The sequence below is a fragment of the Akebia trifoliata genome, chromosome 7 (assembly GCF_017979445.1).
Source record: "Akebia trifoliata isolate Shusen 1 chromosome 7, ASM1797944v1, whole genome shotgun sequence".
Taxonomy (NCBI): domain Eukaryota; kingdom Viridiplantae; phylum Streptophyta; class Magnoliopsida; order Ranunculales; family Lardizabalaceae; genus Akebia; species Akebia trifoliata.
This window is the reverse complement of record NC_141381.1, coordinates 27780742-27852830: the sequence shown is the minus strand read 5'-3', so window position 1 is coordinate 27852830 and position 72089 is coordinate 27780742. Positions and strand designations below refer to the sequence as shown.

The window sequence follows — 72089 nt, the reverse complement described above, 5'->3', positions numbered from 1 at the left end:
CTGAGTATGTGCAACGCTCGCACATCACACACACTAGGTAAGTGAGGGTACACCCTCATAGGTGGCCTCGTGGAGCCATTGCTCATACTAGGTATAAAACACACAACTCACGGACTCTAACCGATTATTGGATTGCCATTGAGCCAACCCCTCGAGGTTATAGCCTCGCCATGAATTGATCCGTGTACATGGGGTTGACTTTGATACCTCATGTTAAAGACTCAAACTAATGCTCCAAAAATATATAGGTGTTAATTAAGTGAGAAGTTTAAGTCTTAACCTAAGTTTCATAAAACATATATGTTATTGTCAATGAGAAGCAACTGTTAATCAATCAGTGAGTTCTAGTATTGAGAGGCTGCTATAAAATCCTAAATCTTTAAAAGGATATTTATAATAGTTTGCTAGCTTAGAAACATTGTATTCTTTGATGTGGATCCATAGATTTCTCTCAATTTTCTCTCTCATGTTTACAAAATTCTATCATAATTTAATTTTATGTGCTTTGGATTGGCAGATTGAATGCCAAGTAGAAGAGTAGGAAAAGACAGATCTAGAAGATATCTGGTTCCTAGATTTCGAAAGAGAATTCAGATAAGGGTACTTAATTTAGTAAAATAATGTGTCCAGTCAACAGTGAGGGTTATATATATTGGTCAAATTCAAGGAATTATATACCTGAAAAACTAATTGTTGGGTGTCTCTTTTAACGAAAAGAGCAGCATTGTACTGGAGTTCTATTAGTGACTCATCTTGGGAAGTGGGGAGGTTAGGTTCTTGGCTTTATTTTAGGATTCTTGGTTTACATCAAGAAATTAAAGAACACAGACTTCTCCTCTACAATTTTTATTTTATTTTTTATAATTTAGAACTAGAGGGTTCATATTAGCTGCTAATATAATGGGGAAAGCATATTCTCTGGAGAATTATATGGAAATGAAATCTGTAATTAGTTGTTAGACACTTAGATTGACTGAATTAGTAATTCGCATCAAATTTGGTGTCTTTTCATCAAAAAGTTGACTTCAGACTTCTTAGTATATTTTAGGGACAATGACCCCAAAGACATATTTTTTGAAAGAGTCGTGCTGGGGTGACAAAAGGAAGACACAATGACGTGCACGATACTGTAGATGTTTTTCCGTGAGATACGAGTAAAAAAGCATTTGCGGTTATGTGCGCTCCACCACATTATTTCTCACTCTTGTATCTCCGTTTGTTTCATTCCTGCATTTTTCTTTTTGAAAATATATTTTGTAACTCAACCTGACAGGATAACTCAAAAATCATTGTCGTGGCAGGTGCAAGAATTACAGATTTTTCCCTTTGAGATACAAAAATGCACATGTTTTATGGGGATGTATAGTTGTGTATCCCGAGGTAAAAATTTATGGTTCTTGCAAAGTACACATCAATTGAGGTTTTGAGTCACCTCATTACACTATTTTATTAGAGTGTTGAATGTGATATTATAATAAGGACTTTTAGCATAATAATTCCATGGGTTTATGGCAATGGTAAAAAAAAGTCACTTTTTTTTTTTTTAATACGCAAAATAGGACTATTTGCTATATAACTCATGTCTTAATTTCTCTAAAAAATCCTTAATAAATAATCTTCTAAATTGTAATTTCCTCCTTCCCAATATTTTATTATTTCTCTAAGAAACCCTTAATAAATATTAAAGAATCATCTCATTGGTGGATGATATCGAGATAACTCAAACAATATCGAATTAATCAAGAGGCCCCTGTTAGAGTTCTAGTGTTTTCAATTTCCCACAAAAAAATAGATCAGGTTTTCTAATTTAGGTAAAGTGGTATATAAAGTAAAATAAGGGGGGGGGGGGGGGGGGGGAGGGTAAACATAAGAAAGTTGTGGATCCTCTGTAGTTCGCATTTCTTGTAGTGTGGTTAGACAACAGAGAAAATGCCATTTGGCAACAATATTAAAATCCCTTCATTGAATATTTTGGAATTCAGTGGCCGTTCATTTTCAAAGCCCTTGATTAGACTTAGAATAATTTAATTTAATTTATTTTTAAATATGATTTAAGTAATGATCTGTACATGCCTGATGTGTTAGATTTTCCTTTTAACATGGCCTCTCTATTGTGGAAAGACGACTATAGAGAACTACAGGAAACACGAACTACAGAGGATCTACTCCCACTTCGAAGGAGGGTTGACTACTTCGACATTTTGGAGAAATCCCTTTAGTTACATGCCAGTGGCTCTTTAGGTTTTTAAAGTGATGACACACCCTTGTTAATTTGCAAAACTACATGTAACCTGTGCATTATCTATACATTGAACATAAATGTGAAATTAATATATATATATATATATATATATATCCAAAATTTCTTTGGATCGATGAAGGCAATACATCTCAACAGATTCTGATAATGGTAACAGGTTAAACAAACACACCATCTGACCTTATGTAGGTACTATTATTGATGGAAACCTCAAGCTATTAAAAATCTAAGTAGGGGAGGTCCATCATTACTTTTATAAATGAGAGATGAGGGCCTAAAGTCTTCTTATTTGCATGGTCCTTATTCCATCAAGATTACTTGTTGGCCCATAAAGAGTGTTCCCTTTTAGGGTAACACAATTGAGTTTCTTTTATTCATTGGCTTTCTATTATTGGAATCCATTATTTAGTAAAACGCCAAAATGTGAGTCTAATAGCTCTTCCATGTTTTGGTGAATATTTGATACACTTTCCTATATTTTCAAATTAATGACATGCTTTTTTACCTCGGTCATCTCTTATGGATAAATAAGAAAGAGAGCTTCTACTGTCACACGAACTTTTGCTAACAACATCCCAAGATATGTGCCAATTCTTTGATGATTTACATATGAATTAGGGTGGTGTTACCAAAAGTTGGTGTGGCAATAAAATCTCTCTAAAAAAAATTAAGGGAGTTTGGGTTAGCTTAACCTAGCCCTAAAGAGATAATTGAGCCTTGGTCTAGCCCCAAACTATATAGCTCGAATTGGTAAATCAAGTCCTAGTCAAACACACAACAGGCTTGCATGGGATAAAGATTTGTCTTCAAGGTAAGATTCATGAAGTGGTAATGAGACATAAGATGGGATGATCGAGGTGGAAAATCTCCTGGTCTCACCTGAGTCCTCCAATTGGCACAAAGTATAAATCATTGTAAAAAAATGAACTCAACAACTTCCATTGTGCAAACACCGTAAATGAATCTACCAATCCTTAAATTCCTAAAATGATAATAGCAAGGGTCAAGATTAAGGTCCTAACTCTTATGTTTTAGATCGAACTTTGTGTGAACATTAAAAAAGAGCTTTGGTTGAGTAAAGAAAGTCCCCTCAAAACAATATTGAGACATAACTACCTTACCCCAAATGTTCATCTGTCATGGTCTGTCTTGCATCAATCTTGTGTATAAAACAAAGGCCAACACATCATCAAATAAATTAATTAGTTGTTTGGTTACAAAATAGTTTGAGTCCTAATCCAGAGCGGTGTCCAGTTTGTTTAACAATCTATAGTGTTTATGTAACCCGCTTTTATAAGAGATTAAACACATTGATCTGCAAACATGAATTGGTTAGGAGTTCGACGAGTCATTTTTTGATCAGACTCTTTAGTGCTTTTCACATCAAGCATGCAAGCGTCGTTTTGTAAACAAAGGCACTTTTGTAAACTAGGAATGACATTCAATACACATGGGTACATGTGATGAATGGATCCAGATTTCTCTGAGCAAATTTTTTTTTTTGGTGCCCGACGTGTTTTAAACACCAACCAAACATATGTCACGTAAACACCATTCCTATTCTGCAGAAACAGGACATCATATATGATCCCGATTCAGCAGTTTAACGTCCTTTCCTAAAAAAATGTTTTTGGCTTCTCAATTGGCCTACTAATTCTGTAAGAGAAATAATTCTAGAGAGGTCCAATCTTGAGGTCACTTCAACATTATTCCATGAATTTTCAGAGAATACACTATACATACATGAGTCATGTTGGGGGTGACACAGGATTTACTGTGATTCTCACAATTCTTACGTGAAGGTGTATACATAACCTTAAATGATTTTACTCGTATCACGAGGAAACACATTTACGGTTATATGTATATCCCACGTCAAACTTGTGAGAATCACAGTAAATACCGTGTCATTCCAGCATTTTCCTATGTGTATTTACTGCGATTCTCACAAATCTGATGTGGGATGTGCATATAAATATAGATGTGTTTTCTTGCGATACGAGTAAAAATCATCTACGGTTATGTATGCATGTCCACGTCAGAATTGTGAGAATCGCAGTAAATCCCGTCTCACCCCAGCATGACAATACGAATTACATGAAATTAGATGTCGAATGACGTGGCCTCCGTTAGGCTCCTCGCATACTTGTTTTGGTACGCGAATTCGAAAAAACGGTTTCGCTCCACGCAGACTCTCTCTCTCTCTCGTGTCGCTTTACATTCTCTCCACGTTTCAAAATGTCTTCTCCCACTATTCTTTTCTCTCCTCCAATATCTCTTTTCTGATATAGAAATCTATCTTCAAATCGATTCTACTCCGAGTTTCACAATTGGGGATCACTAAAGAAACAAAGATGCGACTATATGTATCAGTGTTGGAAGCAAGGGATTTGCCTATGAAGGATTCAGAAGGAATGATCGACCCTTATGTGAAGATTCAGGTTGGGAAATATAAATCCACAACTCGGGTTGTGAGAAAGAATCTCTACCCGGTTTGGAATGAAGAGTTTGTGTTCAGGGTCAATGACTTTGATGAGGACCTCATTGTCTCTGTTTTCCACCACGAAGACCATGGTTTATTTAATTGTTCTGGAGATTTATTGGGTCGGGTTCGGGTTCCCGTCTGGTCGGTTCTTTCGGAAGATAAGCTGACCTTACCACCCACTTGGTTTTCTCTGGAGAAGCCCAAGACTTGGAAATCCATCGCCAAGGACTCTGGTGAGTTTAGCCTTAATTTTTATTTTTTCAGTCTCTTTGCTTCTGTTGTTGTTGTTGTTGTTGTTGTTCAATAATTCTGTAAATGTGGCCCCACTGCACACAAATGGTTTTAAAAAGTAGTTATGTTGATGAAGAGTTACTGTGATTTGTAAAAAATGAGATTTTTTTATTTTTGTTGATAAAAAAAATAAGAAAATTGTTATGGGTGAGAAAACATTATCTGAAGAACAGGATGGTATTAAATATTATTACTTGTGTACTAAATGGATGAAAGTGATCCAGTTATCCTGGTTTGGTATGGAAGGTTGTAATAAGAATTCGACCATTCACGGGTTTGTGGAACTAATGGTGCAGCATTAGGTTGTAAATTGAACTTAGCCGCTTAGCGTAGAGGAATCTTATGATTTGGTTATTAAGCTGGATAAAACTTTAAGTCCTCATGGTTGTGATGCAAGATGTGTAGAGTAACGTAGTAGAAACTTCGACAATGTTTTGTTCCTTCTCGTTTCGTATGGAATTAGAGGAGGAATTTCAGTAGCTCTCTATAACTTATGAGCAATAGCTTGTAAAATACGGTTTCTCATTGGACTCCCAAAACTGAAGTCCTTATAGGACTTATTACTAAGAAGAAACAAGAGATGAGCAAGGAATCTCAAATTCTTTATTAGAATTCAGATGTATTACAAAATGTAGTCTGAGGAGTATTGTATTTATAGATTTTAAACCGGGCATAGTAACTACCTTAAGAACCAGCTTTTACAAACAAAAACTAATTAAAATATTATTACAACAACTGTAGCTAAGTTATGTCCAACTCAAACACAACTCATGATGAGTTGGTTTGTTTTATAATCTTTCAAACAACTACTAATGTTGAGTTGTTAGTTTGAACTCATTCCACCGACTCAATGAAACAACTCAGGCTGAGTTGTTTCTTTTCCACAGGCTTCTAACAACTTCTATTTGATTTTGTGTTGGCAACAAGAGTCGTTGATGACTCTTTAATTCTCACCCTCAACGCCGACTCTTTGCTTATAAAAAATCTTGAACAAGCAGGCACCACTTGTTCAGCATGGGAAGATCACTGAATTTCTAGTGTTCAATGGATATATAGTAGCACCAGCACACTCTAGTCTCTTCATCAAATTCTAGTACGGGAAGGTCACAACAATTCTCGTTTATGTGGATGATTCAATCATCGTTGGAGACGAGACAAAAATTTGCTTGATTCGCAAACATCTTGCAACAAGGTTTGAGGTGAAAGAGTTGGGGGAGTTGCAACATTTTCTCGGATTAGATGTAGGTCAATGTCAAAAAGGACTATTCTTGTTCCAGAAGAAATATGCAAACTATCTGCTTGAGAAATTTAGCATGTCAGATTGCTAGCCTGTTGCGACACCCGCATAGTTAAATGCCAAATTAAGAATGGATGTTGGAGAAGAGCTGGAAGCTATGACGATGTTTTGATAGTTAATTGGAAGCCTTATTTACTTGACATTGTCACAACTCGACATTGCTCGTGTTATGGGAATTGTGAGCAGATTTATGCAGAATCCATGAAAACCACACTTAGAAGCAATTCGAAGAATACTGAGACACATCAAAGGCACTATGGATCATGAGATTCTTTATCAGAAAGGAATCAAGTGCAAAATAGTTGGACACTGCGACACAGACTATGCATGATATATGTGAACTCATCGGTCAACTACTGGATATTCATTGTCTTGGATCTGGAGCAATCTTTTGGTGCAGCAAAAGACAACATACTGTGTCTTTATCAACTACTGAAGTATAAGTGTCGAGCAACATCCATGGCAGCACAAGAATGCGTATGGTTGATATAACTACTAGGAAATCTCAAGCAAGTTGTGGACTATGTAGTTGGACTGTATTGTGACAACGAGAGGCTATTATACTTGTAGAAATCCTGTCTTTCATGCAAGAACAAAGCACGTTAAAATTCATTATCATTTCATACGAGGAAAAAGTACTACATTGAGAGATTGATTTACTACCAGTGACTTCAGAGGAACAAATGATCGACATTTTCACCAAAGGTTTATCACTTCCCAAGTTTTTGAAGCTCAAAAATCAATTTTACATGATGTGCAAAGAGTCGGTGTTGAGGGGGAGTGTTGAAGAGTCATCACCGACTCTTGTTGCCAAGAAAAAATTGACTCCAAGACTTGGTTTAGAAGTTGTTAGAAACCTATGAAAAATAAACAACTCATCCTGAATTGTTTCATTAAGTAGGTGGGATGAGTTCAAATTAACAACTCATCATGAGTTGTGTTTGAGTTTGACACAACTCAGCTGTAACTGTTTTAATACTATTAATTAGTTTTTCCTTGTATAAGTCGGTTCTTGAGGTGGTTAGTGAGTCGGTTTAAAAGTCAAAATAAGGTTTCTAATAAGATTTGAAATTTTCTCTTTCAGTTTCTTCTCAGTAATAAGGACTTTGGAGTTGGTGTCCAACGAGACACCGAATTTTTATGAGCTATTGCTCTTAAGTTATAGAGCATAGAAGCGTTGCCAGTATTTTTATGAAACAATAAAGAACAAAATGCTGCCGAAGTTTCATCCCACCCACTCAATGAAACCACTCAGACCGAGTTGTTTCTTTTCCGCGTACTTCTAACAAGTTCAAACACCGACTCATGAAGTCGGTGATGACTCTTCAAAATGTAAATAATTCGATTAGAGTTGGCAAATATGAGTGCTCAATTGGAATTAAAGTGATGTAATAGAGGGAAAATGCCATAATAGGTACATAGACTATAGAATACAAAGCCTTAATCTGGCTATTGAAAACAAAAGGGTTCCTAATTATTGACCCCCCCCCCCCCCCCTGTGGGACAAATCAATCTGATGTGCTTCAGCTCAGAAATAGTGGTCCCTCCAAAGTTAGTCACTGCTTTCTATGTCATCCATGTTTCCTTCCTCGTTAGAACCAGTAATGGAACTTTCTGTGGAATCTGTGAAACAATAGAATTAAATATTAATATTCACATCTTACAATGGTGAAGGGAGTACTTCTCACTTCCAGTTGGTTTCTTAATTGAAGTTGTCATGCCATGCCTGTTAGCATGTTGTGTACCCTTTGAATCTGAAATCAAACAACACAGCTTTATATGTAAAAATACATTTTTTTGCTCATTGGATATAGGGAAGATTCTTCTCACTCTATCTTTACATGGAGGAAGCAACAGCCCTTTGAATGTCAATCTTTGTCCTTCACATTCAAATGAATGTGCTGTCCTAGCTGAACCATCTCACAATATTTTTAGCTCCACAGCTATATCACGGAAGTTCCCGGAGGGAAAACGTTTGTTGAAAACAATTGCAGGCCGTTTAGAAAGGATTTTCAATAAGAATGAGGAAGAGATCAAATCTGAATCAAGAAAGGATGATTCATCAGAGTTATCTAGTATTTCTGATTATGAGGATTGTGTTTCTGAACCTTCACCTAGTTGTACTTTTGAAGAAGCTATTGAGTTGATGCAGTCAAAAGATAATGAACTTGAAATTCCAGAGAATTTGTCGGGGGGTACCCTTCTTGATCTGACATACATGGTGTCGCCGAAAGATCTTAATGCACTCCTTTTCACACCAAATTCACAGTTCAGGATAGATCTGGCACAAATGCAGGGAATGACAGATTTACAAGAGGGATCTTGGGCATGGAAATCTGGAGAGGGGTCGTGTTTAACTAGAGTTGTAACTTACACTACAGCTGCAACAAAGTTGGTAAAAGCTGTTAAAGCTATGGAGGAGCAATCTTATCTCAAAGCAGATGGAAGAGAGTTTGTAGTTTTGACAAATGTGAGCACACCAGATGTTCCCTATGGAACTTGTTTTCATGTAGAGTTACTTTTCAGAATACTGCCCGGACCTGAGTTATCTTCAGGAGCAGAATCTGTCCGTCTTGTAATATCTTGGAACGTGAACTTCAATCAGAGCACGATGATGAGAGGCATGATTGAAGGAGGAACTCGGCAGGGACTGAAAGAAAGTTTTGAAAAGTTTGCGGACTTGATGGCTCAAAATTTTAAGCTGGTGGACTCCACAGAAATGTTGGACAAGGAACAGATGTTGGCAATGTTGCAAATGGAGCACAAATCATGCTGGCAGTTGGCAATTCAGTACTTCTGGAATTTCCCCATGTTTTCCACCATTGTCATGGGTTTTTATGTCCTAGTGCATATCTTCCTGTCTGTTCCCAAAGAACTCTGTGGTTTGGAGTTTTATGGTTTGGACTTGCCTGATACTTTCGGAGAGTTGATCACTTGTGGAATCTTGGTTATTCAAGTGGAACGTGTTTTCAAGATGATTTCGCATTTTGTGCAAGCTATATGTCAAAGGGGTGGGTTAAGTTGCATTTGTTATTTAGTTATTTAATCTGGTCTGACTATTTGTGTAATTCTGTAAGAATTTTTGCCATCTTTTCATTCTTTTTTTTCTTTAGGAAGTGATCATGGTGTCAAATCCCAAGGCGACGGATGGGTTCTTACGGTGGCTTTGATTGAAGGAAATAGCTTAGCATCTGTGGATTCAACTGGGTTTTCAGATCCCTATGTTGTTTTCTCGTGCAATGGTAAAACTAGAACAAGTTCAGTCAAGCTTCAAACATGTGATCCTCAATGGAACGGTAACGTTTTGAATTGCTTTGGAATTTTTTTTTTCATTGCAGATATTTTCTATTTATTCACTTGGAAATTTGCTACATTGCGCATTCGAGAAATTACACAGAGATACTGGAGTTTGATGCCATGGAAGAGCCACCCTCGATGCTGGATGTGGAAGTTTTTGATTTTGATGGTCCATTTGACCAGGCCACATCACTTGGGCACACTGAGATCAATTTTCTGAAACGCACGTCCATAGAACTATCCGACATATGGATCACCCTTGGTGGAAAATTGGCACAGGCGTCTCAGTCTAAACTGCACTTGAGAATTTTTCTGAGCAATGACAAAGGGGTAGAAACCATAAAGGAGTACTTAACGAAGATGGAGAAGGAAGTTGGGAAGAAGGTAAATATCTAGTAAGTAGTGTGAGATATTCTGGGTTTATTTTGTGATTAGAATATCTGTGATTGAAGTCCACTGATCTTTAATAAACCTGACATCCCATACCATACTTGTGTTCCACCAACTCATCCATTTGAACCATTCAATAGGTGGCTTTCTCTTGGGATGAGCACTGTTCAATTGTTAGACTCTGTCGGTAGAATTTTGATGGCCAAAAGAAGTACTATTAATGAGTAAAATGTTCACACATTGAGATGTTAGAATGGTCAGGCTGATTTTAGAGTATGATTCATCTAATGGGTGCATGCCAAGGGGATGGTCAGGATCTATGTTACTGGGTTTGTTAATATCATATTAAATAGTGAACTGGCACAAACCGAACCAGTCTGAGGTTCAGTTCTTAGCGGGTTCATCAAAAAACAGCAAACCTAACGAACCCCCTTATTTTGGTAAATTTTAGAGATGTACCCATGGTTTGGTCAAATATTAGATATAACCCTTATTTTAGAAATCTCAAGATTTGGTCAATATTAAAGATATCCGTTTGTTTTTAAACTGATGGTATGCCCCCTTGACCTCAGTCTCTATGAGATTATCATAAATGACTTAAATATCTGCTGTGAGCTACCTCTACGAACCGGGTTCATTCAAGAGTGATGAACCATGAACCCAAATTCAAACTGAGCGAACCAACGAACTAGGTAATATAGGTCTGGATCAATGAGTTATTGGGTGATTTCTGGTATGAGATTATCATTCATTAAGAATGGACATAATGGTCAGTTATAGTTTCTCGTCTAATGTTCGGCTAACTCCATGCTGTCTACTTGACAGTTGAACCTTCGTTCACCTCAGAGTAATTCAGTGTTTCAGAAACTGTTCGGGTTGCCACCAGAAGAATTCCTTATCAGTGACTTCTCTTGTTACGTGAAGAGAAAGATGCCTTTGCAGGTGCCAATAATTTTTGTTGGTGTCAATGCATGGTTTCAGAAATATATATATATGGACAGCGTTCGGTAGACAAAATTGTAGACAACATTCTATACAAAGTTTTGTCTTATATGGTTAAAGATCATCCTTACAAAAAATCAGCCCATTCCGAAACTTCAAACCCCATGAAAAGTGGTTGCAAACTAATGGTAAAAAATTGACGGTCTACGATTCTTCAACTTAAAAACTAGGCTTAGAAATTTCAGAATGGGCTGATATTCTGTGAGGATGATTTCCTCACCTGGCTCACCATAGAGATCATCCTCACAAAAAATCAAGCCATTCCGAAACTTTTAGCCCATATAGGACAAAACACTTTGTGTAGAAGTTTGGGATACGGATCTTAGGATGATGGGTTTTTTTTAATCTTAGTGAGAGTCTTGTTTTATAGATGAGTGAGTTCATTAAAGTACATAAAATTTTAAACATAGCATGTAATTTTGATGGGTTTTTGGTGCAGGGCCGGATTTTCCTATCTGCAAGAGTAGTTGGATTCTATTCTAACTTATTTGGACATAAAACAAAATTTTTCTTTCTCTGGGAGGATATTGAAAATGTTCAAGTGATCCCCCCGTCCCTGGCGTCTATGGGTTGCCCATCACTAGTCTTTGTTCTACGAAAAGACCGGGGTCTCGATGCTAGACATGGTGCAAAGTCTCAGGATGAACTAGGAAGGCTTAGATTCCATTTTCAATCATTTGTGTCATTCAATGTAGCCAGCAGGTATCAAGTTATATCCCATTTTGAAGTACTTTAATTTCTATATAATTTCGTCAATGAAGATGTAAGATGGCAAAATTGTGATTACAGAACAATCACGGCCTTATGGAGAGCAAGAACACTAACCCCCAGGCAGAAAGAACAGTTAGTAGAATACCAGCAGAATCAAGAAGGAAGATCTGTTCAAATTGAAGATACTGGATCATTTTTGGGTGTCGAAGATGCCAATATGTTGAAGGTTTATTCTGCAGAACTTCCCGTCAATGTAAGTGTATAGTTCTTTTTTATTGTTATGGCAAGTACTTTTTGAGTATAATTTGAAGTATCTCTGCCCATTATTTTTGTGATACTGTTGTTTGAATACTGAAACTTTGTTTGAATAAATGCAGATAAAGTCGTTGATGGAAATGTTTGATGGAGGGGAGTTGGACCACAAAGTAATGGGGAAATCCGGTTGTCTCAACTATGAAACGACACCATGGGAAGCTGTAAGACCTGATGTGTATGAAAGAAATCTTAGTTACAAGTTCACTCGCCATGTTTCGATCTTCGGAGGGGAAGTTACCAGCACACAGCAAAAGTCTCCCATTTTTATTGATAAAGGGTGGATTGTGGATGAAGTTATGACGCTCCACGATGTCCCATTCGGAGACTACTTCCGCGTATGAGAGATATATAGTCCTCAATGTTTCATTTGCATATTTCTATTTCAGTTCCAAGTTTTTGTTCTGAATTCTTTCTATGGGCAGGTTCATTTGAGGTACCAGATTGAGACCCATAGTCTTGCTTCCTTGGCATGCCAATGTGATGTTTACTTGGGGATTGGATGGCTAAGAAGCACCAAGTTCCAGCAGACGATCACCCGAAATATAACAGAAAAGTTCACCAATCGTTTGAAGGAAAACTTTGAGCTAGTGGAGAGAGAGATTCTATTTGCAACTCCAGGATAATTTTACGTGACAAATGAAGACTGTTACCGAGCTTTTAGTGCTGCTGATCATACCCAGAGTTCAGCCCAAGAGAAACTCAGCTGAACTTGGGATCTCATGGATCTGTATCCTTGGTCGTGGATGAAGTCATGCTCATGTAACTTATAGCCGTGTGCCGAACACGGTGGTGTCCAAGTGGATATAGATTTTTACAAAGAAACGATTCTTCCACTACTAATACAGGGAAACAAAAATTACTTAATTTATCAAAACAAAAGTTGGTGATTTTGGAGGGATGGTTTTTATTTCTGATTAAGATGATAAAATGGGTGATTATAATTTGCGTTTGGTCATGGGTGAGCAGAGGGCATGACAAGATTGTTTGCATTTTTGTAATAGTTTTGCAGAGGGATAAGCAAGCACGCTGCGTTTGCAAAAATCTGATGGAACTTTAAAGTCACTAGATTTCTGAAGCTTCCTTTATTTGTGTATTTAATGTCTAAAATTCCATCATGATAGTGGCAAGCCGAGCCTTGATAAGCTACTCGAGAAGGATTGAGTGTTCGAAACCCTATGAAGCAATGAAATCCTTGGGGTCACCCTCCGGGTTCTGTTGACCCTTGATTCAACAGTTGCACGTAGGACTTTTTGAGGGGTTATTTTTCCAAAAACATTTCTCACCAACTTTAAATTTGCAAGTGTACTTCCAACGCTTATGTTTTGTGATTCTTAAAAATTGGAAACCTACAGCAAACTTAAACAGAACCACAATCTATTTGACATTAAGGAAAGTTTCAAGTAAAAAAGTAGAAAAAAGACGCCACGACGAAATAGTGCACAAAACAATTGTAACAGCGAGCCAACTTCACAGCCTATGTTATGATGGGGGTGATATAATATAGTCATCGCAGTCATGTAGAAGATGTCAATTTTGATCTTTATCATGCTAATTTCTGAAATCAGAGTAGGATGATCCAACTTTCACTCTCAACGTTCTTTTTCAATTTCATATGGTACATTGATTTATAAATGTAGATCATAACTTGTACTTAAAAAGCTGATTTAGGTATGGGTCGTGGTAGAATGACCTCAAGATTGTACCTCATATCGCACATCCTGACATGAAAATCTGTAGGAACCATAGATTCTTTTTTACTCTAATCTTGATGAAAAGCATCTATGGTTCTTACATACTTTCACGTATGTGGTACAATCTTGAGGTCACTTCAGCATTATTCTTCAATCTATCCTTATTTTGGTGGGTATTTAAAGTACCCGCTATGTTTTCAAGCTGATGACATGGTCCCCTAGGCCACTTAGTATTCTCTAATAGATAAATATGAAAAATGACTTTTCAATTATTTTTTTATAACTTTTTGATGAATTTTGTGACTATACCCAAAATCAGTCATCTTCAAACTCAAGTGAATTCTCTTCCTCATTATCTTCAACCTTAAGATTCAATCTAGTTCAACCTTCAAACTTCGATTACCAAGATGGGATTTTTTTTTTATGAAGGGAGGGGTTTTCTAAATGGGGGAATCAAACATGAGAGCATTTTTAGGTCATTTTCCATTCATCTACAGTAGAAGACCAAGGTCAAAAGGGTCATATAATCAGTTTGAAAACATAGGGGTGTTTCAAATATTTACCAAAACGTAGAGGGGGTATTTCTAAATCACCCATAGATTGAAGAAGAGAACAACCCTACTAAGCGGTCTCTCTCTTCCTTCCCTACATAGCGAAGCAATACTAACACGCAGAAGTTTTATTAGTTAAACCTTGAGATCCCTAAAACCCTAAACCCACTTCATTTCGTTCTTAGTGTTGAAGAAAAGTCGAATTCGAGATGCAGCACGATGAGGTTATATGGCAAGTTATCAGGCACAATCATTGCAGTTTCATGGCCAAGTAAGTCCCCTCCCCCTCCCAAAGGACCTCTTTTTGTTTTCTTACTTCAACAGAAACCCTTCTTCCTATATAATTTGTTCATGTTTATGGGCTTTAATTTCTGTGTTGGATTTTTATTTTTATGTTATTTTTTTAGAATCACAACTGGAAATTTCTGCCGAAACCCCTATAACGTAACTGGGATTTGCAATCGAAGCTCCTGTCCTCTAGCCAACAGTCGCTATGCCACCATTCGCGATCACGATGGTACCGTGGCAAATTTTTTTTTGTTTGGTTGCTGATTTAGGTTTTCCATCTTAATCCTCAATGAATCGTAATTTTTCCATGCAATTTTCATTTTTTCAATCTGTGATGAATTATGTTCGTACATTGAGTTCTTTTAATTTATTGTTTTTAGCTCAAATGTTTCCTACGTAAATCAAGTTTGAGTTTTTACTAATTTCTGTGGTGCCCTCCCACTTCTCTGGATGCCCAATAAGATAGCTTGGATTGGGTCCATTGAAATTTATTAATTTTTTTTATTTTGGGGGTTTATCTGAGAGAACTTTTAGGATAGTATTACCAAGGGTCTTTAGCCTTTGGAATTTGACTGCTCAATCTTGCTTCCCTATTTAGTCAAAAAAATTTCATCTTCAAAATGCATAACTCCATAATATTTTTAAAGTTAACTAGCTACAAGCTTGAAACAATTGCTCGATAATTTGATACAGTATCTATAATGTGGGCTTGGTGTTTCATGCAGGGATCTTTTATTTATATATGAAAACTATAGAGAGGGCTCACATGCCAAACAAATTATGGGAAAGAGTTAAATTACCCAGAAACTACGAGAAGGCACTTGAAATCATTGACAAGCATCTGGTATTACCTTTTGCCTTGTAATTTAATAAGGGTTTTACCTACTTTTTGTTAGACCTAATGCTTAAATGTGCATTCATATTTATTTAATTTGACAGATGTATTGGCCTAAGTATCTTGTACACAAAACTAAGCAGCGTCTAACCAAAATGACTCAAATGAGGATACGCATGAGGAAGCTTGCTTTGAAAACGAGGTTTGCACTTTGGCATCTTATCAACTACTACGTTCAGTTTTTCGGACCAACTTTTGCTGATACAACAATTATGCTTTACAACAAACTAGAAAATTCCCTTCAACAATGATAGTTTCATTTAGTAATAATTTTTATTAGTATCATAAAATGTATAATTGTGTGTGGAAACATGTTGTCATGTATAGAGATTCGATAGAGGTTTTTTTTTTTTTGCTGAAAAAAATATATTGAAAACTTAGAATAAATGTGTAACGTATTACATATATTACATTTTTCATGACCTTTAATGCATATTTTTTTAATTTATAGTTTCCAACTTGGAATACGGATTTAAAACGGTAAGGGAAATTATCGCAAAAAGGGAAAGGAATGAGTAAAAAAGGGTAAAAAGCAGTAAAATTAAAAAAAGAAAAGAAAAAAACTCTATTGAATATCTATGCATGATAATGTGTTACTACACACAATTATACATTTTATAATGCTAAAAAAGGTGTAACCATCTATATATCTTTTAAGCAAATTAACCCTATGCCTACAAAAAATAGATTTTTATTATTTTTTATTTAAACAAATGTGTTTAAAACGTATAAAAAAAACACTTTTAAAATGTAAAAACATGCTTCTTTTAAGTCTATTTTTTATCATTTTAATCATTAGAGGTACTAAACGTGTTTTAAATGAGATTTTTTTTTTTTTTCAAAAAGAAATAATGTTTTTTGTGACTATGGATGCAATAGGTTGTTACTAGATTCTTTAGGCAAAGAGAGATTTTTCTATGATAGGGTTTATCTTCTATTGGCATAAGCAAATAGAGAATTCCGGGGCTCTTCTTTGGAAGATTTTCTGTTTAGGTGGGATCTTGTAAGTGATATGAGATTGTAATTATTTGTTTTCTTTTTCTTTGAGGCCATCTTGACCTCTTTTAATAAAGTTTGACTTATCCCCCAAAAAAGTTTGTTAGTCAATTCTCTGATTGGATGATTTGCTTAAGTTTCACTCAACTTAATGAAGATCTTCAGTTCATTCCATGGATCAAAATGGCTATTCAATTTTACAAGGTGAATCCTTTAGTGAGATTGAAATTAAGCATGACTGAATCTTGTTGAAGAATGATTATTCCCATAAACCGATGACGGTGAAGTATGAATGACATGGTTGATTGATAGCTAAAGTGAAATTCGTACAATCATCTACTTAGTATGTGCTCCTTGCTTTAAGATCTTGTGTATATTTTGTACAGTCGTCCTCTACTTAGGATGTGTTTTTAAACCATGGTTTCTTTTGTCACTACAGATTGGAGGGTTCGGACTTGGCCTTGGTTGTAATTGACATTAACAGATTAAAATTGGTGATTTAAAAACTTGTGACTTAGTGTAAAAAACTATAACCTATAAAGGTCATGACTTTAGTTAGCTGCAAGATATGGTAGGGTCATAAGATTAATTTGATATCTTTAGTTCTAAATGAGTAGGATATCAGATCTTTAAATGTAATTGACTTGACTTGCATCAAATTCAGCGTTCTCCACACCATTTCCCAAGTGACCCAGAATTAGAGGAGCATTTAAAAATACAAAGATTTTGTTCTGGGGAGTGAGGGGGTGGGGTGGGGGGGCACCATGTTAGACTGATTTAGTATTTGCCTGGATTCAGAGAACAATTTCAGCTGCTCAATGTTGTCTACCCTGTGATATGTAAAATACTGTTTGAAATACATCTATGACACGATAAGATGTGAAATTATTAACTAATGAGGGAATGCAACTAAGCATTGAAAAATGTAGTGAAAGTGAGAAAATATTTTCTAGAAATATAGATATGGTATTTAGAGACAACTTATTACAGTTGCACTGAAATAAGCACGGGGAATGTTTAGCTAATAAAATTGATTGGCATGCAAACTTGGAGAAGGCATGTAAATAGAGTTGTCCACCCATCATTTATTTTCATTTTTTTTTTTTGTTTTTGTTTTGTTTTGTTTTTTTTTTTTATCTCATTAATAAATTCTCCATTATTATTTGTAACATCTTTTGCTGTCGGCTTTTTGTTTGCATTTTCTTACAGGGAAAAGATAATGACAACACCAAGAAAAGAGAAAAAAAGAGAGGCTAGAAGAGAGGAAAAGGCAGAAAAGGCGGCAGTTTTGGATAAGGTTATCCTTTCTTACCTATTTATGTACGCGCTTTGACTGTGTTTACGTTTCCAAGTCAACTAATACTAAAACTATTCTCTCTTCTGCAGAGTATTGAGAAAGAATTGTTAGAAAGGCTTAAGAGGGGAGTTTATGGTGATATATACAACTATCCTGTTAAAGAATACAATAAAGTTCTTGATATGGAAGGACTACAGGCTGCTAGTGAAGATGAAGATGAGGAGGTATGTTTATGGAAATCTATTCTGAAATAGTGCAAAATATTCCTGATTTAAATTTATTGAAGATGCATAGTGTGAACATCCTCTTGTTGTGCTTGAGTTAAGCAGGAACCTGAAATAGAATATGTTGAAGGCTATGAAGAACTCGAAGAGGAAGAAGACATGGAAGATTTTGGTGGTCTTGCAGTTGACAAGTCTCTGATGGGTGATGATTACGGTACAGTTTTTATCTAGCAATCCAGAGTAGGATTTTTCATTCATCTCCTCTTAGATATACATCATCAGTACATCTTATGATGCAGGTGTCATGGATGAAGATGATGAAGAGATAGATACAATTGACCGAAAGAAATTGAAGAGAGAATCAGGTTCAGCTGAAGGAAGAATTGAGAAAGATGAACCTAGTACGAAGCTGAGGAGGAAGGCAAGGGTATTGGTTGAGGTAATAGCCTTGTGCATTTCCTATTTTGTATGTGCACAAACACGGTCATGCACTAAATCTTCCACCGAGCATGACTGAGTGATGTATTTGTGATAGATAGACATAGATACCATGCCCAGCATTAAATGCCTGATTGGCAAAGGAGAACATAATTTGTGGTTCCCGACATCATAAAAGGGTTTCTCTGCCAATAATCAAGCAATGACCCTAGTTGATAGAGCACTTGCAAAGGTTGAACTTGTTTTTGTGCCATCACTGCTAGAGAACTTCATTTCAATTTGCAAACTTGGCCAAAACCTTTTGTTGCGTGGAATTGGCTTGTCAGACAATTCCGAAATTTTTTATGGGCTTAAGTGTGAAGGTGAGGCTTGGATCCCAGTCTGTGGTTTTACTACAAAGACTTGCCACCTCATTGAGGTGGCACCTTCACACTTTGGAATTTTTTAATTATTTTTGGTTGATGCAGGTTATGGATTAGCATTTACCAAATGTACTTCTTTTGGTGTCAGGTTGAGCATGAAGATGCTGATGAAAGACAAAAGGCACTCCTATGAGAGCTTGCAATTTGATTCTATGTTCCACCTATTATGCAATTCGGAGTGACTTGTAAACCAGATATCGGCGGCTATATCTTATTTCTTTTGTGAGGTTTAGTTAACCATAAAATTTCTTCCACCTTAGATGGTGTGGTGTAAAACAGAAAGGAAAAAAGGGCAGGGCAGGTTAGTATGAAACTTGGTCAGTTGTCAGTCCTCTGGAATTCTTCTCATTTATATTATGTTTGGGTTCTGATTTTGAAAATACTGCCCAGCAGAAACTGTGATGAGTTTGTGGTTCTTAGCTTCATACATTAAGTGTGTTGATGCATTTGAGTCTCACTAACAAATTGAAAATCAGGAAATGTCAGGCGTCCAAAAGGATGATCTAGCCCCAAACCAAGCCTCCGTTAATCAGGTTTGGGTTTGTTATTGAGTTATCCAATAGTGGGTACCCATTGTCGATCATGATTTATGAAAGCTACTGTACTTTTCCTTCATAAAGGACCCAAGTGTTCAATCTTTATTTTTTACTATTTCCACCCTGGTTCAGTTAGGGGGTCGTTGCATTACTTTCACCATGATAATGGCACGATCATTATCAGAACTTTTGAATCTGGCAAATTGGGCTATCAAAGCAAAATAAATAAATAAATAATGTGCTACATGGCACACAAAGGTGACTACAATCTGGTTACAACCCTACTGGGTGAGTATAGGTACTGTATCCGCCATTGTATGAAAAACTGTGTTGTTTTGTGTTACCAGATGTCCAGGACTGGCTGACTATCATTTTCTAGTGATTTATAAGCTCTAGAAGAAAACAAGTAGCACTTCAAACATTGACAATCCATCTCTTTCCTTCACCCTTCATTTGGGTCTTTGTTGTTCAATGTTGAAAGGAATTCACCACATCTGGGTTTGTTAGTGATGTCAATTGGAAGGTATTTTGTTCACCCTTTGTTTGAGTATCGTTGTTCATGATTTTCTAGATGCTGGAACCAAATCAGAATCTTTCAAACACATAAGTAATGTCTTTGGGATATAATGAGCACTTGAATTATGTTGTTACTTCCAAGTCCTCATCTGTTGGAAACTGGTGGTCTGATATGGCCTTGGTAATGAAGGTGCTGCCCTGGCCGATAGGGTTTCATGTCAGATCCATTTCTAGTAAAACTTGGGCAGGTTTCTTAACCATGATAACCACGTTTCTTAATCCTTAGCTGAAACATCAATTTCATCAAATATTTCTTTAATGACCTCAAATAATATCAAACTCAATCTGAGCATTATACCAGGTTTAGAATCTTGTTTAGATGCAATGTTCCCATCAAGAAAAAATTTTAAGGGGTTCAACTGAAACATTCCAAGACAATACTAAAGGTCTGTTTGTTATAGATTCCAGTTCTGTTTAGTGATTTTGTGTCTAGGAGAAGTTGAAGTTCAAAGTCTAAGAAGCTATGTCTAGGAGAATATTGTTTGTTACAGAGTTGGCAAAGCAGTAATAGAGAGAGGTCGAATTGATTTTTTTGTTCGATTGATGAGTAAAGAAGAATGCAGGGCAAAATGACGATTTCACCCCCATACATTTTTCGGTGTTGGTTTCTCATGGTGGCTCTTCACAAAAGCAGCCCAAGCAAGGCTTCTCAGAAACATACTTCCCGCAAAAGCTGTTGAAGCAGAAGTCTGGTACAAACAAGGTTTTCAGGCTTTTTGGCTCAAAGCCCAAAATGCCGTAACAAACATACTATCAATAAAAAATAGCAAAGATAACTCAATCACACAAAACACAAGGATTTACGGTAGTTCGGTGGTATGTCTACATCCACAGAATAAAAACAATCACTATTTTCTCACAAGTTTTACAATCCTAGAGATCTTTATTTATATAATTGAGAGTTACTAAAACATGTAAAACTCCCCAAAACAGAAATTCCTAAAATATAGAAATCCCTTAAGAAAATATTACATGATTGCCCTTTTCGTACCCCTTAAAAAATTCAGGCCGGGGCATTGCCCCCTGCACCCCCACAGCTCAACATTGTGCAACAGAATCCAAGGCATTTACATTCTAGTATATCAAATGTTACATTCTAGTCTCAGCAGAAATTGAAACGTTCCCTTGAATTATTCTGAAATGGCCTGAAACTTTAACAATGGTTATAGAATTTTCTTTGAAAATTGGGTTCGTTCATTGCTTAACAATTTTGCATTAATACAGCATGGTTGAGAAATACAGCTTCTCATTACTTGTAGTTGCCCGATCTAACCAAAATAATTTCTGTATAGTTTCAATATTCAATCCTTATTTTCATCTATGTACCCATCCATAACAAAAGTTCAGCAGTCTTCAGATCAAAGTTTAGTACCAATCAATCAATTGGCAATTTTGTGTCAAATGCACATTGGTTCCTACATCAAACAATGTTTGAAATCTTAAATCAACTGAGATCATCAAAGAACTCGACTTTCATCATTTGATATCCTCCTGATCTTACTGATTATGATCTCACTTTTCCATCTGAAATCCACCCATACCTCTATCAAGATAATCATTTAGCAACTTGTTTCTTCACTATTCTATATTACCAGTAATCCCCGCATGAACACACCCCATCCCCAAAATGGTGAAAACGGTGCATATCCCTTACAATAATAACCCGATTCACAATCTTTGAAATTAACTTGATTGCATTATGACAGTCTCCACATATCCGAAGGTTTTTTGTGATGCGTATTGGAGTCCCCGAACTCATATTAATGAGGCCAAATGCTATGGCAAGCCTCTCACTGTGGTAAGAGAGAGCCACCTCTTTTGCTTCCTCTTCAATGTCATGAAGCACGAAATCTGTCATGGGTGCATAACCCAGATGTCTCATTGGGGCCACCAACTCTTCAAGAAAAGAATAGATCTTTTCTGACTGAGGATGCGATCTGTCACCAACACCAAACTTGTAAACTTGGTTGTTAAATTCGATCGAACTAAATCCTTGAATCTTATTAGCTCCCCTTCCATCCATTAGTTTTCTCATCCTCTCTACTTCACTCCATCTTGATTTAGCAGCGTAGATGTTGGAAAGTAAAACATGATAACCAGCATGAGTGGGATCTAACTCGAAGATCTTATCCGCAACTCTCTCCCCTAAATCGAGATTGCCATAAATACGACACGCACCGAGCAAAGAACCCCAAATACTTGAATCGGGTTCTATTGGCATACTCTCTATGAGCATTTCAGCTTCAACTAGTTTCCCTGCACGGCCAAGAAGATCCACCATACATGCGTAGTGTTTGAGCCTTGGCACAATCCCAAATTCCTCGCTCATCGATGCAAAATACTTCTGTCCTTCTTCTAACAACCCCGAATGACTACAAGCCGAGAGAACACAAGTAAAGGTAACATGATTTGGTTTCACACCCAATTCGACCATTTGACAAAAAAGTCCAATTGCCTTCCTCCCATGCCCATGAAGTCCATAGCTTGCAATCATCGCACTCCAGCATACAACATCTTTTCCTGTAATCTGATCAAACAAATACTCGGTCAAATCCAACCTCCCACACTTTGTGTACATATCCATGATTGCAGTTGCAACCAAGATATCAGACTCAAACCCGTTCTTGATCACGTAATTGTGAAACCACTCACCCTTCCTTAAAGCTCCAAGATTACTACAAGCTGACAAAACGCTCAACAAACTAACCCGATTGGGTTTTATCTCAGAATGTTGCATAACATCAAAGAACTCCAACGTTTCGCTGTTATAACCATTGTAGACATACCCTGTAATCATTGAAGTCCATGAAACTAAATCTCTAACACTCATTTTATCAAACACCAAGCGTGAAGCTTCAACATCCCCACATTTTGCATACATATCAACCAAAGCCACATTGATAAAAAGGTCGTTAGAGCATCCGTAAAGTATTAGATGCTGGTGTATCTGCTTCCCAATCTGCAAATTGGACAGTCCAGCGCAGGATTTGAGCGCAAAAGGGAAAGCAAACTTATCGGGTCTTGGACCGATATCTATCATCTTGGAATATAATTTTAAGGACTTGTGGAATCGGCCTTGGACGGCAAAACCCCTTATCATTATATTCCATAGGAAGCTTGATGGGTTGGGTACCCGTTCGAATATGTGGTTTGCGAAGTCGATGCAATTGAAGGAAACATAGGAGATGGTGGTTTTGGTGGATAAATGGGAGTGATGTTGGAGGCCATAAATGAAGATCTTGGCATGGACTTGATTGAGATGATTCAGGTGGGTGCATCCTTGCAAGAGAGAAGAGATTTCAAAGGCAATCTTATTGTTTTGGGGGAATTCGATTGAATTTGAAGAAAGGCTGGTGCTACAAAGAAAGCGGAAGTTTGAAAAACGGTTATGGGGTTTAACGACTTTATGATTAAGAAGATTGAAAAGGTTTCTCATCCAAATACAAGTTCTTGTCTATAAGAGAAGTGAGTTAAAGAAGAAAAAAATGTTATTGGGGTGTTAAAATAGGTTATAATACGTTCACCAACGCAAGGAAAATGCAAATAAAGGTACAATGTATTGCTTGAAAAATTAGATTACATATATAAAATAGAAATTTTTTATTATATCTCCGCGCTTTATTTTTGCTCAAAAAATCTACTATCTTTCCATAAATGTTAGTTTATTTTAAGATAAGAGTCATGTTCAATGAAGAGTGCACTTGATTCATTTTAGAGTCATGATAATATGATGCTCCTTTGACACATGTGCCCCCATCACAGACCAGTATAGATCATTTGCCTTGGGATGCACAAGTAAAAGTTTTATGATTATGTGTATCCTGAAGCATATGATCTACACGATTTTGTGATGAGGGCTTATGTGGGTGTGTGTCAGAGGGCGTGTTAGAAAATCATTAAACTTCATTTTATCATCTTCTAATGGTCAGAAAATGAACATTTACTTTTTAGAAATATGCATACTTGATAATTAGAGTAATTAAATGTATGAGATGTACATTATAATTTTTTAATCATTGTTTGTAGGTATTGATAATTAGAGTAATTAAATGTATGAGATATACATTATAATTTTTTAATCATTGTTTGTATATAATTAATTTAGAGACTTTTCTTTTCTTTTTTTTTTTTGAAAAGTTAACAGGGTTAAGGTAGACCTAGACCAGCTACACACCCGCAGGAAAAAGACTTCTTTTATCCTGGGAAATTAGAGAAGCAAGGGGTTGTGAAAGGAGCCACACTCGACCTCCAAACAAACCCACACTAGAAATAGAAGAGGCAAGGAAATCAGTCACCTTGTTGGCTTTCCTATAGACATGGGAAGAAGCTGGCCGAGAGGCTCTTGCTAGACAGAATCAGGTGAAGAGCACACCAGGGGGCACTCCATTTGTCATTTAGAACTTCCATAGCCATGTTGGAATCAGATTGAACCTGGATTCTAGAGAATCCTTTGGAGTGAGTTATCCTTAAACCCTGAAGGATTCCTGGGAGCTCATGGAAGATTACTGATCTCGGTTCCTCACAACCAGCCAATGCAGCCAGGACCTCTCCCTTATGCTCTCTAATAACAGCCCCATACCCTCCTTGAGTGGAAGTAAAAGAACCATCAGTGTAGAGAGCACAAACCCCAAACTCAGGCTTCAACCAAGAGTAGAAGAGTCTCGGCTTAGGAACAAAGTGAGGCAAGCCATGAAGGATCTGTTGTAATCTGAGTACTCTATCCCATCAATAGTATTCTCGAACTTAATCCACACATCCTCACCTATTTTCCGAAGAACCATACCCGGGCTATTGAGCTTGCCTTAGTAGATTCTATTGCACCTTTCCCTCCACATGTGATGACAAAGGCACAAAAAGCTACCTTTTTCATTCTTTGGATAGTGTTGCCTCCCTTGAAATTGATACTAGCCCACTCCCCAACAACTCTTCTAACAAGGCATCTCTTAAGCATTTCTGATCACACCCATCTCGCCAAGGGGCAGCCACTAAGAAGGTGATTAGTATCCTCGTCTTGACCTCTACACATAAAACAAGTAGCATCCATTCTGGGCAGCCGAAGACTTAGACATGAATTATCTATAGATCTTCCTACCCGTAGGAATTGGGTTCATCCTTGAGTGGTGAACCACAAACCCAAATTCAAATCAAGTCAACAGACGAAACCAAGTAACATGGAACCTGATCACCATTCCACTCCTAATGGTTCCTCCTAGGCTTTGCCAAGAGACTAGTACAATAAAATATAAATCCCTCCATAATACTCTTTCCATGAATCTCATAAAAAAGATGATCGAGAAATTTCTAAAGGATTTCGCAACTAGTACGAAATGGTCCACTAGACCAAAAAGAAAAACTTCCCGATATTTTTGGGCTAACACCCTACAACAGTGACAAGAAGCTTTGAAGCTCTGCAATAAATTTATGATGAACCAGCAGAAGAGGACTTAGGGGGATTTTTGTTTGGATTATAAAATTTGATAATTGCACACAATCGGATATTCCGTTTGGTTCAAATTATACAAACAATAAACCCATAATCGAAATAGAAATCAACTAAAATCAGAAACAAGATAATACGCATTTCTTTCATTTTTTTTTTGAAATCTTATATTTATTTATTTGTTTGCTTTTATGTTCTAAAGTGACCTTTTTGCACTTAGTAGTTATGCCCACTGATCAATCACTAGACTTTACTTATCTCCATACCAAGAAGTGAACATCCTTATCTTCATGGGAATGGGTGCTTCAACAGGCTTTCTAGTTGGTTCATGAGCCAGAACAGTGATTCTAAACTAGTTCACAAGCTACAAATAATGAAAGTGGTTCGATTCTCTAAATAATATCTGGGGATTTTCATAATTTGATTCTAGTTAATGATATCTAAAAATCCCAACAAAAGGCCCCCTAATTAATTCTTAGTTGCTCTCAAATTTTATTATGAGTCATGATACACTACGTCATATTCCTTTTTTCGCGACTCCACATTTGCATTAAAAACGACTGTAAAAGACTGTCGCAAATTGCGACAGCTTTTAGCAGTCGTTTAACCGTCGTTTCTACTCACATACTACTTATTAGTTATATCAACTGTACTATATCAAATCTCTCTCTCTCTCTCTCTCTCACACACACACAGCTCGATCTGCGTCTGTCTCTTGCTCTCTCGCACTCATCTCTGTCTCTCTCAAATCTCTGTATCACACTCTCGCTCTCTCGCCCTCATCTCTGTCTGTCTGTCTATCTGTCTCTCTCTCTCTCAAATCTCTCGATCGCAGTTTGCCTCTCGCACTCCCACTCTCTCGTTCTCTCGCTCTCTCGCACTCTCTCTCAAATTCTCTCGATCTCTTTATCTTTATATTTGTCTCTCGCATGCACTCTCTCTCTGCAGCATCCAAGATCTAGGGTTTGTGAACTTGCTCCCAGATGCATCTCAAATCTACGAATCTTAAACTGAAATCAGATCTAGGGTTTGTGCACTCAGATTGGTTTTAAGGTCTGGTTTAATTTTTTTTCCTTTTTTGGATTATTGTTTAGATAGTTAAAGTATTGATTTAAAATCGCACTTTAGTATTTGGGGCTTTGTTATGGTTTTCATTTTTTTTTCCTTTCTTAGATTACTGTTTAGATAGCTAAAGTATTGATTTAAAATCGCACTTTAGTAGTTGGGGCTTTGTTCTGGTTTTCACTTTTTTTTCCTTTCTTGGATTACTGTTTAGATAGCTAAAGTATTGATATAATGACCTGATACTTCTTGTTCTTTTTTTTACTTTCTAATTTTTTTTTCCTTTTTGGTTTATCTATTTTATTCAGAGGTTATATATTTGTATGGTTCTTTTTGAATTGAGAAGCATCTGTAACTTGCATCCATTGCAGAATAATCACCAGAGACTTAGTTTATTACTGCTCAAAATGTAAATATGTTTAGGATGTTTTAATATTTTATATAGAGGTGACATGTGGATGCACAAGCCATAGGTATGATGGTGTTCTTGATAACATTTCTTTTCCAATATCTCCCAAAAATCTACCACTCTGTCTGCCTCTTACGTCGTATGCAAACCTTCTCTGGATATATTTTTGTCACTGTTTGGTGGGGTATTGCACTTAACATGATCGTGTACTTTGTTGCATCTCATGTGAGTATTCGTTCCACTTCAATATCACGATATCGATAACTTCTCTAGTTTTGAGTCTATGTCACTTAACAGTTTTGATAAATTTCTTATCTATATTGGAGGTACCATAGGGATCGATTTGCTGCATTTTCACAGAGTGGAAGAAGCAATCAAGTGGAGCTTAGTTTCCTTAGCGCTAAGGCATGGGTTGGTTGGATTTTCTCCATGTTCTTATTGACTTTGTTCATTTGGTATAAATGTTGGACATTTCTCCTAATAAAGACTAATAAACTTTTGTAGTAACTAAAGTACCAAACTATAGAAGTTTGCAAACACTTTTTTAATACTGACTATATTCTTAATATCATCCTTCACTTTTAGATTCGGAGTAATGGATTTGTGATTATATGGGAGCATTTTTTGGAATCTCTACTAGAAAAGATATGGAGGAGATTGAATATGTTTCTGTGCAGAAGAGGGTCCAGTGTTTGGGATCTGTGAAGAGGATTAGTGAGGTTGTGAAGAGTGATCCTTGCATGCCAGACTAGGTTCATCTGTGCATATGATTTTCTTTAGTGCAATTGGTGACACATGTTTTTCCTTGGGCTGGTTCGGTAGGAACACCTTACCCAAATTAGGTATCTAGTGTCCATAGTTCTAGTCTTGTGTTCGATGACAAGGAGAGGGAGGTTCAGGAAGTGGTGGTGGAAATCTTAGCTTTGCTGTTTTTTTGGTATAAACATTTTAAAGAATTCAGGGGAATATTCTTTGAGGATCTCCTTGCTAGGTGGGACAGGGTTTGCAATTTGATTATGGTGTAGTTCCTTTCGGGGAGGGTTTGTTGGGCTCTTTTTATAGGTCTTTTGTTTTTCTTTGTATCTTTTGGATGGTCATCTCGACCTCCGTTTTGTTCCTAATGAAATTATCTATACCCATCCAAAAAAAGTTCTAGTTTTGTGTTGACTCGCTCTATAATCTCATCAACTAACACTACACCAGCTTCATGGTGGAAGAATTAATTGTGAGTTTTCTTTGTAGATATGATATAATTTCAGAAATTATCAATGTTACACATAAGTATTTTCTGGAATTTCTCAAGTCTCAAAGTCCTCCTGTTCGGTCAGCTACATATTCAGCATTGGGTAGTTTCATTAAACATATACCTCATATGTTTAATGAAGGAAATATGAAGATTCTGGCTGCTGCAATACTGGGTGCTTTTCAAGAAAAAGATCCATCATGTCATTCTTCAATGTGGGACACTATTTTGCTATTTTCTAAAAGGTTTCCTGATAGTTGGGGCCTTGCCAATATTCAAAAGACTGTTGCAAATTGGTTTTGTCATTTCTCGAGGAATAGATGCTATGGATCACAGCAAGTTTCCTATCAAATTTTAGTTATGTTCTTAGATACCATACCTCCTAAAGCAATAGATGGAGAGCACTTCTTTCTGAATTTCTTCCAGAACTTATGGGAAGGAAGGAACCCATCCCACTCCTCTGATGGGGATCGACTGGCATTTTTCAAGGCCTTCAAAGAATGTTTTCTTTGGGGAATAAATAGTGCATCAAGGTGTGAATCTTCTAAGCTTTCACCTCATATTTATCCATGCCATTCTATATACGTCCTGCTGTGTTTGGTTGATCTTGCAATATGCAGATATAACATTTTTCTGCATCTTATAGTATTGGACTATTGGTACATTTCATTCATTTCTTGAATTTCTGTTTTTGGTCACTTGCTTGATGTGCAGATATTTTAATGGAATGGACAGGGTTTATCATTTTCAAGTCAGTCTTATTGACAATATCCTTGTAAAGTTATTGTGGCATGACTACCTTATGTTAGCTAACACAAAAAATAAAAATGTAGTGCTTTCTGGGAAGTCTAGCGGCTCATCTGAGGAAAGTATCCAACCTTTTCAAGGGAGAACAATATATAAGCGGAATATCAAGTACTCTTTGAGCTATATGCAAGACTACTATGGCTGGCCCAAGATATGGTATGGCGTCGATCATTAGTTGCTATCACTGGAGGGGACTATTGCACCCAACATATAAGTAATGCCTCCATCCCTTTGATTGGGCCCTCATGTTCTGTTTTTTTGAGTATTCGGAGTTAAGAAACTTGGGTTTGAGTGCCCAATCTCAGAATATAGTGGTTAAGTCATATGGTGCACTCCAATGGATCATATAGACGCCACCCAAATGGCCGTCTTGAAAGCGTGCTGATTGGTGATCGATAGGGTCCTTATCATTTAGTTTAATTTCATATATGCAACCATATTATAATTTATTTTAAATTATCTCTGTGGTTTCGATGCAGCTACTTCTTATGAAACGAGGGGGTAGAGATTGGTGACCACTCCCAGACTATGATTAACTACTTTCAGGTACCAGTGAACTCTCTTACTTTCTTATTTATTTTGGTGGAAGGAGAAACGCTATCAATTGAATCTAAATCTTACAACATGTAGGCTCCAATATTAAAGTTAATAAAGAGCTTGTTTTTTAAGCTCGAGAGAACTATCATTGATAATGAATCACTGTGGTACTAAAAGAATAGAAAATATTGTTATAGATGGAAGTTGGCATTTGTATAATCTAAGATATGAAGAATTTAGATGGTTTCACACAGGAGTAACCTTGAATTTGGATTGCATACATGAAGCCTCTTCTATGCAAGATAGAAACTGAGCATAAACCACCATTAATGCCTTGCCACTCATCTATGCAAGCTAGCAGCTGAGCATGCTAAGCTCTGTAACAGATTCACCATAAATTATTTTATGAAACATTTGTCGTTGTTTGATGTGCAACTGTTCCCAACATGCAGGTTTTATGTAGCAGAGGTCCTCCTTTCTTTGGAGTACCTTCACATGCTTGGGATTGTCTATCACGACGTCAAACCAGAAAATGTTCTCGTTAGGGAAGATGGACACATAATGCTATCCAACTTTGACCTCTCCCTTCGATGCAGTGTCAGCCCAACTCTTGTCAAATCTTCTTCCCTTGAGTCTAAACCCTTCCGGAAAAACCCTGTTTATTGTGTTCAACCAGCTTGCATTGAGCCATCTTGTATCCAGCCATCCTGTTTAGCCCCCACAACATGCTTCTCGCCCCGTCTCTTCTCCAGCAAATCCAAGAAAGATTGAAAACCCAAAAATGAGATTGGAAACCAAGTCAGTCCATTGCCTGAGCTCATTGCGGAGCCAACTGGGGCTCGGTCAATGTCATTTGTTGGGACTCATGAATACTTGGCACCTGAGATAATCAAAGGTGATGGCCATGGGAGTGTTGTGGATTGGTGGACTTTCGACATCTTTCTATATGAACTTTTGTTTGGTAAAACTCCTTTCAAGGGATCAGGGAATCGGGCAACGTTGTTCAATGTTGTGGGTCAGCCATTATGGAAGCTAGTGGCTGTATGCTGTGGTAGCACCCGCTAGGACGTTATATACAAAAGGTTGTGGTTGTTAATTGTTTGATTTTACTTTCTAAAAATAAATAATTTATGGTAGGTGGCTGAAAATAGTTAGATTTATGAAAGTTGAATATGAGGGGCATTTGGGTCTTTTCATGTTATTAGTTGGGGTGTAGGTCATCACTGTCAAAACATAGGGGTATCTCCAACATTTAGCAACATGTGAGGGGGGTCAGGTATAAAATAAATTTTTTTTTAAAAACAAAATACTCTATAGCGACGGTCGGCGACCGTCGCTATATCTCTATTTTACAATCGTTTTTAAAAAACCACTCCTTTTAAAACGACTCGTTTTCCGACTGTAGAGGCAGTCGTTTTTGGCGCATTATGACGTAGTGATAATATGACACCCCCCTCTGACACACGCTCCCCTACGCCCCCATCACAAAACCGTAGATCATTTGCCTCGGGATACACAAGGAGAAGATTTACGATTATGGGTATCCTGAGGCAAATGATTTACGGTTCTGTGATGGGGGCGTATGTCAGAGGGGGGCATTAGAAGATCATTACACTTTTATTATTAATGCATTACTCAGTATATCAGTTTAGTACTTTTGGTATTTTTAACTTTCAACTATGTATCTTTGTGCAGTTGTGCAATTTTGGGTCTCTAGAGCAACATGTAGTGGATTTGCAAAGAATAAAATCTAGAAATTAGAATAACAGCCTTTCACCTCTAGCAATTACCACTTAACAATCAATCATCCACTTTTAAAAGCTGAAAATTAAAACACTAGAATTTTCCATTTCTTATTGTACCATTTCTCAAGCCACACTGAAACAAGACTTGATATCCTTATTTGTTCTAAGTTCTAACCACCCTAGCTAGCTAAACACCTGTGTTTAGAAGAGAGAGAGTAGTGACACCCCAAATCTATCTTTAGCCTCCTTATCAAAGACATCATCTCCCAAGTACATGTGGAAGTAGGCTCTACACAGAAGTTGACTCTCCACCTTGCTCACTACCTCCTCCTCCACTGCACCCATCAAGCACTTAATTAGATAAGATTCCAATGCTTATAACATATATAAAGATAGAATAATATATAGTGCTACAAGTTATGTCAATCTTCCATTACCCTTTGCTTGTAAAATGTATCCTGGGAGCTTGGTGATCTCAATCACTGAACCAGGCTTTAACTTGATACCATCCGATGCTTCACCCATAACCCTATAGCATCCACATACGATATTTATTAGGGTGAATTACCATTTCGTGAGCTGAAAATGAGTTATTTACGATTCCAGCTAACTATTCATTTTAATTACCAAAACATAAATGATCACTTTTTCGTTAAAAAAAAAATTCAGAACGGTAACGAATTCGCCGGTTTTAAAGTGACTATTTCCAATTAGTCCCTTTAAACCTACGAAATAGTCACTTTAAAAACCTCCAATTTTTGGTAATTAAAATGAACAATGAGCCGGAATCGTAAATTTCTCAAAAGTTGATCACTATTTTGTAAATATCCCTATTTATTATAGAGATAAATATTAAGATAAGGTAGAATTACAAAAACAGATATATTTTCATATGAAAATTGAAAATATTTCATGATTCTTCAACTTGTAAACCATTTTTGATGGAGTTAGAAGTTTTAAAATAAGCTGACTTTTAATTATAACGATTTCTTCAACATAAGAGATTATCCTCACAAAAAATTAGCCCATTCTAGCATTTCTGACCCGCCATATAGAACAAATGTTGCCAACAAAAGATTGTATAATAATCAAAATACTCTAATGCTAATCTTTGCTGTTTTGAAAGTTATATATATATATGCTAAGCTGTTGAACCAATGGCACTACGCCACATGTACTGAAAATTACTAAAAATAAAGCACTTAAACTGCTCCCGGAATTTTCTCAGTGATCAATCACATTTGCTCGTATAATACACATGGCGTCATGCCATTGGTTCATCAGCTTAGCACATAACTTTCGAAACAGCAAATCTCAGTTCTCCTAGAACAATAAAGCTTATGAGATATACACGTATATAGAATATTGTATATAGAAATTACATTTAACTAATATATAGTGTAAAAAAATTATTGCTTGTAGAGTGGATGTAAGAGATGTACATGTTCGTAAGTTCATCATTCTTTCGGCCTCCATTGAGCTTTTTGATGGATGCACCTAGACCTTCATCAAAGTTCTTTTTCACCATATTCATAGTGAGACCAGCAAACACTATAATCAATCTTACCATCATCCCCACATCACTGTCTATCACCGCCTGATACATCTCCTTAGTGGGTTTTGCCGGGGCCTTCCCGATCTTCGATCCCATCAACTCCTTCAATTTCGCATTATCTGCATAAATCCCTACAAACCCAAAGCATAAATTAGCTAATAGATCAAGTTTAAGTTCTATTTATAATACAATTAAATATAAGTTTTGATGTTATACCGAAAGCGTAGATCTTAATACCAAGGCCAAGAATGCTCTTCTTCCTCATACCAACTGCATTTAACTGCTTCCCATCACTGAGTTTGACAGGAAAGGCGACACCAGTCTTGGGTTCGAGTTCGACCCCCACCTTCTCTTCTTCTTTCTCCATCTTATCCATTGGGGTATCATCTTTCTTGGGTTCATTATTGATTGTTGGATTGTCTTTCTGTGCCTCCTCCTTGGTGGGTTCATCATCTTTCTTTGTCTCACATGTGTTAGTCTTGGGTTCATTCTCCATCTTTGCCTCCTCTATTGAGACTTTGTTCTTCGGATCAATCTCAAGAACTTCAGTCTTTGTAGTGACCTCTTCTACAATGGTAGACATTTTTTCAGGGATTCAAGGTTGAAGAAGAAGAAGAAGATTATGGTTTGTGTTGGTGGGTGGTTGGAAGATGAAAGTGAGGAACTATATATAGGAAGGAAATGTAGTTGAGAGATGATGGAGTTACTCAATTGGCCCACATTGAGATCAGCTTAGATGAGGGAATTAATGAGATACATCGGTATTGTCGACTTATTAAATGCATGTAATGCTCTTGGATTCTGATTTAAAACTTCAAATGTTCTACTGTTGTGTATTCTGTACTCCTGGGAGTTATTTAGCTACCAAACTTCATGCCTAAGTTGTGGGCCTTGTGGCACATTCGTTTGTTTCAGTCTTGCTTCAAACCATTGCTTATTTTACTTCCTAATAATCAGCCTGATTGGTGTTTCAGTTGGTGGGTTCAAGCCATATTTAAGAGCCTATTCATGAAGCCCTTGATGAGAACTGAGAAGTGCTTGTATACAATGGCTAGAAATCACCAATCAGGCTAATATATGATCCATAAACTAGTCATTCATGGATCCAAGGTCCCGAAATAATGCCAAGTGGCATGCAAAGAAGATATCATTACAACTACCCAACTCTATGGAGTACATGATCCACACACAAGGAATTCACACATCTCAAGAGAATTAATGCTAGAGAAAAATTTCTCTTATTTTGGACCTACTTACCGAATACACATTATACCCACCCTTTTTAATTAACCGACAAACCCATAAAAAGAAACTAGCCTCCTTGGTAATTTGTTGATATTGGATTCAAGCCTCTCTTTTTTTTTTTTTTCAGACAAGTTCTATTCATTGGATCTGAGCATTTTTCAAGTAATCCAACAGTTGAAAAGACATCAAAGAAGTTGATTTATATTTATATTTTTCATCGTTGTATTTTAATTTTAAATTTGAGTACTCGGCAGCCGTCCATTTCAAAACCACTAATCAAGCTTGAAAAACTTAATTTTTTTTACCATGAGATTTTTCATAAAATCTAGAAGGCAGTGGTGTTCCATTGCCAATATGATTATCCATGTGAATCCCACAATAATTTTTAAGATTTAAAATCAAAATATTAAGATTTCTGGACAGTAGATATGCGGGTAGGAGAGAGAAATTTTTCTCTTATTATTTACATCATCGCCACATAAAAAAACGGTATTGGGCTGTGGGCAAATTTGCTAACACCTATGTGAGCAAACAATCACTCATAGGCCAAACATTAATGTGGATGCTAGGCTGGTTTGAAAAAGTACTCTAATGGGTTACATCCTATATTCCTAGTATACAAGTTTTCCCTTTCCATAGTGACAAAAATCTGCGATTTATTGAAAAAATCATGATTAAATTATGATTTTAAATTTTATCAATTAAATCACGATTTTTTCAAAAAGTCACAAAGTTTCTAAAAAAACTCAAGAATAATCAATGATTTAAAAATAAATAAAAAATCACGAATCATTTTTAGTATTTTTAAGTGTTATTTTATCATTTAGAATATGAAATACATTTTTTTTTTACCTTTTTATATTTAAAAATATTTTTATTTTTTAATTTATCTAATGTTTTTTGGACTTCATCAAATTTTTTCGAAGCTTTCTATTACCGAATTATTCTTGAACCCCGACTTTGTCACTATGTTATTATATAACGTATAGGTAGGTATGTATGAGGTTGATCCAAAGCATTGATGCGAAAAATCGAATATTTCGAGAACGTATCGATATGTATTAGATTGTATCCAAATATATCAATCAATACAATATCAATATTTTCCTTGATCAGAACATTTCCCCCGTACAATACTCTTGCTCACAAGTCACAACAATAACTGATTATTAATAGATCCATATCTGATAAAAAATGGTCCATCTTTCAAACCCATTTGGAATTTGAATGGATGAGATTGGAATGAACAATAAATGCATATAAAGGTGGTCTTGAAAGATGAGATTCACTCCTCGCTTTGAATGCACCTCGGAATCCGTTTTCTCGGTGCATTAAAATTGTGCATTTTTCTGTATTTTTCTTTTTTATCTTATTTTTTAGTGTATTTGATTGATTATCACATTTTAGTTAAATCCCATCAAAAAATGTCATCAATCTACTTAATCTTGAGTTACTAAGAGTGTTGGACCCACATGGACTGCCATGTTGTTGACAAAATAATACCTCAACCATCTAGATTTCTTGGTCTAGAATAAATTTAAGGGTAAATTCCTAAATAATTTTCAACGTTTTCAAAACTATCGAAAAGTGTTATATGTATTGACACAATTATCGCATAATATTGATAAAATGTAATCAAATTATCAATATTACGTAATAACTTTATCAACATTAACAACATTTCAGAAATAACGAAAACTTTTGTAATTATTTGAGAATTTGCTCTAAATTTAAATAAAAATCAAGACTTAGAAAATTTATCACTATTAACCCCTAAATTCAAAACTAAACTCCAATGAAAAAAAAAATTCTAAAAATTTGGTGCTCTACATACTTGTGGCATCCGATCATGTTTTTGTTGCCATGGAAACAAACTAGAAACTTTTTGTGTTTTGTAATGAAAGTATTTTTTTCCTTTAATTTTTAAAAGTAGTTGTTAATTAACAAGTACAAGTCAAAATTTGTTGAACAAATTGAAGTTGGAAAAATTATACTGGTTTTTATTTTCTTGAATAAGAATATTATTTGCCTTTGTTAACCATTTGGGGTTAGTTTATTTGAAGGATTACTTGCTAGTAGTTCTTAAATGTAGATTAGGAAATTTTGCTTCGTTTTTTAAACCCAAGTTCAGTAGTCATGAAATTTTAAGTAATCCTAATAAATTATAAACTCAGGAATGTACCTTTTTTTACATCAAAAAATTAATAAAAATCAACTAACTCATCAAATTTTACAAGTAATCCTAATAAATTATAAACTCAGGAATCTACCTTTTTTTTATATCAAAAAATAAAATAAAATCAACTAACTTATATAACAAATTAGGAATGGTTTTCCAACCAAGTTATGAATGAGTGCATGACATGTGATTGCACTTAATTTTATGAACTTATGATAGAAAATGGCAGCGTTTAACACATTTAAAGACATTTGCTAATCAAAATTGCATCTGAGGTAAGTCAATGGCATCAACACGAAGAACAATTGCATGAGTTGATTTAGACAAAGTGCATGGAAAACAATTGGCACAATGTGCGGAGTAGAAGTGGTTGGACACCAAAATTTCAATCGCACAAATGCCCTCACTGTCACATTAAACTTAATATAATCAAGGTTATTTTAATCAAAAATTAAGAAAATTGGCGTGTACTACCCTAAATCACATTGGTTAATTTTCAAAATTACAAGATTTTTACTATGTAATCTTTTTTATACTAATTATAAATAGAATTTATTTATATTGGTTAAACTCAATAAACGAGTCTTAGTATTTGTTGATGTGATCATCAAAATGTTAGTAAGTTAAGAGAACTATTATATAACGAGAGAAGGTGGAGTAGAAGTGGTTCTATATAAAAATTTGGATATCAAAAATGTCCCCACCTTAACATTTAAGCCTAATATACTCAAGGTTATTTTGATTAAATCAACAAAATTACAACCGCACTTCCTTAAAATCACGTTGGTTAGTTTTAAAAATTACAAAAATATCTTTTTTACCATGTTATCTTCAAAATAATCTTAAATTACAAATAAACCCCTCAGATCATGTGTGTTTGCACATGCCACCTTCTAGTATAATTAATTGGAGTGCACCTGACACATAGAATACCTCTATTTGTCTACAACGACGGTAACAATAATACATTAATTTAAATTTCTTTTTACATATTCTATAAATTTTAATATTGTTATTGAAAAAAATATATACATTATATATCACTTGTTTGATGGTACGGGTGTGAATTACGCCCGATTGGTCTACCTGAGAAAACAAGAGTTTAGGCCTTCATATTGAACCAGCAAGCTAGGGCCAGGTCAATGATTTTTAATCAGTCAAGTAGTCTGGGTTGGGCTAGGGCTTAATAGTGCCGAGCGGAATCACTATTATATCTTATAGATATTTATAATACATATAGTTAGATGAATGTTTTCCTAGTAAAACTTAAATAAAATTACGATAATTGTATAATTACAATTTATCTCTCATCTAAAATCATTAAAAATTAAATTATACATCAAATTTAAATGAGTCGTGCTAGAGTTACCTCAAGTTGGAATCTCATATCGCACTTCTTGACCTGAAAGTGGATAAGAACCATAAATGTTTTTTCACTTATATCTCAATGAAAAGCATCTATGATTCTCACAGGCTTTCACGTCAAGAAGTGTAATATGAGGTTTCAGCTTGAGGTCACTTGAGCATTATTTAATTTAAATTTGATTGAATAATCCCTACACAGGCAAGAAAAATTTTCATTTGAAAATAATTTTTATTATTAAAATATTAAATTCTAGTCATTTTATTTGGCCTGAGACCAGCCCAAGCCTGTTAGGAATGGAATAGGTAAAAAAGCCCATGAGTCCGAAGCCTGAGTCGAAAAACCTGACCCAAGCTAGTTTTGACCTAAGGCTAAACTCAACCCGCATCAAGGTGTAGAGGTCATGGGCTTGGGTTTTTAAGCAGCCCAAGCCCGACTAGGATCACCTTCCCCATCACAGTTTTCTTTTTGATTAACCACCCCCACCCCAGCAATGGTTATTTTAAAAAAATAAAAAAACACCCCCACAGTCTCTTATTTTTGCTAATTTTTCTTTTTAATTTAATAGGAAAGTCCAGATCTGGCCCAAAGCTGCTTTTCTTTGGAATCATTGATTTTGCTCGGGCTTTGCAGATTGACTGGCCAATACTTTTAGAAACAGACTTAGCCCAACTCGTGTTGAGGGAGATTGAATTTTTATAGTGTTGATGTATATTAAAGGGCAATGATATTATTGTAAAATCACATAATTATGTTATGGATAAACACCATAACTGAATTTATTGTAGGAAAAATTACTTAAAGGGCCTTGGTAGAGGGATTTCTTTCTAATTAATCCTTAAGTTTTTGGATTTCTCTTAATAATTTTTTTAGTAATTTTTTTTTTTATAATCAATCCTTGAATCTCACTCCCCACATTTCTCATGATTGAAATGTTGAATGTGTCCTAACTATTCGAAGTCGCAATTTTCATCTAAAAAAATTAGATTTTTGGCATTCCAATCGAGTTTCAGAGATTCTGTTCTAACGTAAGGATTTGAGAAGGAAGAAGTTACCGGATTTTGAAGATATATGTAAAAAAGTAGGATTTTTTAAAATTAATTTTTTAATTCGTTTTAGAATGAAAATTGACCAAGGATGGTTCTTTTTGTTTGACATCATCTAGATAATTCATTATGTCGAATTTTTAGTAAATATTTCCATGTATTTTAGTCGAAAAAACGAAAACGAGTAAATTTTATCAATGTCGAACTGAACAATAATAAGTGGTGAGTACAACAATAAAAAAAATTGACTTCAACAATAAGTAAGAAGTTGTTAGCTCGACAATAATGAGGGACCATTAAAAAATAAAAAACTTTATTAATGGACTATCAAGTTACCGTTCAAAATGTAAGGACTATTTAGAAAGTAATCCCTTCATCATGCTCTTTTAAGTAATTTTTCTTTTATTCTATAATGTAATTTTTTACAATAAAATCACTTATGATATTTAATCATAGAAAAAAAAATTACTTAATACACCCACTACGAGTTAGTTGAGATGGTAAGACATGACTAGATTTGCTCTCATGTTTTCACTTCGAATTTTTATATGCCTCTCCACGTAAAGTGACTACTTACCTACGATAACACGTAGGGTGGGATGGTGCGTGTGGCCCCAAGTAGACTAATCTCACCTAAGGTGGGGATACTTCTTGGGTTACGAAAAAAAAATATACTTAATACACATTGTGGGAGGAGTTTTCTTCAAAATCATTCCTAATTTTTTATATCTAAATGTCCCTTAACATCGTTTCTTTTATAATATTTTTTTCTCCTCTTCACATACTTAGGTTCTTCAACGTTTATTGTAATTCATTGAACGAAGTTAAGGGACTATTTGAGGGGAAAAAATCCCTCCCAAAAGGTTTATTAAATAATTTTTCTTAATTAATAAAAAAAGATTGGTCAGAAACTAATTCCTTGAACAAGATTAGGTCTAAATGGGCGTAGCGAACCCTGCATCCAAACACTTGTTAGGTTACCTATTTAACGAACCCTCCACTCCCAAGCTTGAAGGTTGTAAGTTGCCGAATACTCTCTTCTAAAACTCTCTCTTCAATTTCGCGGGAATGGAGAACAGGAAACGAAAGAGAACGAAACAAAGAGGGAGAGATCCGAAATCTTCAAACCAGAAAAAGAAGAATCTCTCTCAAGAAATCCACCAAAAATCATCTACTGAAGAGCTCGTCAAATCAAAGCGTAGGAAAATCGATGGTGGAAATTCCACCTTTCTTGACAAGGTTTTATAATCTAAACTTGCTGAGCTTCAGTTATTGAGATCGTTATCTTGGGTTTTGTTGTAGATTTTGTATTAAAGATCGTACATTTTTCATCTTTGTGTGGGAGTGCAGATGAGAGCTAGGTTATCGGGAGGCCATTTCAGGATGATAAACGAGAAGTTGTACACTTGTAAAGGAAACGAAGCACTTACTTTTTTCAAAGAAGATCCATCTCTATTTAATGTGGTAACGTTTCTGAATCTCTTGAACACATCAGTATCTATGTTAGAAATTTAGAATCAATCAATCTATTAATTTAATAGTGATTTTATAGTTTTATTGAGAGTTCTTAATATGAGGAGTTTAGTTTGTTTAATAAGTAATATGAGTCGTACAGTATCATACAGGATATCAGGAACAAATGTCACATTGGCCAGAGCAACCAGTTAATATAATCATCAAATGGCTTAAGGATCACGGTCCTTCTTTAACCGTCGCTGATTTTGGTTGTGGTAAGAATATAGATAGATTTTTATTGATTTTATTGTAATTTTTGATCGATGACAAGCTTATTGAGATATAAATCTCTTTTGGTTTGTATTTCTAACTTGTCCATCTTTTTTTTTGGTGTTCTAGGAGATGCACGGCTCGCTAGGAATGTGAAGAATAAAGTTTATTCCTTTGATCTTGTTGCAAATGACCCATCTGTTATTGCTTGTGACATGTCAAGTGTATGCACTTCTCTTTCAAAATACCTTGATTAGTTAATGATAACTGGTAGTTAATTAGCAGCTCTGTTTTGTTATTAGGATTCTTTTTCTTTGTTCATTGAGTATAACTGAACTTTTTTATGATAATTATAATTGTGATAAAATTTGAAAAGAAGGGAGAAGGTAAAACATGGAGGTTGGACCTCGAAAAAATAGGAAAAAAATAAGGTGGTTGAAGTTATCTTAAAGAATGGCATGCTCGACACCAAAGATCCACTAGCACTTAACCAACAAGGCCTAGTTCAACAATTTTCAACCTCTAATACCAATCCTCTTCTCATTGGGGACACAAACCTTCTCCATTCCTTTGAAATTATCTAAAACGCTTTTCAATGTTTAATCCCGGTCCTGGATATGGATTATCCTGCCCCCTGTTGTCAATGTCAATCTGCTCGTTTTTTACAGGAATCTAGTCATCCAAGTGACTAACCTTTTTGAGAGATTAAATTTTGAGCATGAATAGCCACATGTTTTGTTTGCCTTTCACATTAACAAATCGAGTATGGAGTAAGAATAGGGAGTAAGTACATACCATATGGATGAACTCAGCTTGACAACAATGTTCAATTTTTAGAAGGCTCACAATAAAACGTCATTGAGTAAACCCTCCCATGAATACATGGTTAGTAAAATGTATCATGCTTGTTTGTTGCATACCACTGTCATCAGATTTTATTTTATTTTTTGATAGATAAAAGGGAAAAGTACAAAAGAAAGGGAAGGTCCAACCCAAGAAAGAAACTTAGAAAAAAAAAACAAAGAGCTAAAGCTCAGAAATATTACAAATACTATCTTAGCAGACTAAGAAGTCCTCAAAGTACACTCCTTTAAACTCTTTGAAGATCTTACACCAAAAATAGAGTAACCCTAGAACCAATTAAACTAAATCTTGGTTTGATTGAGTCCTTCCTTAAAAAACTCAAGCATTTCTTTCTAACCAAATACTCCACGTAATTGCAGAAGGAGTTAAACTCCAAATCAACTTTTTTTTTTTTAAAAGCTCATCCCCAATTTAGGCCATCCGCTAAAGACTTTCCTTGCCTTCGTGCTATGCACAAGCAAGTGATTAGCCGTTTTTTTGTTTGACATGCACATATAACAAACATTTAGGCCACAAAAGTCTCTTCTCCTCGACTGATTGAGCATTACAATCCTTTCCCTCATAGCAGTCCAAACGAAAAAAAGCCACCTTTGGCCCCCACATAGCAACATAAGGGAAATTAGTGTCCCCACGCTTGTCCAAATCATTATAAAACTCTCTTACTGAGAACAAACCTTTACTATTGGGGGCCCAAATTCTCACTTCTTCTCCACTTGAACCTCCTGATGCTAAGTCAAGAATTCCCATCCACTCAGTGATTTCCGGTAACTCCCAATCATTCAATGACCTTCTAAGAACCAAATTTCATCCTTCATTACCTTGTTTCGACACACAAAAGCTTGCCACAAGAAGATTATTTTTTCTTGAAATTGCGCACAATGACGAAAATCTATCCTTCAACGGACCCACCACGCCCTCCCAAAATCTTACTTTATTCCCCCTTCCAACCTTAAACTTGACCCTCTTTCTATATTGAGGAAGAGTCTTAAAGATGCTTTTCCACACTACGCACAGGTAAGGATTATCCCACCCGAAAGTGTCCTCACCAAATTTAGCCGCTATCACTTTCTACCACAATCCTCCTTTTCGTTCCACTCTGAGCCTCCGAAGTCATTTCCCTAACAAAATCCCATTCAATCTTCCCAAATTCTTGAATCCGAGGCCCCCCAAACTCTTCACTGTGCTCACATTTCTCCAACTGACCAAATGCAACATGCTTTTTTTCCTTCCTTATCATACCAAAGAAATTTTTTGAACACCTTATCCAATCTCAATTCCACACTCCTAGGTATCGAGAAGAAAGAAAGGTAATAGATTGGAATGCTAAATAAAACACTCTTGATTCTTCTGCACGCTAAGATGTTAACTATTGGAGTGTGGTAAAAGAAAAATGGAATTTAAAACTTTGCTTTTGTACCCACCCTTTTGAGACGTTGTTTTCAAGTATTAAAGATAATATGAAGTCTAGATAGTGTTGTCTCTGAATATATCCATTTTCAAGTGTGTTGTGTGTGATTTTCTTCCAAGTAGACCATTATGCAAGTATTATACTATACACAAATGTTCAAATGCATTTGTTTCCCTTTGCAGACCCCCCTTGGCTCGTCATCAGTGGATGTTGCAGTGTTTTGTCTTTCTTTAATGGGAACAGACTTCCCAAGTTACCTACAAGAAGCTCACAGAGTTCTTAAATCATGGTGTGCATAAGATTTGGGAGTAATGCTTTTAGATCAATTGTGTTCGCACTACATTCCATGATAAAATCTCAGTTCCATTTCATGACTTGTCATATTGGCATGCTGCAGTGGCTGGCTTTTAATAGCAGAAGTGAAAAGCAGGTTTGATCCGAACACTGGAGGAGCAGACCCAACTAGGTTTTTGAAAGCTGTCTGCGAGCTTGGATTTACTTCTGTATCTAAGGTTACTAATACTAGTAGTATTCCTCATCAGCTAAAAAAAACTTGATGCTCTTGTATATGCTCTAATGGGTTCCATACTATGTGCAGGATTATTCAAATAAGATGTTTCTTTTGTTCTTTTTCAAGAAAAAGGTGAGAACTTAATTTTGTTATTCTTTGTTAAACTGAATAATCTTGGTTTACATTTGATTAATATTTTAATGTGATGGAGAGATATATTGACCATGGAGTTCCATGAATATGTCATCTTTCTTTGTTTCTCTTTGCAGGAGAAGCAAAGTTCAGGGAAGAAAGAAATTGAATGGCCTGAGCTAAAGCCATGTTTGTATAAGCGTCGTTGAGGGCAGAAGTGTACTGTTTCCTCTTAATTAGGGAGAAAAAGAGGGTAACATACATAGCTTACGGTTGCATGTGTATGTAAAAATCTTATAATAAGTAAAATATTTTAGTCAAACCAAGTTATCTCCAATGCGCTCTTGTCCAAATATCCCAAGTGATGATTGGTCAAGGCGCCTATACTGCATTAGTGATGATTCTAAAAGTTGAGTTGAAAAACCTTCTCTCTTTTACTGATTGTTCAAAAATAGGAACATTTATTAGATTGTTAGGGTGGTCAATGGATCAGTCGGGGATCATTTGCTAGGTCCACTTATTGTTAGTATAGGCAATGATTTGTGCACTTATCGATACTGGTCCCACAGGATTCATCCTCAAAATGAGGGGAATAATCTTACACTTGGAAGAAGCCTTCTTCCTTTCATCTCACATGGCCAATCAAATTGGCTTTTATTCAATTTTCAATGAGTGAAGCAAGATCTTCATTAATACATGAACTTTTCTAGTTTCTTATTCGATTCCAGGCCCAGCTGTGTTGTGGGTAAATGTTGGGTAACATCGAAAAGACCTGTAATTGGTGTTAGTGCTGTTAAACAATGATTTTGTTACAGAAGAAAAGTCAAGAATCATAATTGTTAATTCAGGGCTTGTTCTCAGAAGCTCAAGTAGCCTGGCCAGTGTGAAACAATGATGCAGAACCCAAAAGTGTTTCAATATGCCTTGTCACTTAATAAGGGTGAGTTCAGTAAACTTGAAAGGCAAACCAACTCTTTTGTGGTTTAGTCGGAAATAGTGGGAAGGGGAAACAGAAATACTCAGTCGACAGATTCGTCTTGGTATCATCTACCAACGAGACAGATTGACAAGTCATCTCAAATCCAACTTCTCTTAAAAGTCAGTCGGTTGTGTCATTCTTGAATGATACAACTCAAATAAATTGAAAAACTTGTCCGAGACGACTTGGTCTCATTCACGGATGAGACGTAAAAACTAAAACTATGTTGCTAAGAGCACCACCTAGTGCAGAAACTCAAGCCTGAGATGTCCGTCCACTACCTGGGCTTTGGTCCAGTCAGAAGCTCACAATGGATCCAATTTTCCATGCCCAACTCAAGCCCAAGCACACTACGGGCTGGGGCTATGAAATTACTATGCCCAACCTAGAAAGAATACCCCTAATTATTTAACTTAAGCCAAACACCTAGACGTGAATGGCTTGTTTGTATGGGTATGTTTTTTTTTTTTTTTGTTGTTGTTGTTTTCTTTCTGTCAATGTTTAGCATATGCCCAAGCCTGGAAAGAATACATGGGCCTAATAAGGGAATAATTGACATTATATGTAATATATAATGTAGTTTTAGAAACATTATAAATATTTTAGTATTATAACATGTGCCATTCAATATAATGCAAGTGTATTTTTATAATTTATATAATTAATATGGATTTAAATTTTTTGTAATTTTATTATTAACTATAATAGTTAAAAATTAAATATAATGTGAGCATTTATGGCAACGGAAAAAAATGTCACGATTTTTTTAATACTCAAAAGTAGGTCTATATTGCTACAGTAACTTATTTTTTTAGACGTAAATACGCTCACCTATAATTTCTCTAACAAACCCTTGAAAAATAATCTTCTAAATTATAATTTACTCCCTCGCAACATTTTTTAACCATCTAAATAGAGAGAGAGAGATTCATTCTTTACCAAATAGGCTCTAGATTTGGAGAACCATAGTGAACCATATAGAGTTACGTACTCTCGTGACGCCCGGTCTATAAAAGATTTTCACCTAAGGCAATTAATTTTCCTCTATTTCTATCATTAAAAAAAAAAAATCATTTATATATTCTTATAATCTTGACATATTTCTCATCCATACTTATTTAAATGGAAAGTAATAGTAAATTTTTTTTGGTTTCATGGAATTTTATGATTTTGTTCATAAAATTTATCACGACACTTCGTTGCTGGAATGTATTATAAAGTCAATGCTCAACTGTACCTGTTGTCGAGATTCGTTGTTGTGGACATTTTTCACTTCCAAAAATTTATGTTGGACAATTTTGTTGAGGTTCGACAATAAGTATCATTGAACCTCGACGTTATAATACATTCCAATGTCAGGTTCTACACTAGGTAAATTTCTTGAACAAAATCGTAAAAAATTCATGAAATTAATTTTTTTTTACTACCATTTTTCATTTTTATAACTATGGACGAGACATATATCTAGAGTATAAGAATATACAAATGATTTTAAAGAAATAAAAGTGAGCTACAAGGTCCATTGTTGTCCTCACCTTTTGGTAGGTTTTGGTATAGAGAACAGACTTCTCTTTATTTTGATGATATAAAATGTTGAAAGGGAGGGAATTACAATTTAGATGATTATTTTTAAGAATTTATTAGAGAAATTGAAGGTGAGGGTATTTCTATTCAAAAATATGAGTTACTATAGGAAATATCCCTATCTTGAGTATAAAAAAAGTGACCATTTTTTAACTATTACCATAAAGATACTGGAACTTTTATGCTAAATGTCCAAGATTTAATGTAATATGGGGGTATTTTTGAAATTTAGAATGGATGTAGACAATGCTTAGCATTAAAATGGTAAAGATAATAATCATATTATTGTAATGTGTAATCCAATATAGAACAAAAACATGTTAGACCAATGTGTTTATGTGGCAAAGAAAATTTATTTTTAGCGTCGTTATAATACGTCGTCCCCTTAGCCCCCATCACAGAACAATAGATCATTTGCCTCAGGATACCTAAGAAAGAGATTTATGGTTATGCATATCCTGAGGGAAAGGATCTACATTTTTATGATGGGGGCGTAGGGGAATGTGCCAGAAAATCATTACACTTATTTTTATGTATATTATATTTTTGTCCTCTCTTTTTTAATACTAAATTGTGCCAGAAAACCTAGTGGATCCGTTGGCCAATCCTAAAGTTATACCAACTAATAGTTGCCTCCAAGCATGCACGTGTATTTTCAAAGTGTAATGATTTTCTAACTACCCCTATGTCCTCATTACAAAATCGTAGAAAATTTGCCTTGGGATATGTATAATCATAAATCTTTGTCTTGTGTATCCGGAGGCAAATGATCTACTATTCTGTGATGGGGGGTGTATGTGAGAGAGGGCGTCATATTATCACGACTCATTTTCAACTGTACCCATATTTGCATATCCATTGCTCATGTTAATTGAATTGAATTGAATATGAGTCGTGATAGTCTGATGCTCATTTTTCGATGCTCCCTTCGCAGAATCGTAGATACCTTTGTTTTGGAATATACAAGGACAAAGATTTATGATTATGTGAGTTGTGAGGTCGGAGAGTGTAAAAAGAGTTATCACAATTCAATTGAATATTTCAATTGCTCATTCAGGAGCAAACAATTTGCCAAAAGCTGGTCAGGTAAAGAATCAAGTCTTTGGCTCATTATACTTCGCATGCATCTTGGCATGTCGCCTAGGTAAGAGGATGGCCCAACATTTGGGCCACCTTGATCATTCTATTCAGAAATATGAGCACTACCGCTCCTAACTAAGTAGACCAATCTGATGGTTTATCCAATTTGTTCGATATTTTACGAAGGACAAGTATAGTGGATTATGGGTCTAACAAACATTCTACCTCAATTAGTGGCCACCTTTAAGGATCAATCCCAGAAATTACCTAGTGCGTGTTAGGATTACTTTGGCACTCGAAGAAGATCAGATGCCTCGGTTCAGCCAAAAAAAAAAAAAAAAAAAATGTCTGTGAGGCAATACTCCATAACTGTGAATCTGTGATTCACAATAAACGCCTTGACTCGCTTACCTATCCAAAAGAAGACTGAGATTTTTCCATCCGATTGGTAACCATTTTTAATCTACACATTGGTTTTATAAATGACACTAAAATGCTAGTTTTGCGGATTTTTTTAATCCCAAACTAACCGTTTCAAGCATGTGACTTAGATGGAAAGAAATACACTAGTTTTGTAAGGATAACTAATGGAAGCATGTTTCTTAAAAGCAGATATTGATTGGTACATAGTTGTCATTATCATTTTTCACTAGCGGTGGACTGTGGATGATTATTAGTTCCATTCGAAAGCACCCAAACTTCAATTTTTTTGAAGAGTGGATTATTATTTTTATATGACGTGACAGTCTTTCATCCGTCAAAATTCATCACCTCATCACAAAGAACTGTAGGAAGAAAGTACTCCAAAGGATCCGCTCCCGGGCTTAAGCGAACCCCCAATTCAAGAATCAAGTTAAATGCACGCTTGTCTGTATCAAACTTTTTGGAATCATATGGAACCAATCCTTCAAAAGTGTGTTTTCTTTCTTGAAAAGGGAGTGATGAGCTCTTAACAATCTCTTATTGCACATTCAATTGGGCCCACTAATCATTTTGGAATCCATACATGGACTTATTTACAAACATTCAAATCTAGCCTCCCTTACCTTTTCTTTTTTTTTTTTTTTCTATTAAGCTTTAGTTCCTTTCAAAGGATAATCCAAAAATCTTACGTGCATCAAACATATTCCTTCTTCTGTATTAGAAAAAGAAAACAAATACATTAACAACGACGAAAGGACAAAAGACAACAATGGATGGAGCACGAGTTGTGATTTTCTGACTTGAAAATTTTCACTCAGTCTGTACATGACTGACATGGCTAGGGCACAGAATCATAGATCTTTTTCTTCGGGATACACAAGGAAAACGATTAATGATTTTGAACCCTTGTCACATCAGCCGATTACACATGGAGTGAAAAAATTTAGTCAAAAAAATCATTAGCGTTCAAAATATACTATCTTACATGATCTTCCCCAGCAATGTCAAGTTGAATTGTTTAAATCATTTAATCAAGAATGAATCAAATCATTTTAAGTCTATATTGATGGTAATTATTGTATTTTTCTTATTATGAGATGTATTAATAGTTGCTCAGGGCTAACATTTTTTTTACAACAAATATTCAAACTACAAGAAAATATTATAAAACTATATTGCTAAGATAATTCATGAGCTGATGAAGGACAGAAAATTATAGGATTAACCCATAAACTGATGATAATAGCATCACCGAATGGCTTCAGTAAAATATTAATGAAACATAAAAATTATTCCTGAAATATTTTTAGGATTATTAGTTAAAATTTTTTTGTGATTTATTTATGATGGGGGTGTCCCAATTTATGTTCGACTAAGGGATTGGAAGAGCCAGCATTGAAGCCAAGGCAAATGGGTCCCTCCCCCAAACACGTGCAACACCCGCACATCACACATACCGGTAAGTGGGTTGCGCCCTCGCAGGTGATCCCGAAGAAATACTGTCATACTAGATATCGAACTCATAACCTATGAGCTCTCCCTGCTTATTGGACCCGAAATTGCCATTGAAGGCACCCCAGGGAGTTACTTTTTGTGAATTATTGATTTAGGATAACACAATCTCTTTAGCAAATTATACAACAATTTACTTATCATGTGCCTACAGCTATTTAATAACTAAAAATATGGGATAAATTTAAAAAGGGTTAATTTAGATTTGAGCCATTCATGATTTTTCTTTAGAGAAATTCTATCGACACAACACTATTATTTTCAACACACCTATCCTTATGAAATTAAGTCGAAGCACCATTTCATGCGTTGAATATGACGAAATAGAGCATTCGATACATGTCATTTTAATTTCCAAGACATGCATTTGTTATTTTATAACCTAAGTAACTTGTGAGTTCATCACTGTTAAGTATTAATATGAGAGTTACTATTGCCACACTAACTTTTATTAACACCACAACAATTACGTGCAATTCTTTGGTGATTTACATAGGAATCAGTGAGACATTAGTAAAAGTTGGTGTGGCAATAGTAGTTCTCTTTAATCTATGCGTAGATTAAGACAAGCAATGATCCAAAATATACTAGTGTCCGAACTAGTCCAATTTGAAAAAAACATGAAAATTTGAATTTTCAAATTGAATTTAGATCTATCCCAATCCGATCCGAACATATTTCAATAATTTTATTATTATTATTCATAATGTCATATAAATACATGTAGGTAAAACATGTTAGTCTTTTAAATTTCCCTTTATATTTGTAGTAGGAAAATATATTTTAAAAAGTTTTGAAAATTAATAATTTGAAAATAAAGTATGTGATCAGATCGGTTTCATATTAAGAATGAAATAAAAGAAATTGGATTCTGTTCACATATTCATTAATCCATTCGGATTGGATACAACTTTAAAAAAAAAAAAAAAGGGATCGGAGTGGCCCTGATACAGTATCGAACCGATCCATTGGTGTTTTATTAGTAAAAGTTGATGTGTTGATAAAAGCTTTCTCTTTTTCATGCAAGGTTCAATCCAACGGTGGTAAACAAACGGAAGATGCTAAAATGACAAAAAGAATTTACTGCAATTCTCACAAGTCTGACGTCGGAAATGCACATAACCATAGATGTATTTTCTCGCGATACGAGTAAAAACCATCTACGGTTATGTGTATATGTTCACGTCAGAATTGTGAGAATCACAGTAAATCCTGTGTCACCCCAGCACAACTCTAAACGAACTTATGGGTATCTCATACCGCCTAACGTGGACAAAACTGAAATTTCGACAAACAAATCTTTGATTCCTGTTTTCGAGGGATTTGGAAAATAACTACACAACCACCAAAAAGTCAAACTTAAAATCATAACGAGTCTCTGCCATCAGATCCATCTCCATCAAATCAAGTAGTGTGACGTGGCAGACAACGGGACTATCAAAAAAGAAAAGAAAAGAAATTGAAAAGATACTTGTCTTTTCCCAAAGAAAATAAAAAGGTCGAGCTGCCGCCAATATATCGTAGCCGTCTATTTATGGACCAACAACACATCAAATGATTTTCGGCGGCACACATTCCTCAATGATTCTATCATCCTTTGAATATCTGTCGTCCTCTAGGCTCTGATTTCTGACCATTAGATGGTCCGGACAATCTAGAGGTTTGTACCTACGGATGAGATCTTCCCTCTCTTTACCTAACGTTTCTTCAAACTTTTCATATTTATTTTATATAATTATATTAATATTTCGAATATTTTATTGGGACACCAACTCTTACCTACAACATACCGATCCTTATGAGTCCATATTCAATTTGTTACCCACTTTTGCTAACAACATTTGTATGACTTGTACCCAAATTTCAAATGAAAATCTTAGTCAGGAGTATACCTCAGTGTGACGTGGATGTTAAAATCTCTTTGTGTTTATATATATATATATATATATATATATATATATCTTATTGTGAGTTTATCGTAGGGGTGCAACTTGGTTCAATTTAGTTCGATTTGAGGTCAAATTAAAATCGAATAGATCTTAGGTCAGTTTCATAAAATGTAAATTGGAATCGAACCAATTTGTCATATGATCAAAGCAATTTAAATCGAGGTAAGGTCAATTTGGTTCGATTCAGTTCTATGGGTTGTCAATTTCATAAAAATCTAATTGAATCAATATATTTTTAATAATAATAATAATAAATTAATATAAATATAAAATCTCATAAAATGAGTCATTAATCTATCCATCAATATTTTTTATATTAATTTTTTCAATAAATAAATAAATAAAGCAATGGTTTTTCATCAATAAAAGAAATTCAGTAATCCATCCATCCGAAAAATGTCATTAGTCTATTCATAAAAATAAAAAAAAAATAAAAAATCAATTCATTCATAAAAAATGTGAATAATTTATTAAATTAATTAATAATATTTATTTATAATTTTATTAAAGTAAGGATTCGGTTTTCGATTTTGTTTGGTTCTATACAAGGTATGAACTAAGAATCGAACCAAATTGGTTGGTTCTCTATTTTGTTAACCTGGAATTGAACCGAAGTTCATTATAAACCGAACTAAACCAATCCTAAGTTCTTGGTTCGGTTCAGTAGCATTGAACTTGGATAAATGGATATTTGGATCGGATAGGATGCATATTCATATTGAACCCAAAAAAATCTGGATAAAATACTTGTCTATAATTTTACTTGAATTCTTAATTAGATAAAGAAAATATACCCATATTCGAATAACTTGGGTTGGATGAGTCGAGCAAACAGAAATTATCTTATCTATTCACCATATAGTTTGGTGTGTTATAAGTTAAAATTGGTGTATTAATAAGATTTTCATCGATATTAATATGAGGTGATTTATGAACGGTACCCCTCCATGTTGATGAAAATATTACATATGCTCCCCTCTTTTTAAATTGTTGACATCCCTTTTGATCTAAAATTTATTCTCTAATAAATTAATGGAAAATATTGATCTAAATTCCATCATCTTCAACCGTTGGTGAAAAAAAAATTATGATCCAGAGAATTTTTTGGTAATTAACTCTCATAATGCAAATGGTCAAATCTGAATTGAATCTTATCGCTCTGTTTTCTTTCCTCGAAGTCAATTATCTTAAATTCCTTTTCTTAAAATTTTAGACAATATAAGATTGAATTGATTTTATATACTTCAATTTTTAATCTTAATAACAGGATTCTTTGAAAATTAAGAGTTAGTCTTATTGAAAATGATGTAATCAAAGTAAAATTGAATTAATTAAAAATAATGTACATCTTTACTATTATAATGCGAGAAGGCATAATAGAAGTGGTTCGACACCAAACTTTGAGTGGTCATAAATGCCCTCACTTTTATGTTTAAAGTTAATAAAGTCGGGGTCATGTAAGTAAAAAATACCAAAAAATTGCAACCTTAGAACCAAGTTGTTCGATTTTCAAAATTACAAAACATCTTTAATTAATATTTTAAATTATTAATAAGTCCTTATGACATATGTGCATTTGCCCATACCACCTTCAAAGTAGAGAATAAAAGACTTGAAGATGATGGATTTTAAGTTGAAAAAAAATTCTAATGATGAGATATAAGGACATTTAGGTTATTTTACTAATTTATAAGAAATGATCAAGTTCAAGGGGATGTCAACGGCTTGAAAACTTAAGAGGTAACACCAATATTTACTAAAAATTTATCGATAAAAAAAATTATTTATTTATATGTGTTTCGAGGAGTCATTAACAACTCAACACAATATCTTGAAAATGTGCCACGTGTCTTGATTATTAGTAAGAAGTGGACTTAAAAAAGCTCAATTGTAGTTGGATCCTTAAATACCTTTAATTTCGATTATAATGACCTTTGATTTCGACAAGAATGAAAGTTGATTACAGATGGATAAGATATATATATAATAATTTTAAACCATAATTAGTAAGTCGTTATTACAAATAGAATTAAATCTTTTTTACTTTATATGCTTACTGCTACTGGTTAGGTTATAGTGAGAAGTAGAAATCCAACCTCGAGAAGGGAAGAAGAAAGAAGTCTCCATCGTTTTTATGTTTTGGAAAGAAGCGCATTTTCTCCGCATTTTAATATGTAATAATTATTAATGATTGTTTATTTTTAGTTGGATGAATATTAGCTGTCTCATTTATTTCACAATTTGACTGTCTTCGATATATACTCAAGAAAATAATAATAAAATTTCATTAAATCATTACTAAAAGGTGGCATAAGCAAACACAAACTTATCTGAAGGGTTTATTTGTAATTTAAATATTAATTAATGGGTGATTTTTAAAAATTATATAATAGAAAAAATATTTTTTTAATTATAAAAATTAACCAACACGATTTCATTCCATGGGATTGCAATGTCTTGGTTGTTGACAAACATATCCTGATTGTATTAAGTTTAAATGTTATGGTGAGGGCATTTGTGAAATTCAAATTTTGGTGTCAAACCACTACTATTCTGCCTTCTTGATACTTTTGTTATTGTGAAAACCTACCCCCACATGTTAGTTGTAATTTCATTTTTTTACCGAAAAGACCCGCATTATATTAAATTTAAAAATAAAAATGATGGCATTTATGGCAACTTAGATTTAGGTATCAAACCACTTCTTTTTAATTTTTGGAGTTTTGGCGGGCTGCACGTACCATTCATTTGCACGTGTACAATATTAAATATACCACTTTATGTGGAGGGGCATTTAGGGACTCGAAGATCTGACTTGGGGAGTAAACCCATTCTCCCTTACATCTCATGCTAGCCCCTAGTCGATATGTCGAACCACTTGTACTTCGTCTTTTCTCGTTGTAATAATAAAGGTATTTAAAATGGGCATGCTTTACTGTCTATGTTGGACATTGGATCAATATTGAGTTGACCTGGCAGTGCATAGAGAATTGTTGATTTTCTAATTTGTATCTTAAGGAAATAAATCTATGGTTATTTGTGCACAGCCAAGTTAACCCAATGTTGGGCCCATTGTCCAACGCAAGTTGTGTAGCACAACTCCATTTAAATTACGCGATAATGACTTATTAAATTATAGGGACAAAGTCAACAGGCTCTTCGAAACAATCAACAAGACGAGCACGAGGCCCTATCCGAATATTTTTTAGGGATAATGACTGCAAAGGACTTTGTATTGAAAATATGTACCAAACAACCCTTAATAAAAAAAATAAGGTCAATTTAAGACCCATTTAGTAAAATATTAGTCTACTAAAGATCTTTTAAAGAAAAATTTTAAAGTAAAATACCTTAAATACCCTTTTTACAATTTGACAAAGATCAAGGGCATCGTGGTTTGATCCAGAGGTGACCTCTCTACATTTTGGTAAATATTTAAAACACCCTTATGTTAAAAAATAAATGAAATGCCACTTGTTTGATTTTTTTGGTAAATAATATTTTCGGGAAATATAAAAATAAATAATTTTCTTTATAAAAAGTTGTTTTTGAAATATTCATAAATTCAATATATAATTTTTTTTTATTCATTTCAGTCGACTTGTAATTTTTTGAGCTTTATTAATTCGGTGGGCATTTAAGTCAAGGTTTAAAATTATGTTTTAATGTTTTTAAAATTATTTAATAAATCTAATATACATAGACAAAATAAGTTTGATGATGATGATGACCATCCTCATCTCCATCTTCATGATCATCATCGTCATCACTTTCGTTACAATCATCGTCATCATCCCTGTGGGTCAAAAATGCTAGTTTTAGAAAGAGAAAACAAGAGTTTTTTTTTTTTTTTTTGTCATTTAAATCTTCTTTTATTGTCATTAATCTATAAGAGATGACCTTTGTAAAGGGGTTTCATTAATTTTAAAACATTAGATTTGTAAAACCCTGAGTTTTCGATTCGTATCTTGAGAAAAAATAAATAATATAATTAAGAAAAAATCTTGAAAGTAGGACTTAGGGATAGAACTTTAGGATGTTTCTAATCATTTTTAATGAAATCTGACCTCACCATTGGATTCAAAATGATCGGAAAATATACTTTAGCTTGTAAGCACGCTCAAATGCGAATCCGAACATAAAAGTTACAAAATCCTCGATTATCGAGTCGGATCAGGCTAAAATAATGACTTTTTGCTAAAGTAAGAATTTTTAAAATTTGATGAAACTATTGGGTTCGTAACGAAAAATTATAAAGAATGGACTACTTACTTATCAATTTTAAAGTCTAAAAAGTCGAATTATCGTCAAAAATGAAAACGACGTCAATTTTAGGGTCACATCGGGTCAAAAATGTAAATTTTTGTTAGAGATAGAATTTGTAGAAACTAACCACACCAGATCTAGAATGAAAAATTAGGTAAAATAAAGTATTCAATCATTACTTTTGGAGTCCGAACGATCAAGTTATCGTCGATCGAAATAATAGGCGAAATATCGATTTCATCCCAAGACTTATATAAATAAATTCTTTAATTTTTTTCATTATTCATCTTCCAAATTCGTCTAAAAATAGACAACGGTTTAAAAAAACAATATTCATTTTTTTCCGATTTTCTACCCCAAATCCATCGCAAGCGGCTCGTCGTCGACTTTCGACGCAAAAGGGAGAAACGTTCGCAATCTCGTTCTCTACAAAACTCACTCAATCTCTTTTCGTTTTACCTTCTTTTTCGTCCTGTATCGTAAAAAAAAATCGTATAAATATACGAGGGTTTCGCAACTTTGACCTCAGATTTCATCTATTTCGGAATCAAACTGTCCTCCGTCGTAGAAGGGAGAAAAGACGATGGTGTCGAGATCATCGAAACCACAAGGTTAGATTAGAAAATTCGCCATCTTGAAGTTTGAACTTTCTTGATTTACGTGTCGATTGCCTCGATTTCCTTGCACGTGCTTCAATTCCATCGCTTAGAGATTGTAAAGAACTCTCAATTTCTATAAGTAATCGTAGATTGTGAAAATTAAATTTAGGATTTTATTAAAAATTTGTAATGTGTTTCCAAAAATATAGAATTTTTTTGTTATTTCAAATTCACATCAGAACTTGCATATTTAATATGTTTAATTGCATTTTATAACAAATTATAGGTAGGTAGGATATTTCACCGGGTTATTTTCGCCAGTTGGGTTCTATGCACTACTCGGACCCTGTTTTGATATAAGTTTTATAATTTTCCAATGTTATTAATTAAAAAAAATAAATTTCATAATTGGAAGGAAAAATGATTTAATATTTAATGAACTTATATTGAGTTGATGAATATCAAAAAGTCGATATTTTGTTTGAGAGATTGAAAACTGTAAAATCGAAAATAGGGAAAAATGTATGAAACGGTAAAATGTTAAAGTCATACTCGAGGGTGATGTCTGCATTTTACATTATTGTGTTGTGTGTAGGTTGGTGAACGAATATCCGGGGATAATGTTACTGGTTGCATGTTTATTTACTTTCTGTTAGCGCGAGGCGCTGTTTACTTTTCCGTTCCATTATTTATTTTAAACCGAGTTGCTACAATTGCATGGTAGGAAACTGAATATCCATTCTCAACCTTGTATTGTTAATTCTCTTTTGTTTTCAAATGAAAATAATATATATATATATATAGCTATTTTATGAATTGTTAAAGAGTCTGTAAATGCCTGAAGGGATAGTGCGTCATATCATCTAAAGCGGTGTACTATCCTGGGATGTACGGTAGGGACCACCAAGTTCATACGTGATATAGGACGCGTATGAAAGTGGAGTCACAACTGGAATTCAGATTTATTCCTTTTTATCTTTACTAGTGAACTTGTAATGTAAAGGTGGTCGTATACAAATGGTTTGTATATTTGAGAATCACATGCACGCCTGATAGGCATAGACAAAGATGATTAGTCTGTGATCACTACCAATCTATAGTAGTTGAACGTTCTGACACATCAAAAAAAGACCCATTGCTTACGCTCACGTCAAACAGCTAGCCTAAACTGGATAAATGGTCCCACAAGTGTAATAAACAACGACTAGCCACAAAATCAAGAACTAATACTTTATTATGAAACATCATGTCCTGACTAGGAGCGATCCAGTCGTGAATCCCAACTCTCTAATTCCACTACTCCACCATTGTGTATTATGTATCTATTGTATTATTTTGATATTTAAAATGAAATGTATTTTTAATGTTTCCATTTGATCAATTAGATTTGTATAAAATGAAAATGTTATAGTAAGTACTGTTGATTGATGTAATGTGAGTTTAAAAATGTTTAGTTGCTCATCCTTGGCTATATGTACCAGTTAATCGTAATTTATTCTATAAAACTTTGCATATGTTAAAATAATTTAGCATGCTTATTCGTTCATGTTAGTAGAGGTTATTGACAAAAATTATTTGTTTCCCTACTGGATAACCATTGTTACTCACCATTTCCTTTTTTTTTTTTTTAGTTTCAAATCTGGACTTGGCGAAGCAGGTGTAGAACACTAGTGAGGACTATCTGGTAGGTCAGATAGACGACTAGAATCCATTATATTGGTGAGTATTGGGGTTATACCCCCTAGTGGTGTCGATTTGTCGAAGAGTATTATAGATTTTGTTCTGATCGATAGGACTTTTGTTAGAGTGAAATTTTTTTGTATAATCCCGTATATAAATTTCTTCTTCCGTGCTCTAATCTATCGTACGTTATTACATGTATATAGACTTCCGCTTGTATTATATTTGTAGGTATATATGCAGGATCATGTATGTTGTTTATCAGGTGCAAGTTGAACGCCTTGGAATGCTAACATAAACAGAGGAGACCATGCCGAAATTTCGAAGCGCCACTTAGTGTCTTGAGATCTGACATGGGATTTTGTGTTAGCGTTTGACGATGCGTCACATGATTACCTCAAATATTCTCAAATAAACACATTTCTTTAAACCTCAAAAGTTTTTGAAAAGGTAATTACAACATTTCATTTAAAAAATGATTCATAAACTAATATTTGAGAAAGTGGGTACTAAAAGAGTCCATATGATTTCAAAGGGGAATTTTTTATACACATTTTTGAAAAATAGGTCGTTGCAGTCATTGTCCATGATCTTTATTCAATACTAGATGGTGGTATGTGTAATATCACATGAGTATAAACTCCTTGTTTGTATTTTAAAATATTAATTAAGAAAATACTGATTGTAAATATTACATGGTAAAAAGGTCATTTTTGAAATTTTGAAAATAAACAAACATGAGTTTAGGGACGTGCGATTGTAATTTTCTTGATTTTTGATCAAAATGACTTTTAATTATATTAAGATAGTGATATTTTTCAAATCCAAAATTTTGGTGTCGAACCACTTCTACTCCACCTTCTCTCCTTATAATAGTAAAGATATTGGGTAATATGGATGGTATTTTGAAGGATTCAATGGGACATTAGACCATTTCCACCATGATAATTACTGTAGGAAATTATGATATCATTATTAATACTTTAAAAATTAATTAAAAAAAATATAATAGCTAAATGAATAATAATAAGTTTTTATAAAACAGTATGGGCACCCCAACTTTTACTAATTATACCCCAATTACTTCAGTTATTTACCACTTCCCAACTAAAAATTTGCATTTCCACATCAATATTTTTTTCATAATAATTGCACAGGACATGAATTGCCACTATTGACAATTAATAATCCATCAAGAACAAGTTTACATCAATGACGATCATTTGCTTCGACCTCTTGATGTTGATCTCGTGCTCTTTGCTTTCGATATCTCTCCACCAAAAAGAAGAAAATAACTAGACTTAACGTTCTTTCCTAAAGTGAGAGAATGAGATTCTCACCATATTAATTTTTTATCTTTAAATTAAATTAGTTAAGGTGTGGTCAAAGTTCTGGTTTTTTTTTTTTTTTTTTGTGATAAATTTATGTTTTTTCATATATTTTATTTTATGATTTTTTTCAATATATAAATAATCTATATAATAAAACATAATGGTTGACTCCTCGTTTGTCTCAAACTTTAGTCTCCTAAAATAAGGGTTGAGATTTTATCACCATGGCGAATCTCGAGCCTCGTAGATACCTTTTAGTTTTATTTCCTTTTTCTTCCCCTTCCAACTTTGTTGCATTTCCTTTTTGACTTCCCTTTTTAACTTATATTATTTTTTTATTCTCTTCTCTCCCTTTTTTCAATAATATCCATCCAAATTTGTGAGCTTTCTTCTTCTACATGTTGATCCTAAAGTGGATACTTGGGCCGATAGGTACAAAAGAAATCTGGCTCTAAACCCTAAAGGGTTGGTTTAGTGGCAAGTCAAACCTTGACAAACTCCTCAGGGAGGATAGGTCAAGAGTTCAAAACCCCAAGAAGTAATAAATTCTTTAGGGCTACCCTCCAGGGTTTGGTTGACCCTCGACTCAACTAATTGCATGTAGGACTTTCCAAAAGTGTAGTGTATGTGACCGAGGGATTTGTCTTGCGCCGGGGGGGAGAGGGGTGGTTTGATAACCATGAGAAGCAAAAAAATAAAATAAAATAAAATCTAGTACTATAAAAGTCCCAACCACGAAGTTATGTTAAATCATAGATCAACTTGAACATTTTAATCTCTTATCAAATAAAATCATAAAATGTCATTCATAACTACTTTAATAAAGATGTTTGACAATATGATGAAACATGGATACAATTATAATTGTTGTTGTGTAATCAAAGTAATAGTTAAATTCCTAAAGTTGAATTAGCATAGATAATTTCTTTGGTGTGAATAAAGGCAGGAAATAGTCGTCATAAAAAACCTTGAAAACACAAAACAAACAGGATGATAAAGCCTATAAAGGTCTTTCATTAGTTATTATTATTTTATTTAGATTATGAAATTTATTAGGAGGAAACTTGAATTATGAAATTGAGGCATTCGAAAGGCATTATTTGTTTCATTAGATGTCTCTTTTGAGGCATTCAAAAGATATTAATTTAGTCAAAATACCTCAAAAGAGACACCAAAATATAGAAAGAAAACTTGAATTATGAAATTGAGGCATTCAAAAGGTATTATTTGTTTCATTAATTGTCCCTTTTGTGGCATTCTAAAGGTATTAATTTGGTCAAAACACCTCAAAAGAGACATCAAAATATAGAATAGGTTTCTTGATCTATTTGATTATAATTTGTTAATTTGAATTCGAGTTTAAGAGATATCATACATCAAACAAATTGTATGCATGTTCTCTTCAAATATAATGTAAAGTGTAAGGTATTATACAATTTTGGATGAATTGGGTTTTGTTGCATCTGAATAAACTTCGCAAAAGAAAATCCAACGCCGCATGTCTTTTTAAGTGCAGTTGGGGTGTTCTCTATAAGGCAACATAGATCACAATGTGGTTTTGGGCAATTTCTGAATTCTTGATCCTATTATTAATCTTTCTTCCCTCCCTTTTCCCAATAAATGGGTCATTTGACCTCTACCTAAACAACCACCTTAGTTTGGTTATGGTTCCGTTGTTGTGCAAAGAATATGGCCTTTTTTTTTTTATCGAAAGTTGGTGTATAACCATTTTTAGTCTTTTTTTTTTTTTTGGCAACTTTGTCCATATTTTTTAAAGTCGTTCTAGGGTGACATTGGGATTTACTATGATTCTCACATTTCTGACGTGGGATGCGCACATAACCATAGATATATTTCCTCGAATATCTGCATTTATATGGGCACCTCCACGTCAGAGTGTGAGAATCGCAGTAAGTCCAATGTCAACCCAGCATTAGTGTATTTTTTATACTCAATAAGAATATTATTATTATTCTCACAAGTCAGAGTGTGACTAACTTGGTTTCAACTTTTGCTTTTTTAGACATGCTCTAAAATAAAAATTATCCAAATAAGAGAAAAAATCAAAATAATTTTCATCCGAGTGACAAAAGCACAAGACTATTTCAAAGTTGAAACCAAGCTAGTCCAGAAATAACCGGAATCTAAGTTAGGATTGACCAGACCAATTACATGTGAATTATTAAGACTCTAGTACAATTGAATTTAACAAACAGTTTTATACTTCTTGTCTGCTTAAGATACAGGACCAATCCATTTTTTTTTTTTTAAAGACCCAATAGTGAGCACAAACCATAATTCTCCTCAATTTGCCTAGCTTGAGATTTTAGAGGTTATTCATATAAATAAATAGAAAAAACAAAAACAAAATAAAGACCATCTTATGGGATGGAGTCGACCCAGTGAGAAATAATTTATAGCGTCAAATTGAAATGACTTATAGAAATATGTGTGAAACTTATCCATATTAAGCTATAGGGTGGGACCAATCAGCCCCACATATTACTAATCATAATACCTCTATATGTGGCAGAAGTCATCTAAGTATCATAGTATATAGACTAGACCACAAAATGACAAAATGAAGAAACAAAACATAAACCAAATCACCTCTAAATGTACCAAAAATTCCAAAAGAAGATCTTTCCCCTCCACGCCCGTTCTGTTCTTGTACGATTTGTTAGCTTATTTATACAACAATTTTGAGGAAGAAAAAAAAAAAGTAGAGTTAATCAAGAGAGTTACTATTGCCCCCCACCTACTTTTACTAACGCCACACCAACAGTGTGCAATTGTTTACTTAAGAATTCGTGTGGCTGTAGTAAAAGATTGCGTGGCAATGGTAGCTCTATTATTTTATATAAAAAAAAAAAGAATGGTTGGAAGAGAGGAGGACCCTATGATTATTGCAGTTAGGGAGGGTTGTTGCAGGGAAAGAAGTCAACCCCATGCACGGGCAAGCCGTATTTTAAGGGCTCATGAGTGTCCTAATCTACTTTACTGTAGCTATTAGCTAATGCTACAGTCACAACACCTTCCCTCCCTCCCCTAGAAGCTTTGTCAAAGAAAAGCTAAGAGAAAGCTGACACTTTGCACACGTGTCCTATTATTTGTAGTGGATTATTGGTAGCAAAATCTTTGTAATGAATCCACGTGAAAGCAACGTGTCCTCTCAGCTTCTTGGGTCATACCCGACATGGTTGGTTTTAAGGGAAGGGGAGGAGGTGTTGCTCACCAATACTTCTTCCCATGTGTTTGATATCTCCTATTGGTTGATTATCTTATATGACATACAACGATACATAAGAAAATTCATTATGATTTTTTTTTTTTAATTATGTTGAAAATCTTCCCTTCATTGTTGTTGTTGTGGTGCTTTATCAAGATAAAGAAGGTAAATCTTAAATATTTGAAATCAATGAAAATCATTTTGGGTAGGAACAATAGCATAGCAACAAAAGAATGACGATCTTTTGAAGGAATAAAAAAAGGGTTTGACAAACATTTTATTTTATTTATGATTTTTTTATTTTTATTTTTTACTGAAAAAAAAAAAACACTTTCTTATTTTTTCAATGTGGGATTTGATATATAATAAAATTTGATGATTTATAAACGTAAAAATATGAGATTTGATGATAATAACTTGATTTTATGAATTGTCATTATATATATAGATAAGATAATGCTGAAGAAACATTGTCGGGAGATATTTCTAACGTAAGATGTATGTCATAATTATAAATGCTTTGCATCAAGATACAAGTGAGACCTCGATAAAAAGGGTCTATAGTTATGACGCACATCCACATCAAATATGTCCCCGACAATGTTACTCCAACATGACTCATATTTTTCTTAACTTTTAGTATATTTTTCTATCTTTTATTTTTATTATTTTTTCTCATTTTATTTTCATGTTTTCAATGTTTTTTCCGAAGTTTTCCCTAGTTGATTTAAACCCATACTTCAACTTTGTGACTATGAGCAATAATATTTCATTGCATGAATATGAATTATTGAAAAGAATAATAATCTTATTAGAATTGTTCATTTTTTATCAGATGTTAGTGATTCAATAGAATTGATTGCCATAAGGGCTTGATGTCATTATGTTAATAAAAAAATGGCTCGAGGGTATGTAAACGAATTGGTCCACCACAAAAAGTTTATATGGGATATTTGATGGGTATTCCCAATTTTAGAAAATTGTAACTTAAGATTTTCCCCCTTTTTGTCATTCTTGAATACAAATATTTCCCTCCTTGCTTAGCAAAATAAGTAAAAAGAAAATTCATTATGATTGGTTATTTTTCAAATTCAATACATATGATTGTGTTACATCAAACATACAATTTCGAGGTCGTATTATTATACTATCTATTATATTGTTATAAATATTGCAACTTGTGTAATTACAAAAGATGCACTATGGAAATATGAAAAGATAATCTTGAAATCAGAAAGTTTCATCATAAACAACTAATAATTTTTTTTTAATGATTGTTTATTCCTAAAGATGAAGCTTCCAAGAAGTGTAGATTAAGATCTCAAGAACAAAATGATGATTGATTAAATCCACTTGTAAACATATGCATGAAACGATTCGATCATGATATCTTTTACCACACTAATTTTACGAGTAATGAAATATATTAATAATTTTATGATAAAATTCATAGTAAAAGTAATTTTTATATTATTATTAAGAGTCGTAATTTTCTGACTCGAAAATTTTCACTTGGTCTGTACAAGACTGATGTGATAAGGGCACAGAACCATATATCTTTTTATTCAAAATCCACAAGGAAATATATCAACGATTTTATGCCCTTACCACATCATCCAAGTACAGACTGAGTGAAAAATTTTGAGAAAGAAAATCATTAGGGTATTATTAAAGTAAAGAGCTATCCTCTCCAAATTAATTCCAATTATTAATATAAATTGAGTAACATTGTAAACTCATAAATTAATCCAACCATATGTTATTTCAATCATATCCACTCGATTTCGTAAACAAAGTCGGTCTATTTCAAAATCATATCAACAAAGGAGACTTAACTAAAACGTCAATTGAGTTGAGCTGCTTTGTGGATTGGGTCATCTTCCAGTAGTGGGCCATACATACAAGAGGAGAAGTGTATATCATAGGGTACAAAATGCTATGGTATAGTAGGGAGTCGTATAATAGAATAGAAGAAAAAAGAGATGTAGGGCTCTAAAAAGGTAAAATCTTTGCTGGAGAGGAATGGTACAGGAGTGGGAATTCCAAGTATCAGAGGAGATGACAGGTCGATGGTCTGGCGTGGTATAGATTTCAAAGTTTAACAAGGAAAGATTAGTGGTTTAGTGTGTTGGTTTTGCTTCCAAAAGTAGGTCTATAATTTGGGTAGGCTGATTTAGGAGAAAAAGATTAAAAGTCCTAGTTTTTAGGGGACAAAAGAGTCAGAAAAAATCTGAGACCACTGTGAGTCAGCACTCAGCAGAGGGACAAATATTGAGGAAAAAGGTTAGATTGCTTTCATACAAAAAGGCCATTCTGCTACAATACTCTGAATATAAATTTTAATTGAAATATTAGAAGATTAAGGGAAAAGTCTGGGCCTGTCAAGAAGGAGAGAGAATCCCCACGGTGTGATCCTATCTACGCTTTTAATGCATGGAAAGAGTGCTCTTTGTCTCCCATGCCATTTGCCCTATTTCTCATCCATTCATGGATGCACCCACCCATTCTTCTTATTTTCTTTCCATAATTTCCTTTTTTTTTTTAATATGTAGAAAATTTATATTTGTATCCTAAGAATATTTCGATTTCGATTGTAAAATAGGTAGAAAATTAAAGAGTGTAGATATAAGATAGAGTGTCACATAAAGTTCTTAGAAGCCCTTGAGGATAATAGTTCTATATTCCATGAGAATAAAATATTTGTCAACAACTCATAATTGAACTAAGAAATGGGTTGTTTTGCTTGTCTCCCTCCAATAGAATTCAAATTTACAAGACTTGAAAGATTTTGAATTTCTTTGACGCTTTTCATGCATTTCCAAGAAGGGGTGGTAGTGTTTGATATGCACTTGATCGAATAGCTTGAATCAGAGCGTATCATCAAGTTGGTTTTCTTGTGAATCATAAATTTCAAACTTAAAGTTCCAAAGTGATAATATCTTCTCCATTTGAACTTGAGAAATCTACGAAGAGAAATTCATCATTATGCTTTTTGTCTATGAAGCCGTAACCTCCACTTGTTATTGTAAAAGAGCCGTCAATATTTATTTTTGTGAAATTTAGATGCAGGCAGATTTAGAAAAGACTTTCCAATGGAGGGTGATTCCATGAAAATCTCTAATTCCAAGCTCTCAAGAATTTTTCAATTTAGACATGGAGATTCAAGATTAGATTTTTTTTTTCAATTAGTAGATGATAGTCGTTTCGGGACCTAGGATGAGATATCAATGTTCATAGATACAACATAACAAATTAATAATCGTGATAATGAACATATTTTAATAAACTTGCCACATACGTTTAAGAGAGTCAACTGACAAAAAAATCACCTCTTAAAAAACAACGCATATCTTGTCATACGCAAAGACAAAACTAATTAAAAAACACTAAGTAAATATTACACGATTGACTAAATTAGTATGACCAAACAATAAAGTGATATAGTAAAAAATGTCAACATCTATAAATAAGACATGATAAAAAATGGAAGGTGCAATTTCTAATAAATATAATCTAAACTCTATCGGATTGAAAACTAACTTTATTAGTAGAGAAATTATTGTGATGAAGCTCATAGAGAACAAGAAGAAATGAAGTAGAGTAAAATATTTAATCCTCTGCACAAATGCATAAACAATTTGCAACCATTAAATTTGAGCACTTTTCATCCCAACCTATTGTTGTTTTACCATAATTAGAGTTGATGAAGAAATTTTTTAGATAGATGGCTAATGCTTATTGTAGAGATTGAATCGAGTTTTATCTTGGTCGACCATGTCATATCGATTCGAAGTACCTCCTCAGTCCCTCTTGTAAGCATTGGTGTAGTATCTGCCAATAATCCTCTAGCGCCCAAGTTAAAGTTGCAGAGAAAAATAGTATTTCAATAAAATAATTTTTTCAACCCTTTCTTCCTCAATCAAAAAGATCCCCCCGCCTCTATTGATTCCCTTATTTATAGATTCTTCCTTTAAATCAGAGTTTCCCCTTTAATCGGGATGTGATTACGGTGAATCCCTTAATTGTAAGGATCTAAACGGAATTGAGATCTTGAAATTGAGTCTAAGATTCTTGGGAGATCTCTTCCGAGATCTCCGGACTTGATATGGGTGATCCAGAATCATGCAAATATCTGGACTAGGCCTGCCCTACTAAGTAGACCAGATCTCTCCTAATGCTATCCTACCCCATCGGTCAGATCAAAGCGTTATTAACTTGGTCTGCCCTGCTACTAGGCATGATTGGTTTTACTGGATCACCCCAGGTACCAATTACTTTGTTAAGACACATGTACGGTCTAGATAACGTACTTATCCTCTACACTTATCAATAAAAAAAGATCAAAAGTTCTAAAGTGTTCTAACATCAAGTTCATAAGTCTGCATATTTGAATTGAATGACATGGGGAAATAGTGTTCTAGAAATTGAACCAAACCAGTAGTCCAATACGATTTTGTAATAGAATCAATTATTAGTTAATACAAAATTAAAATAATTATGAACATGAATGATTGTAATGTATTAAAAATTATAGACATCCTCAAAATTTTGCAGTGAATATAAAAATTGAATAGGGTTTAATTGGTCCAACCGATTTCACAAAATTTTGGTCTAATGATCTGTTCCTTTTTGAAACATTGGTATTTTTTATATTAAAACCTTAATTGAAATCCAAAAGCCTTGGTTTTAGACCCTTATTTATACTCAATTAGAGTCAAATCTAAAACAATGTTTTAAAAATCAAATCAAACTAGCTGATTGGATTGGGTTGGACCAAGACTTGGTAATTTCAACGGGTTGAGTAAACAAAACAAATCCAATTTTAATTAAACAACTTGACTGATGACCCAACGAAGTTTGTGAAAGTATCGGTTCAATTTTTTTATGGTTCAATTTTTTTTATTTTTAACATACCCCTCCACAATTTAGTGAAAATTTGAGATGTCACTTATGTTTTCGAATTAATGACATGCCCCCTTGACCCAAGGTTTTCTATTACAAACTAATGGAAATGATTTGACTTAGTAAGATTTTAATTGTTGGGCCCACATACATAGGTATTTTGGTAAAATAACATCACAACCCTTTAAAATACATGCTTAGACTTTATTTTAAAAATGAAAATAAAAATAATTTTTTTCGTCTTGATCCATGCTTTGAAAGTATATGGGTACTAAGCTCTTAAATTTCAAGTCACCTAAAATAGTGAAACATTGTCGTTTTATTTTTTATGTTGAAGTTGACTGATTTTGGAAAGAAATAAACATAAAATAAAAAATACCTACTTAATATTTTATTTTTGGGACCGATTGGTTTGACCTATCTGTTGGATTCGAATGATCCAATCCTATAAGTCATACAATTCAACAACTGGTTTGATTTTTAAAACAGTGATCTATAAGAAATGAAACAACAAGAAATAAAATTGTTTACCTCTGGTCGGTGGGTAACCGCAAGTAATCACTACTACACGTCCATTTAAGTATTGGACAATTGTCTTTATTAGTTAGAGATCCTTATTTAGGTAAAATTGAACTCACGCAAGTGTATTTTTTTTCGGTTGTTTAGAGGCTTAATTTGAGATAACAAAAATTTTAGGTCACTCAAAATGCAAGAGCTGAGCCCATCCAAGCTTCAAAACTTTCTTCCATGGTTGAAATAGGTCATCAAGTTCAAGTTGAACCATAACCAATAAGTGTAAATTAAGAAAATTTACAATTATAAAGATTTGCATTAAAATATATTGAATTTAAAATTTGTCATTTTTATTCAACTTGAATCCATTAGAGTAGAGTAAAAGCTTAAACAATTTAGGTTATGAGTAGAAGATTGGTTCAAGGTAGAGCCCAACTCTTTAAGATCGGGTTAGGACTGACCATATTGACCCTATCGTGCTACATGCGATAATTATAATAAATAATACGAAAAGAGAAAAACTAGAAAAAAAAATAATAACACATACATTTAACATGGTTCGATGATGTGCCTACATCCACGAGAGCAAAGAGCTGAATTTTCACTATATGTTAAATTAGGGTTACATCATAAGAATTTATAATAAATCCTAGTCGTACAATAGCTATTTAAAATTTTAATAATACCCTTATATCGTACCGTGGGGACGTTGTCCCCACACCCCTAACCTATTAATTATCCCCAATAATTCTAAAAAAATAGATGTTGTTGTTTCGCTTCATTTTGTTCAGTATGTTATGCATTCCTCACTCCACTCAAAACGTAACACTCCCCTCTCTTTACTCCAACATCAGTTAACTTTCTTATATATATATATATTTCACTTAATATGAGTCACATACTATAAATGACCGTACTTGTCCATTACTTGTCCTAATATTTTTCAATACTAACAAACTCAAATTTTGAACTTTGGTGGGAAGAGATAGATGCTTTAGTTCTTACTTCTAAATGATTTAAAGGACATAAGAGAGAGTAAAAAATCAAACCTTTAATTCTTATTTTTTTAAAAATAATTTAAAGACCGACATCCATCGATTCTTGTTTTCGTCCAAAGGCAATTATAAAACCTGCTTAATTATTTAGTACTTTGACTTGGACAGTAAATTATAAGCTTTACAAAACTTGTATAGAGTCACCATGCAGATGCTGCCACGCTATCAATAACTTTAAACATGCTCTGAAGAAGCTTTTTCTAGGTTGGGTACACCTCTACATGTAGGATTGTCCGGTCATTTTTGGAGTAAAAGAGGTGGCTTTGAAAGGTAAGGGTGTGTTTTTGTGTGAAATAAATAATTATTGGGACTTGGGATTTCAATTTCCTAGAAATCAAGAGTGAAACTAACAAGAAAGTAACCAGAAAGCCAAAATCCTCCTAAATGGAACATAGAACTTGTTTTATCCGGGAATAAGTGGGCAGTAGTACGTAGTTGACACAAACTTCTGATGTACATTTAGAGGAAAGAACAATACAAAGAGCATGGGATGGTAACATGGTTTTATTATATAGATTCTGCGATGTGCCATCTGTTCATGCCAATTCATCATTCTTCTTCTTATTATTATTATTATTATAATATAAATTGTGTATGTGATAAAACTCAGATTCAATCTCTATCTTACATGTGGCATATTTTGAAGAGGATTGATAAGCTAAGCTGGTCAGCATTTCAATATAGATCGACCTTGTGATACCTAAAGTGTTTAGTATCTTAACTCAAAATAACATAATTGAGTTGATTACCTATTCTCCATTGTAACTGGAGGAGTTTTGCGGAGTAGATATTTGAATAGTTCTATGATATTTTTGAAGTTAAAATAGAAAAAGTATCTCAAGAATTTAGGAGTGATTGACCGTGTCAATCACATTTTTTTCAAGATTAGACAACTACCTATCTTAAGAGAACTTTTTATTAACAAAGCCTCATATCTAGGGGAGGATCATTCTTGAATCCCCTAGAATAAGAAAAGGGGTGATGGGACCAGGATGGAGGGGGGTGGCCGAAGGGGTAAAGGAAGGAGATTAATCTATAAATAAAAAGAAAGGTTATAGAGAAAAGATTGGAAGGTGCTTGGATTTATTAGTCATTTTATCCCTATGGTGCATATTTTAACTTAAACATCGGAAAATGTTTGATAGTTACTATACCGGTGCCCTAACTCAGTGGATGAGAAAGCATTCACCATTAAAGTTGCAGCCTCAGGCGTTCAAGGTAAAATTAGACGTTATGATTCGATTTAAGTTGTATAGCTCAAGTCCTTAGTTAAAATCTAACCTAAGGTTTTGAAATCCAAGCCAATAAGAAATTTAAAAATTATCCCAAATGCAGCCCTTAGTTTTCAGCCAACTTGGTTTGTACCCCCTCTCAATATCAGAATTCCAACAATGTCATCGTGAGTACCAAATCTTGTAGGGGTGGGTAATCATTGGAGAATAACATTAGTAGGTGCAAAAAAAAACAAAAAAATCCCAAGGGGGTTGGGTGGAAATCATTTTCCTCGCACGGTCGAAAATCACTTTGGAGTGAAAATTAAAATTCAAGAAAATACGTAATCAGACACCTAGAAATCATATTTTCCAATGAAAATTATAATAGAGATGCGATTATGCACATAGTTAAATGGAGGAATATGATTCTTTTAGGCAGCCTCATATCTTTGGGATGAGGTTTGGACGACGATGACGACGCTCCATGCAAGCAAAGTATCAAGATTTGTTCTATTTGAGTTGGGGTTTTAGAAACCCACCCATTTATTCAAAATTGAAGAACTAAAGTCGAGTATAATCATAGGTGTTTCAACTCAGCTGGAACACTTCTATCATCAACTAAAATAGAGAAAGGAGTAGAAAATTAAAGTCACATAAAGTGAACCAATATATATCTCTCTAGCATCCCAATTAAGATGAGCATAGCTTGAGCTTTCCAACATTGTTTAATAAAAATGTTGCGCTGGCCACGAGTGACATCTCTTTCTTCTTAAATATCTTTTTTATAAAAGAAAGTACTTTAGAAACACTCCCCTTAAAATTGGTGATATTAGGTCTACTCTTTTGTAAAATGCAAGATTAAGTTTATTCCCCTTGATCGTAAATAAATGTTGTTTTCTTTTGATGATTTAATAGTAAAATTTTGATCTACAAATGTAAGTATATAAAAAACATTTTTAAAAAAATTAAAATAAAAAATTAACTATTAAATCATCAAGAAAATGCAACATCGATTTATAGTCAAAAGGTAAGTTTGATCTTGCATTTTTCTAAGGGATAAACCTAATCTCACAAATTTTATAACATGGTGTTTCTAAAAATAAAATAAAATAAAAAAAGAACTGCTATTGGTACTCCAAGTTTTACACATTACACCCCAATTTCTTAAATTATTTATCACACCCCAATTAAAGATTAAAACACACTCTTTAAATATTACAAAGGTTTGACTCAAATTATTATACCAACATTATATAACATCCATTCAAACAATTTCAATAGTTGTTTATGATTATGAATAGGTTCATATAAAATCTTAAAATCAAAATTACAGAAAGAAAAAAAAAAGGATAAAAAAGAAAAAAGAAGAAGAAAAAAAAAAAGAAATAGCTTGTATCTTCACCCAACTTTTACTGGTTCTCAACAATTTGCATTTTCTTTATTTTTTATTGGGGTGTAATGAATAAGAGTTAGGGTGCCAATAGCAATTCTCTAAGATAATATGTACATGTAAGATACGTGAGACATGTCAGTCATACATTCCATTTCCGTTGTCCATTCATTTGGAATATATATATATATATATATATATATATATATATATATATATATATAGGGGACGGTTCGAGGGACTTCCCAAAAAACGTCTTCAAAACAGACGTTTTGTGAACATTAGATTTTGTAGGTTTAACGGTTTAGATTACAGGAGACAAAAGTGCACTCCAGCTATAAAGAAACGAGTTTTTAGTAAAAATGAGATGTATTTATTTTTACCTCCCTCTTTTTTTTTTTTTTTCTTTTTTCTTAAAAGGAATAAATCTCCCACTGTCTCATCTCTCTCTCAAAATACGGAACTCAGCCCTCTCTTTCTCTCTCATCGACGGCATCATGTCTCTCTCTCAAAATACGAAATTACAGTCAACCGAACTCAACCCTCTCTCTCTTTCTCTCTCATCGACGGCATCATGTCTCTCTCTCAAAATACGAAATTACAGTCAACCGAACTCAACCCTCTCTCTCTTTCTCTCTCTCTCTCTCTCATCAACGGCATCATGTCTAGCCATTAAACGTTATTTATGCTTGGCAGAATCTTGACAAGGCGATTGATAACAAAGCACTACATGAAACATTTTCTTCATTGGGAAATATTCTCTCTTGCAAGATAGCTACAGATCCTTCTGGCCAGTCAAACGGCTATGGATTTGTTTAGTTTGAGGATGAAGAATCAGCACAAAATGCAATAGATAAGCTTAATGGAATGTTGTTGAACAATAAGCCAGTTTTTGTTGGACCCTTTCTTCATAGGCAGGAAAAGGAGACTGCTATAAATAAGGAAAAATTCAATAATGTTTTTGTAAAAAATCTTTCTGAATCAACAACAAAAAAAGATCTAAAGAACATTTTTGGGGAATATGGACCAATTACTAGTGTAGTAGTGAAGAACTTAGATGACAGCATTGATGACAATAAACTGAAGGAATTGTTCTTAGAGTTTGGCACAATTGCTTCATGCAAGGTTTGTAGCAATGTTCTTTAGGATT

At 34.3% G+C, this 72089-nt stretch overlaps 5 protein-coding genes and 1 pseudogene across 8 annotated transcripts; 4 read left to right on the top strand and 2 right to left on the bottom strand.

The window, feature by feature from the left end:
- The first annotated feature begins 4522 nt into the window (after positions 1-4522).
- LOC147398738 (C2 calcium/lipid-binding and GRAM domain containing protein) lies at positions 4523-13406 on the top strand. 3 transcript variants are annotated; one of them, XM_086448024.1, is made up of 9 exons: positions 4523-4978; positions 8148-9344; positions 9447-9629; positions 9731-10014; positions 10846-10962; positions 11462-11724; positions 11812-11986; positions 12117-12383; positions 12471-13406. In XM_086448024.1, exons 1-9 carry the CDS (start codon positions 4615-4617, stop codon positions 12669-12671), a joined length of 3051 nt encoding a protein of 1016 aa, XP_086304150.1. In that variant the 5' UTR covers positions 4523-4614; the 3' UTR covers positions 12672-13406. The 3 variants fall into 3 exon arrangements, with proteins under 3 accessions (XP_086304150.1, XP_086304149.1, XP_086304151.1); XM_086448023.1 differs by having other exon boundaries at positions 4524-4978; positions 12111-12383; positions 12471-13403; XM_086448025.1 differs by lacking the exon at positions 10846-10962 and having other exon boundaries at positions 4524-4978; positions 12111-12383; positions 12471-13403.
- Positions 13407-14375: 969 nt separating this feature from the next.
- Positions 14376-19230, top strand: LOC147398737 (MAK16 protein-like protein). 2 transcript variants are annotated; one of them, XM_086448021.1, is made up of 9 exons: positions 14376-14561; positions 14698-14807; positions 15304-15422; positions 15518-15615; positions 17679-17766; positions 17856-17990; positions 18096-18204; positions 18290-18429; positions 18939-19230. In XM_086448021.1, the coding sequence occupies exons 1-9, from the start codon at positions 14500-14502 to the stop codon at positions 18981-18983; spliced, it is 906 nt and encodes a 301-aa protein (XP_086304147.1). In that variant the 5' UTR covers positions 14376-14499; the 3' UTR covers positions 18984-19230. The 2 variants fall into 2 exon arrangements, with proteins under 2 accessions (XP_086304147.1, XP_086304148.1); XM_086448022.1 differs by lacking the exon at positions 14698-14807.
- A 1450-nt stretch (positions 19231-20680) lies between these two features.
- Positions 20681-25390, bottom strand: LOC147398736 (pentatricopeptide repeat-containing protein At2g01510, mitochondrial pseudogene; annotated as a pseudogene).
- Positions 25391-26420: 1030 nt separating this feature from the next.
- Positions 26421-30727, top strand: LOC147398735 (E3 ubiquitin-protein ligase listerin-like). Its single transcript, XM_086448019.1, has 5 exons — positions 26421-26455; positions 27209-27284; positions 28177-28649; positions 28831-29469; positions 29913-30727. The coding sequence occupies exons 3-4, from the start codon at positions 28246-28248 to the stop codon at positions 29096-29098; spliced, it is 672 nt and encodes a 223-aa protein (XP_086304145.1). The 5' UTR covers positions 26421-26455; positions 27209-27284; positions 28177-28245; the 3' UTR covers positions 29099-29469; positions 29913-30727.
- A 555-nt stretch (positions 30728-31282) lies between these two features.
- On the bottom strand, positions 31283-33419 carry LOC147398734 (chalcone isomerase-like protein 1). Its single transcript, XM_086448018.1, has 4 exons — positions 32977-33419; positions 32648-32891; positions 31643-31734; positions 31283-31540 (listed from the first exon to the last, which is right to left on the bottom strand). The coding sequence occupies exons 1-4, from the start codon at positions 33341-33343 to the stop codon at positions 31407-31409; spliced, it is 837 nt and encodes a 278-aa protein (XP_086304144.1). The 5' UTR covers positions 33344-33419; the 3' UTR covers positions 31283-31406.
- Positions 33420-39590: 6171 nt separating this feature from the next.
- LOC147398733 (S-adenosyl-L-methionine-dependent methyltransferases superfamily protein) lies at positions 39591-43668 on the top strand. The gene is made up of 8 exons (XM_086448017.1): positions 39591-39832; positions 39944-40057; positions 40209-40323; positions 40448-40542; positions 42773-42879; positions 42988-43102; positions 43189-43233; positions 43371-43668. The coding sequence occupies exons 1-8, from the start codon at positions 39662-39664 to the stop codon at positions 43440-43442; spliced, it is 834 nt and encodes a 277-aa protein (XP_086304143.1). The 5' UTR covers positions 39591-39661; the 3' UTR covers positions 43443-43668.
- Positions 43669-72089: the final 28421 nt, after the last annotated feature.

Bases quoted from the DNA above. Each gene is read 5' to 3' on its own strand.
- LOC147398734 (XM_086448018.1), bottom strand. From the start codon at position 33,343: ATGTCTACCATTGTAGAAGAGGTCACTACAAAGACTGAAGTTCTTGAG. The intron at 32,892-32,976 runs GTATAACATCAA...TTGGGTTTGTAG, and splicing joins TATTAAGATCTACGCTTTCG to GGATTTATGCAGATAATGCG. The intron at 31,735-32,647 runs GTACATCTCTTA...TGGATGCTATAG, and splicing joins AATGATGAACTTACGAACAT to GGTTATGGGTGAAGCATCGG.
- LOC147398737 (XM_086448021.1), top strand. From the start codon at position 14,500: ATGCAGCACGATGAGGTTATATGGCAAGTTATCAGGCACAATCATTGC. The intron at 18,205-18,289 runs GTACAGTTTTTA...CTTATGATGCAG, and splicing joins TCTGATGGGTGATGATTACG to GTGTCATGGATGAAGATGAT. The intron at 18,430-18,938 runs GTAATAGCCTTG...TTTTGGTGTCAG, and splicing joins AGGCAAGGGTATTGGTTGAG to GTTGAGCATGAAGATGCTGA.
- LOC147398738 (XM_086448023.1), top strand. From the start codon at position 4,615: ATGCGACTATATGTATCAGTGTTGGAAGCAAGGGATTTGCCTATGAAG. The intron at 4,979-8,147 runs GTGAGTTTAGCC...CATTGGATATAG, and splicing joins ATCCATCGCCAAGGACTCTG to GGAAGATTCTTCTCACTCTA. The intron at 10,963-11,461 runs GTGCCAATAATT...TTTTTGGTGCAG, and splicing joins AGAGAAAGATGCCTTTGCAG to GGCCGGATTTTCCTATCTGC.
- LOC147398733 (XM_086448017.1), top strand. From the start codon at position 39,662: ATGGAGAACAGGAAACGAAAGAGAACGAAACAAAGAGGGAGAGATCCG. The intron at 40,058-40,208 runs GTAACGTTTCTG...TGAGTCGTACAG, and splicing joins ATCCATCTCTATTTAATGTG to TATCATACAGGATATCAGGA. The intron at 40,324-40,447 runs GTAAGAATATAG...TTGGTGTTCTAG, and splicing joins CGTCGCTGATTTTGGTTGTG to GAGATGCACGGCTCGCTAGG.
- LOC147398735 (XM_086448019.1), top strand. From the start codon at position 28,246: ATGTTTAATGAAGGAAATATGAAGATTCTGGCTGCTGCAATACTGGGT. The intron at 28,650-28,830 runs GTGTGAATCTTC...CTTGATGTGCAG, and splicing joins GGAATAAATAGTGCATCAAG to ATATTTTAATGGAATGGACA.